The sequence below is a fragment of the Ornithorhynchus anatinus genome, chromosome 11, assembly GCF_004115215.2.
Source record: "Ornithorhynchus anatinus isolate Pmale09 chromosome 11, mOrnAna1.pri.v4, whole genome shotgun sequence".
Lineage (NCBI taxonomy): Eukaryota > Metazoa > Chordata > Mammalia > Monotremata > Ornithorhynchidae > Ornithorhynchus > Ornithorhynchus anatinus.
This window is the reverse complement of record NC_041738.1, coordinates 17,631,917-17,701,892: the sequence shown is the minus strand read 5'-3', so window position 1 is coordinate 17,701,892 and position 69,976 is coordinate 17,631,917.

Genomic DNA, 69,976 nt, shown 5'->3' with positions numbered 1-69,976 from the left:
TTCCATTGCAGGCCTCACCCCGAACCTTTCTCATTCCAGTTTGGGTTGACCCGCATTTGCCTTCTAGACCTGGCAAGGAATCTTTCTCGTTTTGGTTGCCGCCCACCCCCGCCTCACCCCCCACGATTGCCTTGCAGACCTGGCCCAGAACCCTTCTTGTTCCAATTTGTGTTGCCCCGTCTTTGCCTTGCAGGCCTGTCCCCCACTTCTTCTTCCAGTCCTGGCCCCCATCCCTTCTCGTTCCAGGCCTGGCCCTGAACCCTTCTCGTTACAGTTTGGGCTCCTCTGCCTTTGCTTTCTAGGTCTGGCCCTGAACCCTTCTCATTCCAGTTAGGGCCCCCCACTGCCCTTGCCTTGCAGTCCTGGCCCTGAAGCCTTCTCGTTCCAATTTAGGCCTCCCCACCTTAGCCTTCCAGACCTGGCCCCGAACCCTTCTTGTTCCAATTTGGGCCCCTAGCCTTTACCTTCTACATCTGTCCCCGAACCGTTCTCACTCCAGTTTGGGCCCCACTGCCTCCCCTGCAAGCCTAGCCATGAAGCTTCATCATTCGCCTTTCAGACCTGGCCCTGAACACTTCTCGTTTTAGGTTAGGTCCCCGACTTTGCCTTCCAGACCTGGCCCCACACCCTTTACATTTCAGTTTGGCTCCCCCGTCCTTTGCCCTCCAGTCCTGGCCCTGAACCTTTCTCGTCCCAATTTGGGAACCCTTGCCTTTGATTTCCAGATTTGGCCCTTAACGCTGCTCGTTCTAGTTTGGGCCCCACCACCTTTGCCTTCTAGGTTTGGCCCCAAACCATTCTCGTTCCAGTTAGGGTCCCTCTTCTTTGCCTTGCAGGCCTGGCCCCGAATCCTTCTCAATTCACTCCCGGCTCCCCCCTGCCCCCGCCACCCTCCCGGCCTATGACTTTCATTCTTCTCCCCGAAACTCTTCCTGTTCCAGTTTGAGCTCCCCGCCATTGCATTCCAGACATGACCCTGAACCCTTCTTGTTCCAGTTTGGGCCCCCTGCCTTAGCCTTCCAGACCTGGCCCCAAAACCTTTTTGTTCCAGTTTGCCCCACCCCCCTATCTGGCCAAGCAGACCTGTCCCCCAACCCTTCTCATTCCAGTTTGGGTCCCCCCACCTTTGCCTTCCAGGCCTGTCCCCCAACCCTTCTCTTTCCAGGCCTGGCCCCAACCCTTCTCGTTCCTGGCCTGGCCCCAAACGCTTCTTGTCCAGTTTGGGCTCCACTCCTTTGCCTTCTGGACCTGGTCCCCAAACCCTTCTCGTTCCAGTTTGGGCCCCTCGCCTTTGCCTTGCAGGCCTGGTCCAGAACCCATCTCTTTCCATTTTGGGCTACCCGTCTTTGCTTTTCCTTCCCGGCCTTGCAGGCCTAGGCCCCAAGCCTTCTCATTTCAGACCTGGTCCTGAACCCTTCTCGTTCCAGCTGGGTTCCTCCAGCCTTTTCCTTGCAGGCCTGGCCCTGAACCCTTTTTGTTCCAGTTTGGGCTCCTCCTCCATAGTCCTATACATCTAGCCCTGAATTCTTCTCCTCCCAGTTCTGGTCTCCCTGCCTTTGCCATTCAGGCCTGGCCCCAAACCCTTCTTGGTCTGGTTTGGGCTCCCCAGGCTTTGCCTTCCTGGCATGGCTCCAAACGCATCTGGTTCCAGTTTGGGATCCCCCACCTTTGCCTTCCAAGCCTGGAATTCAAGACTTCTCATTCCAGTTTGGGCCCCCATACGTTGGCCTTGAAGGTCTGGCCCCTAACCCTATTACCCAGGCCTGGCCCCGAAAATGACTTTTTCCAGTTTGGGCACCCCCATCTTTGCCTTCCAGGCCAGGCACGGAACCCTTCTCGTTCCAGTTTGGGCGCCCCCTCCTTTGCTTTGCAGGATTGGATCTCAGACCTTCTCGTTCCAGACTTGGCCCTGAACCCTTATTGTTCCAGTACGGGTCCCCCAGCCTTTGCCTTCCAGTCCTGGACCCCAACAATTCCCGTTCTGGTTTGGGGGCCCCGGCCATTGCCTTACAGGCCTGGCCCTGAATCCTTCTTGTTCAAGTATGGGTCCCCCTGCCTTTGCCTTCCAGCCCTGGCCCAAGACCCTTCTAGTTCCAGACCTGGCGCAGAAACCTTCTGGTTCCAGTTCGGGCACCCTGCCTTTGCCTTTCTGGCATGGCCACGAACCCTTCTTGTTCCAGGCCTGGCCACGGACCCGTCTCAATCCAGTTTGGGCCACCCAGCCTTTGCCTTCCAGACCTGATCTCGAATCCTTCCCATTCCAGTTTGGCACCCCCACCCAACTTTTCCTTTCAGGCCTGGCCCCCAACGCTTCTCGTTACCGACCTGGCCGTGAACACTTTTCATTCTAAGATGGGACCCTGCCTCGGCGTTCCAGGACTGGCCCTGAGCCCTTCTCATTCCAGTTTGTGTTCCCCTACCTTTGCCTTCCAGACCTGGCCCGAATCCTTCTCCTTCTAGTTTGGGCCTCCACACCTTTGCTTTGCAGGCCTGTCCTCCAACACTCTGTCATTCCTGGCATGGCCCCGAACCTTCTCGTTCTAGTTTGGGTGCACCAGACTGTGCCTTCCATAGCTGGCCCCGACGCCTCACGTTCTAGTTTGGGTCTCCCGCCTTTTCCTTAGAGATCTGGCCCCGAAACCTTATCATTCCAGTTTGGGCCCCCCGCCACTGTTTTCCAGACCTGGCCCCAATAACCTCTCATTCCAGTTCGGGCGCCTTCGCCTTTGCCCTCCAGGACTGGCCCAGAACAATTCTCATTCGGTTTGCACCCCACCTCTTTTGCCTCCCAGGCCTGACCCTGAACCCTGCTCGTTCCAGTGTGGGCCCCCATGCCTTTGCCTTCCAGGACTGGCCCCGCACCCTTTACATTCAAGTTGGGGCTCCATGCCTTTGCATTTCAGACCTTACCCTGAACCATTCTCTTTCCAGTTTGGGCCCCACCGCCTTTGCCTTCCAGTCCTGGCCCGAACCCTTCTCGTTCCAGTTTGGTATCCCCTGGCCTTTGCCTTACCTACCTGGTCCTGAACCCTTCTTGCTCCAGTTTGGGATCCAGCGCCTTTGCGTTCAGGGCCTACTCCCGAACTCTTCTCATTCCAGTTTGGGTTTTCCAACCTTTGCCTCCCAGACCAGGCCCCCAACTCTTCTCATTGCAGGGTTGGGCTCCAACCCTTCTCGTTCCAGTTTGGGCCTCCCGCCTTTGCTTTTCAGACCTGTCCCTGAACCTTTCTCGTTCCAGTTTGGGACCCCTGACTTTTCCTTCCAGGCCTGGTCCCCAACCCTTCTCGTTCCAGACCCGGCCCTGAACCCTTCTCGTTCTAGTTTGGTCTTCCACCTCCTTTGACTTCCTGGCCTGGCCCCGAACTCTTCTCCTTCCAGTTTGGTCACACCAGCATTTGCCTTGCAGCCCTTCCCCCGAATCCTTATCATTCCAGTTTGGGTCCCCCCAACCTTTGCCTTCCTGACCTGACCCCAAGCCCTTCCTTTGCCTTTGCCTTTGCCTTTGCCTTTGCGTTTAGTCCTGGACCAAAATACTTCTCGATCCGAGCCTGGCCATAAACACTTCTCGTTCCAGTTTGGGTCGTATGCCTTAACCTACTGCACCTGGTCCCGACCCTTCTCGTTCCAGCTTGGGCATCCCCGAACTCTTCTTGTAACAGTTTGGATCGCTGCGTATTTGTCTTCCAGAGCTGGCCCAAACCCTACTCGTGTCATTTGGTGTCCCCGTGCCTTTGCCTGGCAGGCCTGACTCCCATTCCTTTTCGTTCCAGACCTGGCCCTGAATTCCTCTTGTTCCAGTTAGGGTCCCCTGCCTTTGCCTTCCAGGCGTGGCCCTGAACCCTTCTTGTTCCTGGTTGGGCCCCACCGCCTTTACCTTCCAAGACTGGCCTAGAACACTTCTTGTTCCAGTTTGGGCTCCCTACCTTGGCCTTCCAGACCTGGCCCAGAACCATTCCCGTTCCAGCTTGGTGCCCCTGGCCTTTGCCTTACCGTCCTGGTCCTGAACCCTTCCATCTTCAGTTTGGGCCCCCCTCTTTGTCTTCCAGACTTGACCCCAAGCACTTATTATGCTTTGGGGCCCCTGCGCCTTTGCCTTGCAGGCCTGGTCCCCAACCCTTCTCGTTCCAGGCCTGGACTCAAACCTTTCTCGTTTTAGTTTGTGCCCCTGGTCTTTGCCTTACAGACTTGACCCTGAGCCCTTCTTGTTCCAGTTTGGGCCCCACTGCCTTTGCCTTGCAGGCCTGGCCCCAAGCCCCTCTTTTTCCACTTAGGGCACCCCCTCCTTTGCCTTGCAGGATTGACCCGGAAACCTTCTCGTTCCAGTATGGGTCTCCTGACCTTGGCTTTCCCAACCTGGCCCCCTAAACCTTCTCATTCCATTCCTGGCCCCCAACCCTTCTTGCTCCAGTTTTGGTCTCCCTGACTTTGCCTTGCAGGCCTGGTCCCCAACCTTTCTTATTCCAGACCTGGCCCCGACCCCTTCTCGTTCCAGTTTGGGTCCCCATCTTTGCCTTACAGACTTGGCCCTGAACCCTTCTCATTCCAGTTTGGCCCTCCGGCTTTTGCCTTGCAGGCCTGCGCTGAACACGTCTGGTTCCAGATTGCCCCCCATGCCTTTCTCTTGCAGGCCTGGTCCAGAACTATTCTCTTTGCAGTTTGCACCCAGCCTCCTTTGCCTTCCAGGCCTGGTTCTGAACCCTTCTTGTTCCAGTTTGAGTCTCCCCGCCTTTCCCTTTCACTCATGACCCCGAACCCTTCTCGATCCAGTTTGAGTCATTTAGCCTTTGCTCTCCAGACTTAGCCCCGAACGTTTCTCGTTCCAATTTGGGCCTCCCCACTTTTGCAGGTCTGGCACTGAACCTTTCTCATTCCAATTTGGGCCTCTCCGCCTTTGCCTTCTACCCCTTCTAGGCCTGGTTACATACCCTTCTCATTCCAGTATGGGTTCCTCTGCCTTTACCTTCTAGACCTGTCCCCAATTCCTTCTAATTCTTGTTTGGGTCCTCCTGCCTTTGCCTTCTAGGCCTGGCCCCAAACACTTCTCATTCTAGTTAGCCACCTTCCCCCCCCTCCCCCAACACCCACTTGCCTTGCAGACCTGGCCACGAAACGTTCTCACTGCAGGTTGTGCCCCCAACATTTGCCTTGCAGACCTTCCCCCCAACTCTGCTTCTGTTCCCGAACCTGGCCCTGAAACCTTTAGTTCCAGTATATGTCCTGCCGCCTTTGCCTTCCAATGTGGCTCCGTACCCTTCTCCTAGCCTTTTGGAACCCTCTACTTTGCCTTCCAGACCTGGCCTCGAGCCCTTCTCTTTCAAGGATGGGCACACCCGGCGTTCGCCTTCCAGACCTGGCCCGAATACCTCTCTTCCGGTTTGGGCCCCCCAGCCTATGCCTCGCAGGCCTGGCCCTCCACCCATCTTGTTCCAGGCATGGCTCTGAACCCTTCTCGTTCCAGTTTAGGCCCCCCTGCCTTTGCCTTCATTATCTGGCCTTGAGACTTACTCGTTCCAGTTGGGGGCCCCAGATTATACCTTACAGACCTGGCCTCATGACCTTCTCCATCCAGTTTGGGTCCCCCTGCCTTTGCCTTGTAGGCCTGGCCCCGAACTCTTCTCAATCCAGTTTGCCTCCCCACCCCCACCGACTTTACCTTCCAGACTTGGCCCCGAAACCCTCTCATTCCAGTTTGGCCCCTCCGCCATTGCCTTCCAGACCTGCCTCCAACCCTTCTCCTTCCAGTTTGGGGCTCCCAGACCTTGAATTTCAGGCCTGGACCCCAACCCTCCTTGATCCATGCTTGGCCTCGACCCCTCCTCCTTCCAGTTTGGGTCCCTCACCTTTGTCTTGCAGACGTGGCCCTGAACCCTAGTAGTTCAGTTTTGGGCCGCCCCAGCCTTTGACACCCGGGCCTGTACCCAAACGGACTCTTCTCGTTCCAGTTAACCCCACCCCACCTTTGCCTTCCAGGTCTGAACCCCAACCCTTCTTGATCCAGGCCCGGCACCGAACGCTTCTTGTTCCAATTGGAGGCCCCGGCCTTAGCCTGTCAGCCCTGGACCCCAACCCTTCTCATTCCAAGTTGGGTCACCCGACTTTGCATTGCAGGCCTGGCCCCCAACCTTTCTTCAGTTTGGGTTGACCCACCTATGCCTTCTAGACCTGGCCACGAATCAATCTCGTTTAGTTTGCCGTCCACCCCCACCCCACCCCCCAGGATTGCCTTGCAGACCTAGCCCGGAACCCTTCTCGTTCCAATTTGTGTTGCAACGTCTTTGCCTTGCATGCCCGTCCCCCACCTCTTCTTGATCCAGTCCTGGCCCCCAGCCCTTCTTGTTCCAGGCCTGTCCCCAAACCCTTCTAGTTCCAGTTTGGGCCCCGCCGCCTTTGTCTTCCAGACATGGCCCCAAACCCTTCTCTTTGCACTTCGGAACACCCTCCTCTGCCTTCCAGACCTGGCCCCAAGCCCTTCGCTTTCAAAAATGCCCCCCCTCAACCCTGGCCTTCCAGACCTGGTACAAATCCTTCTTGTTCCAGTTTGGGTCTCCCATCATTTGCTTGCAGGCCTGGCCCCCAACCCTACTCGTTCCAGTTTGGGGCTCCCAGTCTTGGAATTTCAGGCCTGGACCCCAACCCTTCTTGATCCATGCTTGCCCTCGAACCCTCCTCCTTCCAGTTTGGGTCCCCCCGGCCTTTGCTTTGCAGACGTGGCCTTGAACCCTTCTAGTTCAGGTTTGGGCCCCCAGCCTTTGACATACAGGCCTGCGCCCCATTCCTTCTGATCCAGGCCTGGCGCTGAACCCTTCTCGTTCCACTTTGGCCCCTCCCCTGCCTTTGTCTTCTAGGACTGACCCCGAAAGCTTTTTGCTCCAGTTTTGGTCCCCCCGCCTTTCCCTTCCAGACCTAGCCCTGATCCCTTCCCTTTCTAGTTTGGCCCCCCCTGCCTTTGCCGCCAGGCCTGGAAACCAACCCTTCTCGTTCCCGTTTGGACCCTCTGCCTTTGCCTTCCAGACATGGCACCTAATGCTTCTCATTCCAGTTGGAGTCCCCCTGCCTTGGCCTCTCGGTTAAGTATGGGTCTCCCCACCTTTGCCTTCCAGTCCTGACCCCCAAACCTTCCAGTTCTAGTCCTGGCCCTGAACCCTTCTCCTTTCACTTCGGGCCACCCTGACATTGACTTCCAGGCCTGGCCCCGAACCCTTTTTATTCCAGTTTTGGTCCCTCTGCCTTTGACTTGCAGACCTGGCCCTCAAGCCTTCTCATTCCAGCCCTGGCCTGAAACCTTCTCGTTCCAGTATGGGTCCCGCCACCTTTGCCTGGTCCCAGATCTGGCCCTGAACTCTTCTTATTCTAGTTTGGAGCCTCCACACTTTTGCCTTGCAGGAATGGTTCAGAAGCCTTCTCTTTCCATTTTGGGCTCCCCATTTTGGCCTTGTAGGACTGGTTCAAAAGCCTTCTCATTCCAGGCCTGGCCCCGAATCCTTCTCGTTCTAGTTTGGGTCCCCCTGCTTTTTCCTTTCAGATCTGGCCCCCAACACTTCTCGTTCCAGACCTGGTCCTGAACCCTTTCCATTCCAGGATGAAACCCCGCCTTGGCCTTCCAGACCTGGCCCGAATCCTTCTTATTCCAGTTGAGCTCCCCAGCCTTTGCTTTGCAGGCCTGCCCTCCAACTCTTCTCGTTCCTGGCATGGCCCCGAACCCTTCTCGTTCCAGTTTGGACTCCCCAGGCTTTACCTTCCATACCTGTCCCCTAGCCCTCCTTGTTCCAGTTGCAGCCCACCAGACTGTGCCTTCCAGACGTAGCCCCAACGCCTCTCATTCTAGTTTGGGACTCCCGCCTTTGCCTTCCAGGCCTGGCCCTGAACACTTCTCGTTCCAGTTTGAGTTCCCCTGCCTTTGCCTTACAGTCCTGGCCCTGAACCCTTATCGTTCTAGTTTAGGCCCCCCACCACTGCCTTCCAGACCTGGCCCCCAAAGCATCTTGTTTCAGTTTGAGCCACCGCAACTTTGCCTTCCAGGCCTGACCCAGAACTATTCTAATTCCAGTTTGCACCCACCCTTCTGTGTCTCCCAGGCCAGGCCCCAAACCCTTCTCGTTCCAGTCTGGGTCCCGTGCCTTTGCCTTCCAGACCTGTCCCTGAAGCCTTCTCGTTCCAATTTAGGCCTCCCCACCTTAGCCTCACACACCTGGCTCTGAACCCTTCTCGCTCCAGGTTAGACCCCACCGCCTTTGCCTTCCAGACTTGGCCCCAAACACTTCTTGTTTCAATTTGGACCCCCCAGCCTTTGCCTTCCAGTCCTGGCCCCAAACTCTTCTCGTTCCAGTTTGGGCCCCCCAGACTTTACCTTCCACACCTGTCCTCGAACAGTTCTCATTCCAGTTTGAGGCCCCCTGCCTCTGCCCTGCAGGCCTGGCCATGAAGCATTATCATGCGCCTTTCAGACCTGCCCCTGAGCCCTTCTCGTTTCAGGTTAGGCCCCCCGCCTTTGCCTTCCAGACCTGGCCCCGCCCCCTTTACATTCCAGTTTGCCCCCCCGCCCCGTCCTTTGCCCTCCAGGCCTGGCCCTGAACCTTTCTCGTTCCAGTTTGGGAACCCTTGCCATTGACTTCCAGACTTGGTCCCTAACGCTTCTCATTCTAGTTTGGGCCCCACCACCTTTGCCTTCTAGGCTTGGCCCAGAATCTTTCTCGTTCCAGTTTTGGTTTTCTCATCTTAGCCATCCAGTCCTGGCCCTGAACATTTCTTGTTCCAGTTTGTGTCCTCTCACTTTGGGCTTGTAAGCCAGGCCCCCACCCTTCTCATTCCAGGCCTGGCCCTGAACCCTTCTTGTTCCAGTTTGGGCCCCTCGCTTTTGCCGTTCAGCCCTGGCCCAGAACCTTCTCATTCCAGCTGGGGACCCCCGGCCATTGTCTTGCAGACCTGGCCCCCAACCCTTCTCATTCCGGCTCTGGCCCCAAACCCTTTTCGTTAACAATTTGGCCCACAATGGGGTTGCCTTCCAGACCAGGCCCCTAACCATTCTCATTCCAGTTTGGGTCCCCCCACTTTGGCCTTTAAGGCCAAGCCCCAAACACTTCTCGTTCCAGTTTGAGGCCCCACGCCTTTACCAAGCATTCCTGGCCCCCATCCCTTCTTGTTCCAGGCCTGCCCCTGAGCCCTTTTCGTTCCAGTTTTGGTCCCCCAGCCATTGTCTTCCAGGCCTGGCCCTGAACCCTTCTTCTTCCTGGCCTGACCCCCAGCCATTTCCTTCCAAGCCTGACCCCCAAACCTTCTCTTTCCAGTTTTGGCCCACCAGCTTTTGCCTTCAAGACCGGGCCCTGAAACATTCTCATTCCAGTTTGGGCCCTCCGCCTTTGCCTTCTAGACCTGCCCCCAACACTTCTCGTTCCTGTTTGACCTGTCCAGTCTTTGCATTCCAGGCCAGGACCCCAACCCTTCTAGATCCATGCCTGGGCCCGAATCCTTCTCATTTTAGTGTGAGTCCCCCTGCCTTTGCATTCCAACCTGGCACCCAACCCTTCTCGTTCCAGTTTGGGCCCCCCATCCAGGCTTGTACCCCAACCCTCCTGATACAGACCTGGATCAACAGCTTTCAAGTTCCAGTTTGCCTCTCCCTGCCTTTGCCTTCCAGGCCTGGACCCCATCCCTTCTCTTTCCAGGTGGGGCCACCCGCCTTTGCATTGCAGGCCTGTTCCCCAACACTTCTTGTTTCAGACCTGGCCCTGCATCCTTCTTGTTCCTGTTTGGACCCCCCTTCCAGACCTGCCCCTGAACCCTTCTTGTTCCAGTTTGGGCACCCCCGTCTTTGCCTTCCAGGGCTGGCGCAAACCCTTCTTGTCCTCGTTTGGGTCCACCCATCTTAGCCTTGCAGGCCTGGCATCCAAAACTTTCTCATTTCAGACCTGTCCCTGAACTCTTCTTGTTCCAGTTTGGGGCCCCCCACCTTTACCTTCCAGACCTGGCTCTAAACACTTTTGTTCCAGTTTGCTGCCCCTCCCTCCCCCCAACCTTTGCCTTCCAGACCTGGCCCCAAGCCCTTCTTATTCCATTTTGGGTCCCCCAGCTTTTGCCTTACAGGCCTGTCCCTGAACACTCTCGTTCCAGTTTGGGCCCCCCGCCGTCCTTAGCCTTCCAGACCTGGCCCCGAACCCATCTGGTTCCACTTTGGGTCCCCTCACCTTAGCCTTCCAGACCTGGCCCAAAACACTTCTCGATCCACTTTGGGGCCCCCCAGCCTTTGCATTGAAGGCCTGACTCTCAACCCTTCTTGTTCCAGGGTGGGCCCTGAACCCTTCTTCCAGTTTGGGCCCTCCACCTTTGCCTTCCAGACCTGGCCCTGAAGCCTTCTCGTTCCAGTTTGGATCCACCGCCTTTGCGTTGCAGGCCTAGCCCCCAACCTTTCTCATTCAAGGCCTGGCCCCGAATCCTTCCCATTCCAGTTTGGGACCCCCTGCCTTTGCCTTCCAGACTTGGCCCCGATCTCTTCTCGTTCCAGTTTGGGTTGCCCCGCATTTGCCGTCCAGAACTGGACCCGAACACTTCTTGTTCCAGTTTGGGGTCCCCTGCCTTTGCCATTCCAGGCCTGGACCTAAACCCTTCTCGTTGCATTTTGCCCCCCCACCCACTTTGCCTTCCAGTCCTGGACCCCAACCCTTCTTGTTCCTTGTTCCATGCCTGGCCTTGAACACATCTCATTCCAGCTTGAGTTTTCTGGCCTTTGTCTTGCAGGCCTGGCCCCCAACTCTCTCGGTCCAGGCTTGGCCCCGAACCCTTCTCGTTCCAGTGTGGGCCCTCCTGCGTTTGTCTTCCACACCTGGCCCTAAACCCTACTCATTCCAGTTTGTCCCCCCAGACTTTGCCTTCCAAACATGGCCCCGAACTCTTCTATTTCCACTTTGGGCCCCCTCAAAGCCTTCCAGACCTGGCCCCAAACCCTTCGGGTTCCAGTTTGGGCCACCCCTCCTTTGCCTTCCAGGCCTGGCCCTGAACCTTTCTCGAACCAGTTTGGGTTCCCCCGCATTTGCCTTGCAGGTCATGCCCTGAACCCTTCTCTTTCCAGTTTGCCCGCCCCCTCCCACCTTCGCCTTGCAGACCTGGACCTGAACGCTTCTCGTTCCAGTTTGAGCCACCCCTCATTTGCCTTCCAGGACTGGGACCCCATACCTTCCTTGAACCAGTTTGGGTTCCCCTGTGTTTGCCTTGCAGGCCTTGCCCTGAACCCTTCTCTTTCCAGTTTGGGCCCCCCGCCTTTGCCTTGCAAGCCTGGTCCCCAACCCTTCTCTTTCTGGTTTGGGTACTCACTACTATGCCTTCCAGGCCTGGCTCCAAACCCTTGTCATTCCATTTTGGGCCACCACGCCATAGTCTTCCGGACCTGGACCTGAACACTTCTCGTTCTAGTTTGGGCCTCCGGATTTAATGTTGGTATTTGTTGGTATTTGTTAAGCCCTTACTATGTGCCGAGCACTGTTCTAAGCGCTGGGGTAGACACAGGGGAATCAGGTTGTCCCAAGTGGGGCTCACAGTCTTCATCCCCATTTTACAGATGAGGTAACTGAGGCACCGAGAAGTGAAGTGACTCACCCAAAGTCACACAGCTGACAAGTGGCAGAGCTGGGGTTCGAACCCATCACCTCTGACTCCAAAGCCTGGGCTCTTTCCACTGAGCCACGATTTGACACCTGGCCCTGAATGTTTCTCATTCTACTTTGGGCCCTCTGCCTTAACCTTCCACACCTGGTCATGAACCCTTCTCGTTGCAATATAGACCCCACCGCCTAGCCTTCCAGGCCTGGCCCCCAACCCCTCTCATTCCAGTTTGGGCCTCCGCACCTTTGCTTTCCACATGTGGCCCTGAACACTTCTTGTTCCAGTTTAGTCCCCACTGCCTTTAACTTCCAGGCCTGGCCCCAATCCCTTATTGTTCCATTTTGAGCCACCCCAAATTTGCCCTCCAGGATGGGCCCGAAGCCTTCTCATTCCAGCTTGGGTCCCCTGCGTTTGCCTTGCAGATCTAGCCCCGTACACTTCTCGTTTCAGTTTGCCCCTCCCCCACAACCCCGCATTTACCCTACAGGCCTGGCCATGAACTTGATCTTTCCAGTTTGGGCCCCCCACGTTTGCCTTCCAGACCTGGCCCCAAACCCTTGTCGTTCCAGTTTGGGCCTGTTCCAAGGTGACCCTGGGGTACTGACCATCTCAAGGTCAAATGCTATCTCCTGACCTCCTGAACCAGCAGGCGGAACTCGGAGGTGAGGGTGGGACACCGCCCCCACAGCCGAAACTGCCAGATTGACAGCCCAAGCTGGGAATACAGAAGGTGTCCCTTGCCCCCGTGACAATCAAATTAGGAATGGAGGAGGGGGGAGGGCAGAGATTCGATAAATTGAGACCGGAAGCTGGAATGACCTAAGAGCACAGGTGATAAATACCTGCGGCCTCTAACCTTCTGTGCAGAGGAATAGGACTTGCAGCAGGCGGCTGTAGGTCGCCTCTGTCCAGAGTGCGAGAAGGCCGCTCTGCCTGCACCAAGTGAGGAGCTGTGGGATGGGTGAGTGTCCAGTTCTGCTGAACGCTCGTGGGGTGGTGAAGCATCTGGCTTCACATGGGTATATAACGTTTAAATGGATTTGATGTCTAAGTGGGTGCCTCCCCAGTGGGACGTGAATATGGTGGGAGCTAGCCACCTCACCAAGTGCGAGTAACCATAAGTGGGTAACGTATAACTGGGTTTAACGTGTAAGTGTATGTAACTAATAAGTGTATGTAACTCATTCGTGTTTAACGCATAAGTATATTTAACGCAAAGGTGGATTCCTCCTGGGTAGGGCGAGCACATGGTGGGAGCCAGCTGTCTCACCACATTGTGAGTAAATCATAAGTGGACTTGGGTGTCCGGCCACATGCAAGTAACATACCAGTGTATTCCTCCCGTTAGGGATGCTTTAACACCATATTTTTTCCAAAGGGGAAGGTCGATTTGTCACGTCTAAATAATTAATTAATTCAATTCGCCCCGTGGAATAAAGTCTATACAAAACTCAGGTTTTCCATCCCCGGCCTCTCTCTCTTTCTCTCTCTCGCCACGCCGATTCCGAAAGAACCTCTCCCCAGCGAAGGATGATAGGGCCCCACCGCCTTTACCTCACAGACCTGGCCCTGATCCCTTCTCATTCCAGTTTGTGTTTTCCAGCCTTTGCCTTGCAGGCCTAGCATAACCTTTCCCATACCCTAACCCTTTTCCCAGCCTAACCTTTTCCAATAGCCAATTCTTCTCCCTGTCCTAACCTTTTACCTTGGCCTACACTCTTCCCTGACCTAATCTTTTCCCGTGGCCTAACCTTTTCCCCTAGCCTTAACATTTCCCTTAATCTAAACTTTCACCTACCCTAACATTTTCACGTAGTCTGATGTTTTTGCCATGCCCAACCTTTTCCCTTGTCCTATCCTTTCCCCTGGTCTAACCTTTTCCCTTAACCTGAACTTTACACCTAGCCTTACCTTTTCCCATGAGCTAACCTTTCCCTTGGCCTAAACTTTCAGCTAGCCTAACCTTTTCCCCTTGCCTAACCTTTCTCCTTGGCCTAAACTTTCCCCTTAGCATAACCTATTCCCCAGCTTAAACTTTACCCATGGCCTAACATTTTACCCTGACCTAAGCTTTTCCCTAGCGTAACCTTTGCCTTAACCTAAACTTTACACCTTACCTAACCTTTTCCCAAACCCTAAACTTTCCCCTCGCCTAACCTTTTCCCATAACGTAATCTTTGTCCATGGCCTAATCTTTTCTCCTAACCTAACATTTCCCCTAACCTAACTTTACACTTTGCCTAACTGTAACGACACATGCCGTTGAGTTGCTCAGATTCCAGAAAAGGAAGCAGACCACGCCAGTCAGGCTTAGTGAGATATCTATAAAAGTGGTTTATTTGGGGAAGTTATTTAGGGGACAGCCCTGGGTGGTGGCAGGATACAGGAGACACACCACTCCCCGCCTAGCTTTATATGCCACCCCTTTATATGCCGCATGACATCACTACAAAAACAAAACAGCTTACATAAGGTGTTCACCTGCCCGGATGCCCAGGGTGCATACCATAACAGCGTAGGTGTAGCAGTGCACATGACTCTGCCTTGAGACTGTGGCAGGTCAGAGCCGGGACACAATCACCCCTACATTAACCTTTTCATATAGCCTAACCTTTCCACTCGCCCAAACTTTTGCCCTAGCCTAACCTTTCCCATCACCTAATCTTTTCTCCTAGCCTAACTTTTTCCCATAGCCTAACCTTTTCCCATCATCTAATCTTTTGTCCTAGCCTAACTTTTTCCTGTAGCCTAACCTTTTCCAATAGCCTAATCTTTTCTCCTAGCCTAACCTTTTCCCCGGCCCTAAACTTTTCCCCTGCCCTAACCTTTTCCTATGGCCTCAGCCTTTCCCCAGAGTAATCTTTTCCCCAGCCTAACCTTTTCCCTTGGCTTAACCTTTTCCCTAGCCTAACCTTTTCCCTTAACCTAACCTTTCCCCAACCTAACCTTTCTCCTAGCCTAAACTTTTCCCTTAGCTTAAACCTTTCCCCTGGCCTAAACTTCTCCCTAACCTAACCAAATCTAAACTGTACACCTTGCCTAGCATTTTCCCATAGCATAACCTTTCCCCTAGCCTAATCTTTACCTATAGTCTAACGGTTCCCCCTGGCCTAATCTTTTCTCTTAGCCTAAACTTTTCCCCTGACCTAAAGTTTTTCTCTGTCCTAACTTTTTCCCATGGCCTAAGCTTTTCCCCAGCCTAATCTTTTCCCCTAGCCTAAGCCTCTCCCTAGCCTAACCTTCTCCCTGGCCTAACCTTTACCCCTAGCATAACCTTTTCCCCCAGCCTAACCTTTTCCCTAGCCTAACCATTTCCCATAATCTAACCTCTTCCCCGGCCTAACCTTTTCCCCTAGCCTAACCTTTTCCTCTGTCCTAACCTTTTCCCTTAGCCTAACCTTTTCCACTTCCCTAACCTTTTTCCTGGATTAACCTTTCCCCTGGTCTAACCTTTGCCCTCAGCATAACCCTTGCCCGGCTTAAACTCTTTCTAACCTTTTCCCCTTGCCTAAACATTTCCCCTAACCTAATGTTTTCCACTAGTCTAACCTTTCCTCTACCATAATTTTTCCCTTAGCCTAACCTTTTCCCTGACCTAACCTTTTCCCATGGCCTAACCTTTTCCCCTGGCCTAACATCCCCTAGCCAAACCTTTCCCCATCTTTAAATGTTTCCCCTAGCCTAAGCTTTTCCCTGGGCCTTACCTTTTCCCTGACCTAACCTTTTCCCTTGGCCTAACGTTTTCCCTTAGCCTAATCTTTTCCTTTAGCCTATCCTTTTCCCCTAGCCCAATCTTTTCCCCTATCCTAACCCTTTCTCCTAACCTAACCATTTCCTATAGCCTAACCTTTTCCCATAGCCTAACTTTTTCCAATAGCCTAAACTTTACCTAGTCCTAACCTTTTCCCCTAGCCTAGAACTTTTCCCTTGCCCTAACCTTTTCCCCTTGGCTAGCCTTTTCCCCTGGCCTAACTTTTTTTACTAGCCTAAACTTTTCCCCAGCCTAATTTTTTTCCCTAGCGTAAACCTTTCCCCTAGCATAACCTTTTGCCAGGCTTACACTTTTCCCATGGCCTAATCTTTTCACCTAGCCCAATGTTTTCCACTAGCCTAACCTTTCTTCTAATTTAATTTCCTCCCTGGCCTATTTCCCCTTGTATTACCTTTTCCCCTTGTATTACCTTTTTACCTGGCTTAACCTTTTCCCTTAGCCAAACCTTTTCCCATAGCCTAACCTTTTCCCTAACCTAACCTTTTCCCCAGGCCTAACCTTTTCCCTTTGACTAACCGTTTCTCTTTGTTTAACCTTTTCCACTAGTCTAACCTTTTCTGCTATCCTAATCTTTTCTCCTAACCTAACCATTTCCCCTAGCCTAACCTTTTCCCAGGCCTTACATTTTCCCCTAGCCTAAAACCTTTCCCCTACCTTAACCTTTTCCCCTGGACTAAACTTTACTCTGGCCTAGACTTTTCCCCTGCCTAACCTTTTCCCCTAGCCTAGCCTTTTCCCACTGTCTAACCTTTTCCCCCAGCTTAACGTTTCCTCCTGGCCTCACCTTTTACTATACTCTAACCTTTTCCCCTAGCATATCATTTTCGCCTAGTGTAACCTTTCCCCCTAGCTTAACATGTCCCCTATTCTAACCTTTTCCCCTAGCCTGACCATTTCCCTAACCAAACCATTTCCCATAGCCTAACCTTTTCCCTTTCCCTAACCTTTTCCCCGGCCTAAACTTTTCCTCTAGTCTAACCTTTTCCCCTGACATAAGCCTTTTGGCAGCTAACCTTTTCCCCCAATCTAAACTTTTCCCCTAGCTTAACCTTTTTCCTCTTCCCCTAGCCAAGGCTTTTCCTCTAACCAAACCTTTGCACCTAGCCTAACCTTTTCCCATATCTTAAACGTTCCCCTGGCTCATCCTTTCCCTTAGCCTAACCTTTCCACCAGGCTAATCTTTTCCCCTGGCCTAACCTTTCCCCTACCCTATCCTTTCCTTCTGGCCTATCCTTGTCACTGGCCTAACCTTTTCCCTTAGACTTACGTTTTCCCTTAGTCTTAGGTTTTCCCTTAGTCTAACATTTTCCTTTAGCCTAACATTTTCCCTTAGTCTAATGTTTTTCCCTAGCCTAACCTTTTCCCTAGCCTTACCTTTAACGCTAGCCTAAACCTTTCCTCTAACCTAACCATTTCCCATATTCTAACCTTTTCCCCTAACCTAACCTTTTCCCCTAGCCTAACCTTTTCCCCTAGCCTAACCTTCTCCCTGGCCAAACCTTTTCCCCTAACCTAACTTTTTTCCTTGACCCTCTCTTTTCCCCTGGCCTAACCTTTTCCCGTGGCTTAACCTTTTCCCCTAACCTTTTCCCCATCTAAACTTTTCCCTTAGTCTAATGTTTTCCCCTAGCCTAACCTTTTCCCCCACCCTAACCTTCTCCACTAGCCTAACCCTTTCTCCCAGGCTAAGCTTTTCCCCTAACCTAACTTTTACACCTAGCCTACACTTTTCTCATAGCCTAACCTTTCCCCTCGACTAACTTTTCATCTAGCCCATCATTTTTCGGCTAAGCTTTTCCTCTAACCCAATTTCTACTCCTAGCCTAACTTTTTCCCGTAAACTAAACTTTACCCTTGCATAACCTTTCCCCTTGCCCTAACATTTTCCCCTGGCCTAAACTATTCCCTACCCTTAGCCTTCAGTCAACAACTAACCGTAACACCAACTCTGGACCCTCACCATAACCTAAACCGCAAGCCTAACCCTATCTGTACACCCAGTCGTAGCCCTAGGCTTACCTCTAAACACAACCATAACTCTAGCCCTAGGCCCAGCCTCAAGTCTACAATTAACCATACACTCACCCAAACCCTAACTCTAACCCCACTCTAAATCTAACTGGAAGCCTATCCTTGTATCTTTGCTTTAGGTTTAACCTGATCCTGCCCCCAACCCTCTGACCCTAAACCTAAACCTAATATTTTCCTTTAACGAACCTTAACTCTAATGGTAACTCTCACCCTAACCTTAGCCCTAGGCCTAACCTTAAGTTTCCAACTAACCCTAGCCCTATCTATCCATCATCATAAGAATAATGATAAAATTTAAAAACTGTGACATCTGTTAAGTGCTTACTCTGGACCAAGTACTGGCCGAAGCACTGAAGTTGATACAAGGGCAACAGGTTGGACAGTCAATGTCTCACATAGGGATCACTGTCTTGATCCCCATATTACAGATGAGGTAACTGAGGCACAGAGAAGTTAAGTGATTTGACCAAAATCACAAAGTGGACATGTGGCAAGATATCTCTAACACGAACCCTACCCTGCCTGGCCCCAAACCCTTGTCATTCCAGTTAGCCACCATCCTCCGCCCCACCCCCCAACCCCACACTTGCCTTACAGACCTGGCCGTGAAACGTTCTCTTTGCAGGTTGTGCCCCCATCTTTGCCTTGCAGGCCTTCCCCCAAACCCCGCTACTCTTCCTGAAAACTGGCCCTGAAACCTTTAGTTCCAGTATATGCCCCGCCGCCTTTGCCTTCCAGACTTGGATCCGAACCCTTCTCTTTGCCTTTTGGAACCCTCTACCTTACCTTCCAGACCTGGCCACGAGCCCTTCTCATTCAAGGATGGGTACACGCGGCCTTGGCCTTCCAGACCTGGTCCGAATCCTTCTCGTTTCAGTTTGGGACCCCCAGCCTTTGCCTCACAGGCCTGGCCCCCAACCCTTCTTGTTCCAGGCATGGTTCCGAACCCTTCTCGTTCCAGTTTGGGCCCCCCAACCTTTGATAACCAGGCCTGTACTTCAATCCTTCTGATCCAGACCTGGACCCAAACGGACGCTTCTCGTTCCAGTTTATCCCACCCCACCTTTGCCTTCCAAGTCTGAACCCCAACTATTCTTGATCGAGGCCTGGCACCAAACCCTTCTCATTCCAGTTTGGAGCCCCAGGCCCATGCGTATCAGACCTGGATCCGAGCCCTTCTCATTCCAGGTTGGGCCACCCCCTTTTACACTGCAGGCCTGGCCCCGAACCTTTCTTATTCCAGTTTGGGTTGACCCGCCTTTGCCTTCTAGACCTGGCCACGAATCATTCTCATTTAGTTTGCCGCCCACCACCGTCCCACCCCCCACAATTGCCTTGCAGACCTGGCCTGGAACCCCTCTCGTTCCAAATTATGTTGCCCTGTCTTTGCCTTGCAGGCCTGTCCCCCACCTCTTCTTGTTCCAGTCATGGCCTGGAAGCCTTCTCGTTACAGTTTGGGCTCCTCTGCCTTTGTCTTCCAGACATGGCCCTAAGCCCTTTGCACTTTGGAACACCATCCTTTGCCTTCCAGACCTGGCCCCGAGCCCTTCTCTTTCAAAGATGTCCCCCCCCCCCCCGAGTCCTGGCCTTCCAGACCTGGCCCAAATCCTTCTCATTCCAGTTAGGGCCTCTCATCATTTGCCTTGCAGGCCTGGCCAACAACCCTACTCGTTCCAGTTGGGGCCCCAGGCTGTGCCTTCCAGACCTGCCACCAACCCTCTCCTGCCGGTTTGGGTCTCCCAGCCTTGGAATTTCAGGCCTGGACCCCAACCCTTCTTGATCCATGCTTGGCCTCGAACCCTCCTCCTTCCAGTTTGGGTCCCCCTGCCTTTGCTTTGCAGTTTGGCCCATCCCCCCACCTTTGTCTTCTAGGACTGGCCCTGAACGCTTTTTGTTCCAGTTTTGCGCCCCCGCGTTTGCCTTCCAGACATAGCCCTGATCCCTTCCCTTTCCAGTTTGGCCCCCGCTGCCTTTGCCGCCAGGCCTGGAAACCAACCCTTCTCGTTCCAGTTGGGACCCTCTGCCTTTGCCTTCCAGACATGGCACCGAATGCTTCTCATTCCAGTTGGAATCCCCCTGCCCTGGCCTTCCACCCTGGACCCCAACCTTTATCATTCCAGGCCTGGCCCCAATCCCTTCTCGGTTAAGCATGGGTCTCCCCACCTTTGCCTTCCAGACCTGGCCTCTGAACCTTCCAGTTCTAGGTCTGGCCCTGAACCCTTCTCCTTTCACTTTGGGCCATCCCGTCTTTGACTTCCAGGACTGGGCCCGAACCCTTTTTATTCCAGTTTTGGTCCCTCTGCCTTTGACTTGCAGACCTGGCCCTCAAGCCTTCTCGTTCCAGCCCTGGCCTGAAACCTTCTCGTTCCAGTTTGGGTTCCGCCACCTTTGCCTGGCTCCAGATCGGTCCGCAAACCCTCCTCATTCCAGTTTGGGTGGCCCTGCCTTTGCCTTAGAGAACTGGCCCCAAACCCTTCTTAGTCTAGTTTGGAGCCTCCACACTTTTGTCTTGCAGGACTGGTTCAGAAGCCTTCTCTTTCCATTTTGGGCTCCTCACTTTTGTCATGCAGGACTGGTTCAAAAGCCTTCTCGTTCCAGGCCTGGCCCCAAATCCTTCTCGTTCAAGATTGGGTCCCCCTGCCTTTTCCTTTCAGGGCTGGCCCCCAATACCTCTCGTTCCAGACCTGGCCCTGAACCCTTTTCATTCCAGGATGAAACCCCACCTTGGCCTTCCAGACCTGGCCCGAATTCTTCTTATTCCACTTTGAGCTCCCCCGCCTTTGTTTGGCGGGCCTGCCCTCCAACTCTTGTTGTTCCTGTCATGGCCTCGAACACTTCTCGTTCCAGTTTGGACTCCCCAGGCTTTGCCTTCCATACCTGTCCCCTAGCCCTCCTTATTCCAGTTGCAGCCCACCTGACTGTGCCTTTCAGACATGGCCCCGACGCCTCTCATTCTAGTTTGGGACTCCCGCCTTTGCCTTCCAGGCCTGACCCTGAACTCTTCTCGTTCCAGTTTAGGTTCCCCTGCCTTTGTCTTACAGTCCTGGCCCCGAACCCTTATCGTTCCAGTTTGGGCCTTCCGCCACTGCATTCCAGACCTGGACCCAAAAACATCTTGTTTCAGTTTGAGCCACCGCGACTTTGCCTTCCAGGCCTGACCCAGAACTATTCTAATTCTAGTTTGCACCCGCCCTTCTTTGTCTCCCAGGCCTGGCCCGAAACCCTTCTTATTCCAGTTTGGGACCCCTGCCTTTGCATTTCAGCCATGGTCCCAACCCCTTCACGTTCCAGTTTGGGTCCCGCACCTTTGCCTTCCAGACCTGGCCCTGAAGCCTTCTCGTTCCAGGCCTGGCCCCGAATACTTCTCGTTCAAGTTTGGGTCCCACTGCCTTTTGCTTTCAGGCCTGGCCCCCAACACCTCTCGTTCCAGACCTGGCCCTGAACCCTTTTCATTCCAGCATGAAACCCCGCCTTGGCCTTGCAGACCTGGCCTGAATCCTTATTCCAGTTTGAGCTCCCCCGCCTTTGTTTTGCCGGCCTGCCCTCCAACTCTTGTGGTTCCTGTCATGGCCCCGAAACCTTCTCATTCCAGTTTGGACTCCCCAGCCTTTACCTTCCATACCTGTCCCCAAGCCCTCTTTGCTCCAGTTTCAGCCCACCAGAATGAACCCACCAACCCACCGCCTTTACCTTCCAAGACAGGCCCAGAACGCTGCTTGTTCCAGTTTGGTTCCCGCGCCTTTGCCATCCAGACCTGGCCCTGAAGCCTTCTTGTTCCAATTTAGGCCTCCCCACCTTAGCCTTCCACACCTGGCTCTGAACCCTTCTCGCTCCAGTTTACACGCCACCACCTTTGCCTTTCAGACCTGGCCCAGGACACTTCTTGTTTCAATTTGGGCCCCCCAGCCTTTGCCCTCCAGGCCTGGCCCCAAACCCTTCTTGTTTCAGTTTGAGGCCCCACGACTTTACCAAGCATTCCTGGCCCCCAGCCCTTCTTGTTCCAGGCCTTCCCCTGAGCCCTTCTCATTCCAGTTGGGGCTCCCCCACCTTTGCCTTCCAGACCTGGCCCCAAACCATTCTCAATCCAGTTCGGGGACCTCATCTTTGCCTTGCAGGCCTGGCCCCGAATCCTTCTCAATTTAGTCTGGGCTACCCGCCCCCCTCCACCCTCCCGGCCTATGACTTGAGTCTTCTTACCAAAACCCTACCTGTTCCAGTGTGGGCTCCCCGCCTTTGCGTTCCAGATATGACCCGGAACCCTTTTTGTTCCATTTTGGGCCCCCCATCTGGCCAGGCAGACCTGTCCCCCAACCCTTCTCATTCCAGTTTGGGTCACCCCGCCTTTGTCTTGAAGGCCTGGCCCCCAACCCTTCTCTTTCCAGGCCTGGCCCCAAACCTTCTCGTTCCTGGCCTGGCCCCAAACTCTTCTTGTCCCAATTTGGTCACCCCTCCTTTGCCTTCTGGACCTGGTCCCCAAACCCTTCTCCTTCCAGTTTGGGCCCCTCGCCTTCACCTTGCAGGCCTGCTCCAGAACCCATCTCTTTCCATTTTGGGCTACCCGTCTTTGCCTTTCCTTCCCGGCCTTGCAGGCCTGGACCCCAACCCTTCTCATTCCAGACCTAGCCCTGAACCCTTCTCGTTCCACTTGGGGTCCTCCAGCCTTTGCCTTGCAGGCCTGGCCCCGAACACGTTTTGTTCCAGTTTGGACTCCTTCTCAATAGTCCTATACATCTAGCCCCGACTTCTTCTCCTCCCAGTTCTGTTCCCCCTGCCTTTGCCATTCAGGCTTGGAGCAAAACCCTTCTTGGTATGGATTGGGGCCCCCAGCCTTTTCCTGCCTGGCATGGCTCCGAATGCATCTGGTTCCAGTTTGGGCTCCCCCACCTTTGCCTTCCAAGGCTGGAATTCAAGACTTCTCGTTCCAGTTTGGGGTCCCACAGCTTGGCCTTGAAAGCCTGGCCCCTAGCCCTGTCACGCAGGCCTGGCCCCGAACACGACATTTTCTAGTTTGGGCACCCCCGCCTTTGCCTTGCAGGCCAGCAACGGAACCCTTCTCGCTCCAGTTTGGACCCACCCTCCTTTGCCTTCCAGGCGCGGTCCCAAATCGTTCTTGTTCCAATTTGGGCTCCCCACCACTGCCTTCCAGGCCTGGCCCCGAACCCTTCTCGCTCCAGTTTGGGCTCCCCAGCCTTTACCTTCCACACATGTCCCCAAACCGTTCTCATTCCAGTTTGGGCCCCCCTGCCTCTGCCCTGCAGGTCTGGCCATGAAGCCTTATCATTCGCCTTTCAGACCTGGCACTGAACCCTTCTCGTTTCAGGTTAGGCCCCCCACCTTTGCCTTCCAGACCTGGCCCCGCACCCTTTACGTTCCAGTTTGCCCCTCCCCTGCCCAGGTCCATGGCCCTCCAGGCCTGGCCCTGAACCTTTCTCGTTCCAGTTTGGGAACGCTTGACTTTGACTTCCAGACTTGGCCCCTAACTCTGCTCGTTCTAGTTTGGGCCCCACCACCTTTGTCTTCTAGCCTTGATCCTGAACCTTTCTCATTCCAGTTTTGGTTTTCCCTCTTTGCCATCCAGACCTGGCCCCAAAATTTCTGGTTCCAGTTTGGGTCCTCTCACCTTGGCCTTGTAAGCCAGGGCCCCACCCTTCCCATTCCAGGCCTGGTCCCCAACTCTTCTCCGTCCGGTTTGGAAACCCCCGGCTTCGCTTTACAGGCCTGGCCCCCAACCCTTCTCCGTTCAGTTTGGACACTCCCGGCTTCGCCTTACAGGCCTGGCCCCCAACCCTTCTCCTTTCAGTTTGGGGCCCTCGCTTTTGCCGACCAGCCCTGGCTCAGAACCCTTCCCATTCCAGTTTGAGACCCCCGGCCTTTGTCTTGCAGACCTGTCCCCCAACCCATCTCGTTCCAGCCCTGGCCCCAAACCCTTTTCGTTAACAATTCGGCCCACAATGGGGTTGCCTTCCAGACCAGGCCCCTAACCATTCTCATTCCAGTTTAGGTCCCCCCACCTTGGCGCTCAAGGCCAAGCCCCGAACACTTCTCGTTCCAGTTTGAGGCCCCACGCCTTTACCAAGCATTCCTGGCCCCCAACACTTCTTGTTCCAGGCCTGCCCCAGAGCCCTTCTCGTTCCAGTTTGGGGTCCCCTACCTTTGCCTTCCAGACCTGGCCCCAAACCATTCTCATTCCAGTTCGGGCCCCTCATCTTTGCCTTGCAGGCCTGGCCCCGAATCCTTCTCAATTCGGTCTGGGCTCCCCCCATCCACCCACCAAACCCTCCCGGCCTATGACTTTCAGTCTTCTCCCCGAAGTCCTTCCTGTTCCAGTTTGGCTCCCCAGCCCTCCGGTTCCAGACACCATCCTGAACCCTTCTTGCTGCTGTTTGGGCCCCCTACCTTAGCCATCCAGACCTGGCCCCAAACCCTTTTTGTTCCAGTTTGGGCCCCCCCGCATCTGGCCAAGCAGGCCTGTCCCCCAACCCTTCTCGTTCCAGGCCTGGTCCAAACCCTTCTCATTCTGGTTTGGAGGCCCCGGCCATTGCCTTACATGCCTGGCCCCAACTCTTCTCGTTCCAGTACGGTCCCCCGGTCTTTGCCTTTCGGCCCTGGCCCAAGACCCTTCTCGTTCCAGACCTGTCGCAGAACCCTTCTGGTTCCAGTTCGGGTACCCCGCCTTTGCCTTTCCAGCCTGACCACAAACCCTTCTTATTCCAGGCCTGGCCACGGACCCGTCTCATTCCAGTTTGGGCCTCCCAGCCTTTGTCTTCCAGACCTGTCCCCGAACCCTTTTCATTCCAGTTGGGGCCACCCTGCATTTGCCTTCCATTTCTGGCCCTAAACCCTTCTCATTCCATTTTGGGCCACCTGTCTTTGTCTTTTATTCCGGGCCAACAATGCTTCTCATTCCAGGCATGGCCCTCAACACTTCACGTGCAAGTATAGGTCCCCCGGCTTTGCCTTCCAGACATGCTCCCAACCACTGTCGTCTCAGGCCTGGCTTCGAACCCTTCTCATTCCAATTTGACCTCCACCCCCTTTGCCTTCCAGGCCTGATTCCGAACCATTCTCTTTCCAGTTTGGGCCCCCCGCCTTTGCCTTCTAGGCCTGGAACTCAAATATTCTGGTCTGGTTCCAAATCGTCTGTTTCCGGTATGGGCCTCCAGTCTTTGTCTTGCAGACCTGGCCGTGAACACTTCTCGTTTCATTTTGGTCCTCCCAATCTTTCTTGATCCAGGCCTGGCCCTCAACCCTCGTCATTCTGGTTTTGGTCCACCTGCCTTTGCCTTCCAGACCTGGCCCCGAACTCTTCTCATTCCAGTTCAGATCCTCCCACCTTTGCCTTCCAGACCTGGCCATGAATCCTTCTCATTCCAGTTTGGTTTCCCCCTCTTTGCTTTTGGGTCTGGCCCTGAACCCTTCTCGTTTCAGTTTGGGTCACCCCGCCTTTGCCTTCCAGCCCTGGCCCCGAAACCTTTTCATTCCAGTTTGGCCTTTCCTGCCTTGCCTTCGAGGCCTGGCCTCAAACCCTTCCCGTTCCAGTTTGGGTCTGCCCGTCTTTGTCTTGCTGGCCTATCCCTGAACTCGTCTCGTTTCAGTTTGGGCCCCCAGCCTTCACACTGCAGGCCTAGACCCAAAACATTTTCATTCCAGTTTTGGCCCTCAGCCGTTGCCTTTCAGACCTGGCCCTGAACCCTTCTCTTCCAGTTTGGGCCCCACTGCCTTTACCTTCCAGACCTAGCCCCGAACACCTCTCGCTCCCGTTTGGGTCCCCCCACCTTTGCCTTGAAGTCCTGGCCCCTAGCATTTCTCTTACCAGGACAGGTCTGGCCTCGAACCCTTCTCATTCCATTTTGGGCCCCCTGAGTTTGCCTTCCAGACCTGACCCCAAACCCTTCTCGTTTTAGTTTGGGCGACCCTGCCTTTGTATGCAGGTCTGGCCCTCAACCATTCTTATTCTAGTTTGGGCCCTCTGCCTTTGCCCTTCCAGGCCTGACCCTGAACTCTTCTCCATCAATTTTGGATCCCACCGCATTTACCTCACAGACCGGGTCCTGAACCCTTCTCATTCCAGTTTGAGCCCCACCATCTTTGCATTTCAGGCCTGGGCCCGAACACTTCTCGTTCCAGTTAGGGCCCTCCGGCCTATGCCTTGTCATCCTGGCCACCAACCTTCCTCGTTTCAGGCCTCGCCCCAAACCCTTCGTGTTCCAGTTTGGTGGCCCCTGTCATTTACTTTACCGACCTGGCCCTGAACCTTTCTCCCTCCAGTGGGACCCAGCTCCTTTGCCTTCCAGGCCTATTTCCGAACACTTCTCATTCCAGTTTTGGCACCCCAGCCTTTGCTTTGCAGGACTGGACCCCAACCCTTCTCGTTCCAGTTTGGGTCCCCCGCCTTTCCCTTCCAGACCTGGTCTGAATCCTTCCCGTTCCAGTTGGAGCCCCCAGTCCCAACTTTTCCTTTCAGGCCTGGTCCCCAACACCCCCGCCTTTGCCTTGCAGGATTGGCTCCCAGACCTCGTTCCAGACTTGGCCCTGAACTCTTATTGTTCCAGTACAGGTCCCCCAGCCTTTGTCTTCCAGACCTTGTCCCAAACCCTTTTCAATCCAGTTTCAGCCACCCTGCATTTGCCTTCCATTCCTGGCCCTGAACTCTTCTCATTCCATTTTGGGCCACCTATCTTTGCCTTTTATTCCGGCCCAACAATGCTTTTCGTTCCAGGCATGGCCCTCCACACTTCCCGTTCAATTATAGGTCCCCCTGCCTTTGCCTTCCAGGCCTGGCCCCAAACATTTTTTTTTTCAAATTTTGGTCTCCCCACTTTTATCTTCCAGACCTGGCCCCCAACCACTGTCGTCTCAGGCCTGGCTCCGAACCCTTCTCGTTCCAATTTGAACTCCGCCCCCTTTGCCTTCCAGGCCTGGTTCCGAACCCTTCTCGTTCCAGTTTGGGGCCCCCACCTTTGGCTTCTAGGCTTGGAACCCAAATCTTCTCGTTCCAATATGGGCCTCCAGCCTTTGTCTTGCAGACCTGGCCGCGGACACTTCTCGTTTCACTTTGGTCCTCCCAATCTTTCTTGATCCAGGCCTGGCCCTGAACCCTCGTCATGCTGGTTTGGGCCCACCTGCCTTTGTCTTCCAGACCTGGCCCGGCACCCTTTACATTCCAGTTTGCCCCCCTCCCACCTCCCGTCCTTTGCCCTCCAGGCTTGGCATTGAAACTTTCTGGTTCCAGTTTGGGAACCCTTGCCTTTGACTTCCAGACTTGGCCGCTAATGCTTCTCGTTCTAGTTTGGGCCCCACCACCTTTGCCTTCTAGGCTTGGCCCCAAACCTTTCTCATTCCAGTTTTGGGTTTCCCGCTTTTGCCATCCAGACCTGGCCCCGAACATTTCTGATTCCAGTTTGGGTCCTCTCACCTTGGCCTTGTAAGCCAGGCCCCCACCCTTCTCATTCCAGGCCTGGCCCCGAACCCTTCTCGTTCCAGTTTGGACCCTCCTGCCTTCGCCTTACAGGCTTGGCTCCCAACCCTTCTCCTTCCAGGCTTGCCCTTGAACCCTTCTCGTTCCAGTTTGGGCCCCTCGCCTTTGCCGTCCAGACTTGGCCCAGAACCCTTCTCAATCCAGTTTGGGACCCCCGGCCTTTGCCCTGTAGACCTGGCCCTCCAACCCATCTCGTTCCAGCCCTGGCCCCAAACCCTTTTCGTTAACAATTTGGTCCACAATGGTGTTGCCTTCCAGACCAGGCCCCTAACCATTCTCATTCCAGTTTAGGTCCCCCCGCCTTGACCTTCAAGACCAAGCCCCGAACACTTCCCGTTCCAGTTTGAGGCCCCACGCTTTTACCAAGCATTCCTGGCCCCCAACCCTACTTGTTCCAGGCCTGCCCCAGAGCCCTTCTTGTTCCAGTTTGGGCGCCACCACCTTTGCCTTGCAGGCCTGGCCCAAGTCCTTCTTGTTCCACTTAGGACACCCCCGCCTTTGCCTTGCAGGATTGCCCCGGAAACCCTCTCGTTCCAGTATGGGTCTCCCGGCCTGGGCCTTCCAGACCTCGCCATATAAACCTTCTCATTCTATGCCTGACCCAGAACCCTTCTTGTTCCAGTTTTGGTCTCCCTGCCTTGGCCTTCCAGGCCTGGACCCCACCCCTTGTCATTCCAGGCCTGGCCCCGAACTCTTCTCGGTTAACTATAGGTCTCCCCGCCTTTGCCTTCCAGGCCTGGCCCCCAAACTTCCAGTTCTAGGCCTGGCCCTGAACACTTCTCCTTTCACTTTGGGCCACCCCGCCTTTGACTTCCAGGCCCGGGGCCAGGGCCCGAACCCTTTTCATTCCAGTTTTGGTCCCACTGCCTTTGACTTGCATACCTGGCCCTCAGTCATTCTCGTTCCACGCCTGGCCTGAAACCTTCTCGTTCCAGTTTGGGTTCCGCCACCTTTGCCTGGCCCCAGATCTGGCCCCAAGCCCTTCTCATTCCAGTTTCCCCATGCGTAAACATTTCCCTTGGCCTAACCTTTTCGCCTAGCATAACTTTTTTGCCTGGCCTAATTCATTCCCCTAGCCTAAACTTTTCCCTTGGCTTATCCTTTCCACTGACATAACCTTTTCCACTGGCCTAACCTTCTCCCTGGACTAACCTATTCCCCTAGCCTATTAACCTATTCCCCTAGCTTAACCTTTTACACTAGCCTAACCATTTCCCCTAGCCCAAGCTTTTCCCCTAACCTAACCTTTACAGCTAGCCTCACCTTTTCCCTGTGCCTAAACATTTCCTCTGGCCTATCCTTTTCCTTTGGCCAAAGCTTTTCCCAAAGCCTAACCTTTTCCCCTAGCATAACTTTTTTGCCTGGCCTAAGCTTTTCCCCTAGCCTAACCTTTCCCCAGCCTAACGTTTTCACCTAGCTTAAACTTTTCCCTTGGCTTAACATTTTCCAATAGACTAACTTTTTCCCCCACCCTAACTTTTTCCCCTAGCATTAACCTTTCCACTAACCTAACCTCTCCCCCTAGCATAACCTTTACCCCCACCTAACCTACTCCAAAATTCTCCCCAGCCTAATATTTTCCCCTAACCTAAGGTTTCCCCAGCCTAATCTTTCCCCTAGCCTAATATTTCCCCCAGCCTAACCTTTTCCCCTAGCCTGACCTTTTTCCCTCGCCTATCCTTTTTCCCTAGGTAATCATTGCCCTCGCCTAACCTTTTCTCCTAGTTTTAATTTTTCCCCTAGCCCAACGTTTTCCCCTAGCCTAACCTTTTGCTTGGCCTATCATTTCCCGTGACCTAACCTTTTCCCTTTGCCTAACCATCTCCATGGCCTAACCTTTTCCCCTGGCTTACACTTATCCTTTAGCCTAACGTTTTTCCCTAGCCTAACGTTTTTCCCTTGCCTAACCTTTTCCCCCGACTAACTTTTTTCCCTACCCCAACATTCTCCCCTAGCCTAATATTTTCCCCTAGTCTAATCTTTACCCTAGCCTAACCTTTTCCCCTAGCCTGAACTTTCCACTCACCTAACCTTTACCCATAGCCTTAACTCTTACCCTAGCCTAACCTTTTCCCTTGGCCTATCGTTTCCCATGACCTAACCTTTTCCCCTAGCCTAATCTTTCCCGAGCCTAACGTTTTTGCCTAGCCTAACCTTTCCCCTAGTCTAACGTTTTTTCCAAGACTAAGCTTTTCCCTTGGCCTATCCTTTTCCCTTACCTAACCTTTTTCCCTGGCCTAACCTTTTCCCCTGGTCTAAACCTTTCCCCTGGCCTAACCTTTCTCTTAATCTAATGATTTCCCCTAGCTTAACCTGACTCCTAGCCTAACCTTTAGAGTAACCTAACTGTTTCCCTAACCTAACTTGTCCCCTTGGCCTATCTGTTCCCCTGCCTAGCCTTCTCCTGGCCTAACCTTTTCCCCTAGCCTAACGTTTTCCCCTTGCATAAACTGTTCAGTTAACCTAATGTTATCCCCTAGCTTAACCTTTCCCCTAGCCTACTCTTTCCCCTAGCCTAACTTCTTCACCTTGCCTAACCTCTTCACCTAGCCTAACTTTTTCTGCTGGCCTAAACTTCACTATGGCCTAAACTTTTCCCCTAGCCTTAACTTTTCCCTTACCCTAAATTTTTCCCCTTACTTAACCTTTTCCCTAGCCTAACCTTTTCCCTTGGCCTATTCTTTCCCCGACCAAACCTTTTCCCCTGGTCTAAGTTTTTACCCTAGCCTAACCTTTTCCTGTAGGCTAACTTTTTCTGTTGCCTTACCTTTTCCCCTAACCTGACATTCTCCCCTACCCTAAAATTATTCCCTAACCTCACGTTTCCCTTAGCCTAATCTTTCCCCTAGCCTAACCTTTTCCCCTAGCCTAACCCATTTCCCTTGCTTTACCTTCTCCCCTAGCTTATCCATAATCTAACCTTTTCCTTGGCCTTTCCTTTTCCCCTAGCCTAAACTTTTTCGCTGGCCAAACCTTTTCCCAAAGCCTAACATTTCCCCTAGCCTAACCTTTTCCCTCGGCCTATCCTTTCCCCTGACCTAACCTTGACCTGTGGCCTGCCCTTTTCCCCTAGCCTAATCTTTAGCTTAGCCTAATTTAAACCCTTATCTTATCATTTTCCCCTAACATAACCTTTATCCTGGTTTAAACTTATCCCAAGTCCTAATTCATTCATTCATTCAGTAGTATTTATTGAGTGCTTACTATGTGCAGAGCACTGTATTAAGTGCTTGGCATGTCCTAATCATTTCCCCTAGCTTAACCTTTTCCCTTAACCAAGGGTTTTTGCCTACCCTAACCTTTTCCATTAGCCTTAACTTTCCCCCCTAGGTTTGCACCTAGCCTAACCTGCTTTTCCCCTAACCTAACCTTTACACCTAGCCTAACCTTTTCCTGAAGGCTTACCTTTCCCCTGACATAACCTCTCCCCCTGGCCTAACCTTTTCTCCTAGCATAACCTATTCCCCGACTTACATTTTTCCCGTGGCCTGACCTTTTCCCTTGGCCTATCCCTTTCCATAGCCTGACATATCCCCTAACCTAAACTTTACATCTTGCCTAACCTATGCCTTCCAGGCCTGGCCCTGAACCCTTCTCGTTCCAGGTTTGGTCCCCCCGGCCTTTGCCTTCCTGACCTGGCCCCGAACACTTCTCGTTCCAGGTTTGGTCCCCCAGCCTATGCCTTCCAGGCCTGGCCCCGAAGCCTTCTTGTTCCAGGTTGGGCCCCTTGCCTTTGCCTTCCAGGTTGGACTTCCCTTCCTTTGCCTTCTAGGCCTGGTACTGAACACTTCTCGTTACAGGTTTGCCCCCCCCACCACCTTTGCCTACGAGGTTGGACACCCCTTCTGTTTTCTTCCAGTGCTGACCCTGAAGCCTTCTCATTCCAGGTTGCCCCCCTCACCCTTTTGATTCTAGGCCTGGCCCCGAACGTTTCTCCTTTGAGGTGGGCTCCCCCCTCCACCCATCATTGCCTTCCAGTCTTGGTCCTGAACCCTTCTCGTTCCAGGTTTTGGTCCCCTCCGCCTTTGCCTTCCAGGCCTGATCCCAAAACCTTCTCGTACCAGGTTGGACCCCCCTATCTTTGCCCTCCAGGTTTGCCCTTCCCCCCCGCCTTTGCCCCCCCCCACCCCCTTTGCCTTCCTGGCCTGGCTCTGAAGCATTCGCGTTCTAGGCTTGACCCACAAAACATTTGCTTTCCCGGCCTGGCCCCGAAGGCTTCATGTTCCAATTTTGGCCCCCCATCCTTTGTCTTCCCGACCTGGCCCCAGAGCCTTCTCGTTCCAGGTTGGGCCCCACTGACTTTGATTCCAGGCCTGGCCCTGAACCCTTCTCAGTCCCCCAGTGTTTGCCTTCCAGTTTTCACCTCCCTCAGCCTTTGCCTTGCAGGTTTGGTCCCAAACCCTTTTTATTCCAGTTTGGGCCACCCATCCTTACCTTTCAGGTTGGGCACAAACTCTTTTCATTCCAGTTTGGGCCCCCCACCCCTCTTTTGCCTTCAAGGCCTGGATCTGAACTCTTCCATTCCATTTTTGCAATCCCCCTTGAAGGCCTGACCTTGAACCCTTTTCCTTCCAGTTTTGCCCTCCCAGCCTTTGCCTTGAAGGTTTGGTCATGAACAATTTTCATTCCAGTTTCACTCCCCAGACTTTGCCTTGCAGGTTTGGCCCCGAATTCTTTTCATTCCAGTTTTGCCCTCCCAACATTTGCCTTGCAGGTTTGGACCCAAACCCTTTTCGGTCCATTATGGGACCCCAGCTTTTAACTTGCACATTAGGCCCCAATCCCTTTTCGTTCCAGTTTGGGCCCCCAGCCTTTGTCTTGCAGGTTTGACCCCAAGCACTTTTCGTTCCAGTTTGGGAGCCCCGTGTTTGCTTTGCAGTTTTGGCCTTGAACCCTTCTCATTCCATTTTAGGACCCCCTGCTTTTGCCTCCCAGGCCTGACCCCGAGCCCTTCTCATTCCATTTTGGGTGCACTAGCCTTTGCATTGCAGGCCAGGCTCCAAACCCTTCTCATTCCAGACTCCCTGACCTTTGCCTTCCAAATTGGCCCTCCCAACCTTTGCCTTGCAGGCCTGGCCCCGAACCATTTTGTTCCAGTTTGGGTCCCCCATTATTTGCCTTCCAGTTTTACCCTCCAGGATTTGCTTTGCATATTTGGCTCCAAACCCTTTTCATTCCAGTTTAGCCCCCGCTGCCCCCAGCCTTTGCTTTGCAGGTTTGGCCCCGAACCATTTTCATTCCAGTTTGGTACCTCCTGACTTGCCTTCCAGGCCTGGCACTGAACCCTTCTCATTACATTTTGGGACCCCCCAGCCTTTGTCTTCCAGAATTGCCTGCCGCCCCCCCCCCAGCCTTTGCCTTGCAGGTTTGGACCCAAACCCTTTTCATTTCAATTTGGGCACCCTGCTTTAGCCAACTGCAACTGAATCCTTCTCGTTCCATTTTGGGACCCCCCTGCCTTTGCCTTCCAGGCCATGCCCTGAACTCTTCTCATTCTATTTTGTGCCCACCCGCCTCTGCCTTCCAGATTTGCACCCCCCCCCCACCGCCCAGCCTTTGCCTTGCAGGCCTGGCCCTGAATCCTTTTCTTTCCAGTTTTGCCCCTCCAAACCTTTGCCTTCCTAGTTTGGCACTGAACACTTTTCATTCCAGTTTTGCCTCCGCAAACTTTGCCTCTCAGGTTTGGCCCCGAACCCTTTTTGTTCCTCCCAGACTATGCCTTTCACGTTTGGTCTCAAACTCATTTTGTTACAATTTTGTCTCCCCAGCCTTTGCCTTGCATGTTTGGCCCCAAAAACCTTTTTGTTCCAGTTTGGACCCCCCCAGCCTTTGCCTTGCAGGTTTGGCCCAAAACTCTTCTCTTTCCATTTTAGGACGCCCTGCTTTTGCCTTCCAGGCCTGGCCCTGAACTCTTCTCATTCCATTTTGGGTCCATTAGCCTTTCCATTGCAGGCCAAGCTTGAACACTTCTCGTTTCAGTTTGGGCCCCCCCGCCTTTCCCTTCCAGATTTGTCCCCCCAAACTTTGCCTTGCAGGCCTGGCCTTGAACCATTTTGTTGCAGTTTGGGTCCCCCAGTTTTTGCCTTCCAGTTTTACCCTCCAGGCTTTGTTTGCAGATTAGGCCCAAAAACCTATTAGTTTCAGTTTTACCCCACAAGGCTTTGCCTTTCCGGTTTGGCCCCAAACCCTTTACATTCCAGTTTTGCCCCCCCACAGCCTTTGCCTCACAGGTTTGACCCCTATCCCTTTTCACTCCACCTTGGGACCCCCAGCCTTGCCTTACAGGTATGGCCCCAAACCCTTTTTGTACCAGTTTTGGGCCCTCTGCTTTTGCCTTCCAGGCCTGGCACCGAACACTTCTCGTTCCATATTGGGACCCCCAGCCTTTGCCTTCCAGATTTTCCCCTGAGCCTTTGCCTCGCAGGCTTGGCCCCAAACCCTTTCTGTTCCAGTTTGGGTCATCCCAGCCTTTGCCCTGCACGTCTGGCCCCAAACCCTTTTGTTCCAGTTTAGGTCCCCCAACCTTTGCCTTGCAGGTTTGGCCCTGTACCCTTCTCGTTCCATTTGAGGACCACCCAGCTTTTGCCTTCCAGGCGGGGCCCTGAGACTTTCTCATTCCAGTTTGGGTCATGCCACCTTTGCCTTCCAGATTTGCCCTCCCAGCCTTCACCTTGCAAGCCTGGCCCCAAACATTTTTTGTTCCAGTTTGGGTCCTGCAGTTTTAGCCTTCCAAAATGCCACCCTCAGCCTGTGTCTTGCAGGTTTGGTCCCGAACCATTTATGTTCCATTTTGGGGCCCCCAGCCTTTGCCTTGCAGGTTTGGCCCCCAACCCTTTCCATTCCAGTTTTGCCACCCAGACTATGCCTTGCAGGTTTGGCCCCGAACATTTTTCATTCCAGTTTCCCCACCCCTTCCCCCTCTCCAGCCTTTGCCTTGCAGGTTTGGCCAGAACCATTCTCGTTCCATTTTGGGCCCTCCTGCATTGGCCTTCCAGATTTGTCCCCCCAGCATTTGCCTTGCAGGCCTGGCCCCAAACCGATTTCGTTCCAGTTTTGGGCCCCCTGCTTTTGCCTTCCAGACCTTCCCCAGAACCATTCTCTTTCCATTTTGAGACCCCCCAGCCTTTGCCTTCCAGGTTTGCTCTCCCTGGCTTTTTCCTTGTAGGTTTGGCCCTGAACCCTTTTCGTTCCAGTAGCTCCCCGCAGCCTTTGCTTTGCAGAATTAGCCCTGAATCCTTTTCATTCCAGTATGGACCCCTCAGCCTTTACCTCCCAGGCCTGGCCTCGAACTCTTTTATTTGCAGTTTGAACACTGCAGCCTTTGCCTTGCAGTTTGTCCCCCCCGCCCCAGCCTTTGCCTTGCAGGTTGCCCCCCCACCCCAGCCTTTGCCTTGCAGGTTTGGCCCCTAACCCTTTTGGTTCCAGTTTGGGCCCCCAGACTTTGCCTTGCAGGTTGCCCCCCCCCCTTTGCCTTGCAAGTTTGGCCCAAACCCTTCTCATTCCAGTTTGGACCTCACAGCTTTTGCCTTGCAGATTTGGCCCCGAATCCTCTTCATTCCAGTTATAGGCTCCACAGCTGTTTTCTTGCAGGTTTGCCCCCCCTGCCTTTGTCTTGCAGGTTGGGCCCAGAACGCTTTTCATTCCAGTTTGGAATCCCCAAGACTTTTCATTGCAGGTTGGCCCCAAACCCTTTTCGTTCCAGTTTGGGTCCCACAGTCTTTGCCTTGTAGGTTTGATCCTGAATCCTCTTCCTTCCAGTCTGGACCCCGCAGCATTTGTCTTGCAGGTTTGGCCCCCGAGTCTTTGTCTTGCAGATATGGTCCAGAACCCTTTTCATTCTAGTTTGGGCCCCCCAGCCTTTGAATTTCAGGTTTAGCCCGAACACATTTGGTTCCAGTTTAGGGGCCTCTGGCTTTGCATTCCAGAATTGCCCACCCAGCCTTTGCCTTGAAGGCCTGGCCCTGAACCCTTTTTGTTCCAGTTTGGGCCCAGTAATTTTTGCATTGCAGGTTTGCCCCCAAACGCTTTTGGTTCCGGTTTGCCCCTCCCTGCCCAGATCTTGCAGGTTTGGCCCTGAACCCTTTGGTTTCCAGTTTAGGTCCCTCATCATTTGCCTTGCAGGTTTCGCCCCCAGCCTTTGTCCTGCAGGTTTGGCCTTGTAACCCTTTTCTTTCCAATTTGACCCCCACCATCAGGTTTGCCATGCAGGTTTGGCCCTGAACCCTTTCGTGCCAATTTGGACCCCACAATCTTTGCCTTGCAAGTTTGGCCCCAAACCATTTTCGTTCTAGTTTGGGTTCCCCAACTTTTGCTTTGCAGGTTTGGCCCCAAACCCTTTTTGTTCCAGTTTGGATCCAGCAACCTTTGCCTTGCAGGTTGCCCCGCCCCTCAGCCTTTGCCTTGCAGGATTGGCCCTGAATCCTTTTTGTTCTATTCATTCAATTGTATTTCTTGAGCGTTTACTGTGTGCAGAGCACTGTACTAAACTCTTGGAATGTAGAATTCGGCAACAGATGGAGACAATTCCTGCCCAACAATGGGCTTGAGGAAGGGTGGCCATGGGCGAATACCGAGGGATGGCCCAAAAACAGCGAGTGGGCAGTCCAAGGCAGGTATGTAAGAGGACATTATGGGGAGCGTCAATCCCCGAGCGTGAGCTTTCCCCCAGCTCCTAACAACGAATAACGGTTCATCATCAAAGGCTGGGCTGACTTGGAGTCACCACAAACATTCAGGCCAATCAGGAAGCAACACAATGCCTACGGGCATGTCAACAAAGCATAAAAAGAGAAGAACAAAGGACTTGGTGTGTTTCCCTTCCCTCGAGAGATCGCCTGCCATTTTTAAATTCCTGGCGTTATAATTGGGACAGGGATGTGGGAGTTGGGAGTGAAATAAACTTGTTTTGGCCCTGTTTATCCCCTTGGAGTAATTCTTTACTCACCAAAGTTCTGAACTGTGGTAGTCAGTAGCACATCGCCAACGGTTTTTGGCGCCCAACGTGGGGCTCGAGGGGTCCCATTGAGTCTCTTACCTGAGGCTGTGGAGGGTGATCAGTTCAGAACTTCTCGGAAAGTCACGGAGGTGAAGTTGCCCTTGATTAGGGTGTTTTCTGAGAGGATGATCGGCGGGACACTGCCGAGTTCTGGAAACAGTCGTTTGCATTTGAGGACTGCAGCAGTCGGGGACTGCGAATTTGCAGGCCAGGCCCGTGTGCCTTTGAGAGACAAAGGTGGATTTACAGCTCAGGTAAGACACCGTGGAGCAGGGCCCTTCTATTCCCCCTGACTCCCCACTCGGTTGTTTACTGAATCCTAAGAATAAAGATAAATTTGGCCTTCTGTCCTTGAGGACTGAATACTTAATCTCTCTTTGCACAACCGAGTGGCCCCAATACAAACTCGAGGATCAAGAAATCTGGTCAGAGCATGAGCCGCTAAATTATAACACGGTCCTCCAGTTGGACCCGTTCTGTAGGCGCCTGGGAAAGTGGTCGGAGGTTCCTTATGTCCAGGCTTTCATGGCACTAAGTCTGAGTCCAGAGGGTAAGAGGTGCCGTATTTGTTTTATTGGATCTCCCAAACCCTCGACAGCGGGTTTGGCCAGGGAGGAGGGAGATTTATTATTGAATCTGAAGCCCCACTCAATGAAAAGGTCTTCCTCTTCTTCTTCTCCTTCCCTTCCTCCGACACCCCAGACCTCTCTGGCGCCCACTACCCCTACTATTTACCCGCCACTCCCAAACCCATTGCTCTATCCCTCCTCCCCCATGCCCCCCTTCACAAGCCCCAATACCGCATTTAAGCCCACCACATACTTGACAGGGCACCCAATTTGGACTCCCGGAGACACTGACTCAAGACCCCCTGACTAAAGACACTCTGACTAAAGACCTCCCCCCACAACAAGACCTCCTTTGTCCACTTCGTGAGGTTGCAGGGGAGAGTTATAAGGTTGTAATAATAATAATAATGTTGGTATTTGTTAAGCGCTTACTATGTGCCGAGCACTGTTCTAAGCGCTGGGGTAGACATAGGGGGATCAGGTTGTCCCACGTGGGGCTCACAGTCTTAATCCCCATTTTACAGATGAGGGAACTGAGGCACAGAGAAGTTAAGTGACTTGCCCACAGTCACACAGCCGACAAGTGGCAGAGCTGGGATTCCAACTCATGAGCCCTGACACCAAAGCCAGTGCTCTTTCCACTGAGCCACGCTGCTTCTCTAAAATAAATGGAGGTATTTGTTAAGCGCTTACTATGTGCCAAGCACTTCTCTAAGCGCTGGGGGATACAAGGTGATCAGGTTGTCCCACGTGGGGCTCACAGTTTTAATCCCCATTTTCCAGATGAGGTCAGTGAGGCCCAGAGAAGTGAAGTGACTCGCCCAAAGTCACGCAGCTGGCAAGCGGTGGAGCCGGAATTAGAACCCACGACCTCTGACTCCCAAGCCCGGGCTCTTTCCACTGAGCCACCCTGCTTGTGTAAGCCCCCTTTAGCTTAATGGAATTAACCCAGGTGAAAAGTCAAATGGGCTCATACACCCAGGACCCTAACCGCTTCAGGGATGAGTTCCAACGCCTGACCCTTCAATATGATCTATCCTGGGAAGATATTAATTTGCTTCTCTCCGCCTGTAGGACTCTCCCTGATAAGAAGATGGTGTGAGATCTGGCAGTCCAGGAAGAGGATAAGCGGGTGGTGGAATCTCAAGGATGCCACCCGACTGGAACCACAGCGTGCCCGTGGGAAAAACCCAACTGGGATTATCAGGAAGGGAGCAGGGATGGGGGTTGAGAGACATAATGGTAGCCCTACTCCTTGCTGCTATGGAAAAGGGAATTAAGAAACGGGTGAATTATGACAAAGTAAAAGAGGTTCTTCAGGGGAAGGACGAAAATCCTGCTGTGTTACGAGGTAGACTAACGGACATTATTCAACAATATACAAATGTGGATGTGGATTCCCCTGAGGGCTCGGTGGTTCTGAATATGCATTTTATCACCCAGTCAGCAGAGGATATATGAAGGAAACTGCAGAAAATGCAGCAGGGTCCCCAAACCCCGATGGCAGATCTCCTTGCCCAGGCCTTCAGGATCTTTAACAACCACCAGAAAGATAGGGAGCAGAGAAAAGACTCCAGGGTACAGCTTCAAGCCCAGGCTCAGGCCAATGTGATCGTGGCAGCCTTAAGGGGCAAACCCAAAAGGGAGATCGCAGACCGCACAAACCTGTTATAAATACAGGAAACCTGGCCACTGGACTCATAATTGCCCAACCTGTGCTCAGTCCATGCGGGGAGGTCAAACCCCCATGTTTGGCCTGTGCTGAAAGTGTGGAGGCAGCGACCATTGGTCTCGCAACTGTGCTGGTCCTGTCCCTTTTCCCCGAGCGTACCCCTTCAGGCCTGGAGTTCCCGGTGCGCTCTAGCCTGGACTGAGATTGACGGGCCCTTGGGGACGGACATCCCCAGAAGACAATCACGGAGGCCGAGCTCAGGGTGAAGATGGAGATTGCGGGTAAGACCGTTCAATTTTTAATTGATACAGGGGCTACTTACTCGGTATTACCTTCTTTTTGGTGTGTAATGGAACCATCAGAGATAATTGTCATGGGATAAACGGGAGAAAGAGACCATGCAGGGCTATGGCCCCAGTCCCCTGCTTATCACAGGAAGGGGTCCTCTTTACCCATTCTTTCCTAATCATTCCGATGTGTCCTGTGGCCTTGCTGGGGAGGGATATTATGTCTAAACTGGGTTCTAGTTTCTCCCTGCTGGCCCTAATAGGGGAAGTGGCAGGAGATGACGGAAAAGGGAGTAAATCCCCACTGGATGAAAGGGTCAATCCTCAGGTCGGGGACACTGGGGTGCCAGGACAGGCAGTCGACGCTGAGCCTGTGCATGTCTCCCTTAAACCAGGAGCTGCTTACCCTTGCCGGGCTCAGTTCCCCCTTCCATCTGCCTCCCGGAAGGGATTAAGACCAACTGTGGAAAGGTTTATCCAGCATGGACTGATTCAGCCATGTCATTCACTCTGTAATAGCCCCGTGCTCTCAATGCGAAAGCCAGATGGCACATATCGCTTTGCACAAGATCTTAGATGGGTGAACAAAAGCTTAGTCCCTATTCACCCCATGCTTCCAAACCCTTACAATTTGTTATCCTCTATCCCCAACGACGAGACATGGTTCTCAGTCACTGACCTAAAGGACACATTTTTTTTGTATCCCATTAGCCTTAGAATCACAATTTCTCTTTGTCTTTACATGGGAGGGCCACCAATATACATGGACAGTACTCCCCCAGAGGTTCAGGGGTAGCCCGCAATTATTCTGGTTGGGCCTAACAAAGGACTTAAGCACCCTTGATCTTAGCCCTAGCACTCTAATTCAGTATGTGAGAAGCAGCATGGCTCAGTGGAAAGAGCACGGGATTGGGAGTCAGAGGTCATGGGTTCGAATCTTGGCTCTGCCACTGGTCAGCTGTGTGACTGTGGGCAAGTCACTTAACTTCTCTGTGCCTCAGTTACCTCATCTGTAAAATGGAGATTAAGCCTGTGACCCTCATGTGGGACAATCTAATTACCTTGTATACCCCTGCGCTTAGAACAGTGCTCTGCACATAGTAAGCGCTTAATAAATACTAACATTATTATTATTATTATTATGTTGACGACCTCCTTATCTGTAGCTCCGGTGAAGAGATGGCCAGGCACGTCTCCGTGCAGACTTTAAACCACCTGTGCCTGGCGGGATACTGGGTCTCTAGAAAGAAGGTCCAATGGAGCCAACAGCGAGTACTATTCTTACGCAATATTATTACTCCTGGATGTAGGTCCTTGAGCCCTGAACGAATATGACCGATTGCTGACCTCCTGGCCCCTAAAACGTCCCAGCAACTCTGCGCCTTTCTAAGAATGGCAGGCTACTGTAGGCTATGGATCCCTAATTTTGGCCTAATTGCTAAACCCTTGTATGAGGCCTGGGTCCAAGGTTACTTGGAATGGGGCCCAGATCAGGAAACTGCCTTCAAGACCCTGAAACGACATCTCTGTATGGCCCCTGTGTTAACACTCCCAAACCTAGAGAAGCCATTCAGTTTATATGTGGATGCAAGACAAGGCCACTGCATTGGTTTTAAGCCAACACCTGGGACCCGACTTCAGACCAATTGCTTACTTCTCTAAGCAGATAGATCTCACTGCTGCTGGCTGGCCAGCCTGCCTGCAAGCAGAAGCGGCCACGGCCATGGCAGTTCAAGAGAGTGGAAAGATTACTTTGGGTCGACCAATTACAGTCTACACCCCCCACCAAGTTAATGACATCTTACAGGCCTGGGGGCCTAAATGGCGCTCCAATACCCGCCTTTTAACATATGAGACGGTCTTCTTCGACAAAGATAGTGTCATTCTGAAACCTTGTAGAGTGCTTAACCCAGCTACTCTTCTTCTTATCCTTGAGAAGAGTCACAAGGAAATGTTGAAAGGATAGGAGGGAGGACCGGGCGAGGAACTTATCTATGACTGCTTATGGGAAATTGAGGAAACCCACTCCAGCCGCCCGGATCTTAGGGACACCCCCTTCTCCAATCCAGATGAGGCTTGGTTTACTGATGACACCGCATTTGTTAGGGAAGGGAAATATTATGCTGGATATGCAACAGTGAGTTCCAATGCGGTGAACGAAAGTGAACCTCTGCCTTCGGGGACCTCAGCTCAAAAGGCTGAACTTATGGCTCTCTTAAGGGCCTTAGAGCTGGGGAAGGGACTCTGGCTAAACGTTTATATGGACTCGAAATATGCCTTTCACATCCTGCACGCACATGGGGTCATTTGGAAGGAAAGGGGTCTACTAAGATCCAAGGGGTCCCCGGTCAAACATAGTATGGAGATTTTGCGCCTCCTGGCTGCTGTTAGACTCCCAAAGGAAATTGCGGTCATATGTTACCATGGACACCAAACTGATGATTCCTTGGTTGCCCGGGGGAACAATTTTGCAGACTCAATGGCCCGACAAGCAGCCTCTAAAGACCAATTGCTTGCAGCCTTAATTCCCGACCCAGGAAACTGTCTCCCCAAATCGCCAGAGTATTCTGAAGCCAAAACTAAGGAATACCTGAGCAAAGGGTTTCCACAGGATGATAGCAGCTGGTTCTATTCCCACACGGGCTCCCTGGTATTTCCAAGGCATTAGGTGTGGTCAATACTGTCCTCTTTCCATCAAAGTACCCATCTGGGAGGGAAAGCCTTAAGCCAGCTCTTGTCACCAGTAGTTTATTGTCTGCAAATGAGGAAATTATAATGGCATTTAAGTGCTAAACAGTGTGGCCTAATGGAGAGAGTCTGGGACCGGAGCCAAAAGGACCTGGCTTCCGATCCCAGCTCTACTGCTTGTCTGCTGTGTGACTTTGAGCAAGTCACTTCACTTCCCTCTACCTCAGTCACCTCATTTGTAAAATGGGGATAAGGACTGTCAGCCCCAAGTGGGACATGGATTGTATGCAACTTGTTTAGCTTGCATCTACTTCCGCGTTTAAAACAGTGCATGGTACATGGTAAGAACTTAACAAATACCATTACAACTACAGAACTAAATGCAGGGGTAGATTCTGGTTAATCTAGTCTTGTATTTTCTGCCCTCAACAAGCTTAAAATAGGGATTAAGTCTGTGAGCCCTATGTGGGACATGGACTTTGTCTAACCTGATCAGATAATATCTACCCCAGCACATACAACAGTGCCTGGCACATAATAAGGAGCTTAACAAATACCACTGGAAAAAAAGGAGCCTTCAGACAGGTGGAATGAGAGTCTTACTCCTCACTGAAGGCAACTTTCAAGTCATGTCTCCTCTGTGTCCTGTTCAAGAAGATGTTCTGATATAAACATCTAGGTAAGCTCACTGTGGGCAGGGGACATGTCTACCAACTGTGTTATACTGTTCTCTCCCAGCACTCAGTCCAGCGCTCAGCACACAGTAATCACTCAATAAGTACTGCTGATTGATTCTAGATCATCCTTCTGAGCTGTAAGCTCATTGTGGGCAGGGAACATGTCTACCAACTCTGTTATATTGTCCTCTCCCAAGCTCTTAGTCCACTGCTCTGCACACAGTAAGAGCCCAATAAATTCCATCGAATTGATTGATCAAGTGGTTAAAATCTGATGGCATTGTGTGTTGTTGGACTCCCCTAGTAGAGCTCATCACTGATTAATGCATGGAAAGAGTCTACACATCATCACCTGGTCATCGGCTCCGTGAACCTAATGCTAAAGGACTTTTCCTGATGTTCATGGCTTGTTTGCTGCAGAATCAGGGCCTGTGGCTTGTTTGACTTTAGAAAACTGATGTTTCCCAACCCAGCTTCTGTCAGCAGAGGTGTCCGAAGCAGCAGAATCGAAATACCCAATGACCTGCTAAGTGCAGTGCAGGGGGAAATTAACTGGCATAATTCATTAACTGGATGGATGGCTCCAGTGTCGCCTCTCTCCCATGAGACCGAGGATCCTTTTCCCCATCTTCAGAAAAGGCATTTATGGTGAGTTTCAAGACCACTGATTCTGAGCCAAGTTGGCTCTAAGCCCTGGGAGGAGGAAAGTCCCACAGATATTCTCCTTCAGAACTCTGCAGGTTGGGGCTGGATGATCAAGGGGAGAATCCTACTGGCTACTACTCCTTCTGCAGTTACAGCTCATCAGAACTCTCCACACTTGAAGTTTATCCTCCTGCACTTGGGCCATCACATCAATTCCCAAATGCACCCCACGATTGAAAGATGGAGCTCTGTAATTCACTCCCACTCAAAGGAGAGTGTGTGTGTGTGTGTGTGTGTGTGTGTGTGTGTGCGCGCGCGTGCACGCGCGCACGCTTGCATGTATGAAAGATGGGGTTAGCTTTGGGGAGAGTAATGAGAGTCAGCAAGAAAGCTGGTTCTGGACTCATGAACTGGGGTTCGGTGCAGGGAGCTGGCTCTGGCTTGACCAACAGAGCTCCTGGAGCCCTGCACACCCCGTCCACAAGTGGGGACCCCCTCCACGTGTAATAGTGGTAGCTCCTGTCAAATTGGGGATCCCCTCCGTGTCCACAACAATGCAATTCCCAACTCTTATCCTCGTGGAGAGAAAGAGCCAGGAACTGTGCGACCACCTCTAAGGGAAGGTGTTGTCTGTGGTTGGTGTATATATTTGTCTTTTAATTTCCATACTTCCAAGTTCATCTCTGAAGGAGGAGAAGAGAGGGGGTTGTTAATGATAATAATAATGAAAAGCATTATTAAGTATTGGGGTAGATACAAAAAAAAATTGGGTTGGATGCAGTCCCTGTCCCACGTGGAGCTCACAGTCTCAAGACCCATTAGACAAACTAGGTAAATGAGGCACAGAGGAGTGAAGTGACTTGTCCAAGGCTAAACAACAGACAAGTGGCCAAGCCAGGATTAGAACCCTTTACCTTTAAACTCCCAGGCCTGTGCTCTAGCCACTAAGGAGAGAACGAGGTGAAAACATACTGGTGATTATTGAGCATGCACACCCACTGCATTTCTTTACACAGAGTGCAGAACTTACAGATATGCACATAAATGCTGCAGGGCAAATAGCGGATGTCTAAAGGTTACAGATGCAGGGTGTTGACGATGCAGAAGGGCGAAGAAGCTGGGGGGGAAGAGGACTTAATCAGAGAAGGCCTGTTGGCGGAGTTGAGACCTTAATAATGCTTTAAGGAAAGGGAGAGTGGTGGTCCGGCCTATGTGGAAAGGGAGGGAGTTCCAGGCTAGAGGGAGGCTGTGGAAAGGGAGGCCATGGAAAAGGAGGCCGTGGAAAAGGAGTCGGAGGCGACATAGACGAGATGGAGGCCCAAGGAGGAAGCTGGCGCTGATGGGGCAAAATATCACCAGGTGGCGATAGATAGGGTAGGCCGCCCAGAATCACCATCTAGGAGAGAAGCAGCGCCGCCTTGTGGCTACGGCTCGGGCTTGTGCCTTAGAAGGACTTGGCTCCTCAACCAGACCCGGCCACTTGTCTTCTAGGTGACCTTGGGCAAGTCAGCTCACTTCTCTGCTCAGTTACCTCATCTCTAAAATGGGGGTTAAGACTTGAGTCTCATGTGGGACGTGGACTACGTCCAAACTGATGGGCTTCTTCCTAACCCAGGGCTTAGTAAAGTGCCTGGTACATAGTGAGAGCTTCATAAACACCATAAAAAGATCAATGCCACCAGGAGGTGATAGAAGGTGAAGTCTCACAGCTAGTTTCACCATGAGGTTATTGAGAAGAGCAGTCTTCCAGGCACCTTCGGCCTGTTGCCACCAGGTGGCGATAGGCACACTGCACACTTCCACCAGGCAGGCTGCTGCTCTCAGATCTGAGGGTGGTTCTGGTTCCAGGGACCAGGGGCATCTCTCCGGAGCAGTTGCTCAATGCTTCTCCTCGGCCTCCAAGATCATCTCTCTTATGCTGTGGGCAGACTCAACTCCAGGGATTTTTCCCTCTTACTGAAGGACTGCACTGCTACCCCAAAGAGAAGAGGGTGTGTGTGTTTTGTGTGTGTGTGTGTGTGTGAGAGAGAGAGAGAGAGAGAGAGAATAATGAGAGGGAGAAGAGTGATGAGGCAGATGCCACTCATGGGAGAACAGGGGTCTGGGCTCTGTGCAGGAAGCTAGTTCTGTCTGATTTGCCTGGAAGTGAGAAGACCCAGGGCCCTTAATTCCATAGATAGGTCAAGTCTCTCTGGGACTACAGTCCTGACTGTAAGGTCACTGCACAGCCTCACTCTCCGGAGAAGTGGCCTTTTTGGGCTCATTGTGGAAGTTTGTGGTTTCTGATATCAGGAGGAGATCAGGGTGTCTCTCCTATTTCTCTCTGAGAAGCAGAGTTGTGCAGATACCTGCCTGAAATCGTGTTCACAGCAGTGTGGGCTGGGAGGAGAGAAGGCAAGTAATGTACCAGAAACTGAATTCTATCCAGTGTGCAGGCAGTTCTGCACCTTCAGTCAATCAACTGGATTGATGGAGTGCCTCTTGTATGCAGAGGACTGTATAAGCGCTTGGGAGAGTACCCATAGGACAGACATATTCCCTGCCCATAAGAAACTTACAGTCTAGAGGGGGAGGTAGACATTAATTTAAATACATAAATAAATATATACATAAATAAGGGCAGAGTGTTGCAGTCATCTTAGTGAGGTGGTCTGCCTATACACCTCACCTCTCCAGATGATGGGCTTAATGTTTGATGGAGGAGACGAAAAATGGTGTCTGCCAAAGAAACATATGTTGTCTGCAATCTCCTACCCCTCCTTCTCCAGCTATGAGATAACAGAATCTGCAGGAGACTGAAGGGTTTGGCCACAGAAGCAGAGAGCAGGGCAAAAGGCAGGGTGAGGGAATCTAGCCCCTCACTAATCCACATGTGTTTCTTAAGGTCACGTCCCATAACTCAAGATGTGTTTCAGTCAGGACTGGTGGAGAAGGGGCAGTGATATTTTGCTTCCATTTAGACCCAAACTATAATGCCTCCTACCCAGAGGAGAGCTCTGCAGTGAGTCCTGTGTTTTGGAGGGAGCAGGAGGTGGGTGTTGGGGAGGAGGGGAGCACGAGTCTGTCCTGTTAGATTAGACATAAGAAACAGTGTTTGCCCCCCAACCCCCTCAAAAAACCTAGGTTGTCTTCAATCTTCTTTGCCTCTTTCTCCAGCTCTGAGAAAGACTAGAGAGAGAAACTTTAGGAGCAATGAAACAATAAAACACAACACATATGCCCAAAATAAAAGCAAAATCCAATCTTTTCCTTTTCTCTCACTCCATTCTGTGTCCAAAAGCAGAAATGAGGGCTTAGTTAGGGAAGACTTCTTGGAGGAGATGTGATTTTAGGAGAGCTCTGAAGGTGGGGAGAGTGATGCTTTTTCTGCTTAATAGGGCCAGCCTGCTCTGACTACTCCTGGGGTCCAGTGTCAGCAGGTCCGATGTGGGGACTGTGAGGAGGGAACTCAAACAGGAAAGAAAGGTGGAGTGGGAGTCAGGCCAGACATGAGACCCCTTGGAGAGCTGTTTGGAATTTGTGTTTCCCTGGACAAATCCTTTCATGCTAGAGATTCAATCCAATCCAATCTTATCCCTTTTCCCTTATCTCATCCTACCCTATCTTTCCCAAAGCCATCCCCTCTTCGAATGAAGCTGTTAGGGCTTCCTCCTGGGACACTTGATCTCTAACCCAGGTGCTTCCAATCAGGTGGATTGCTGACGTCAGGCCGGGCCACCCCCACCCCCACCCTCCATATAAGCCTCCAGAGCCTGAGGTTATATGGAGTTGAGTATCTTGGTTTTTAATGTGAGGGACTGTGGAATTTAGGAGGATAAGAGGAACGGTTTGGGAGTTAAGGAGGTGTGGAATTTGGGGTAACTTTGAATCTCCTTTCTTGCTTGCTTACTAGGGGCTCTTCTGGGTGAGGTAATTTCCTTAAAGGTGTCCTTGGCAGGCTATGTGGAGGTATAATCTTTCCCCTTTCCTGACCTTATTTGTGCCTGTGCGGGAAGTGGGTAGTGGGGTGAAGGGCCTAACACTCCACTTCAGAAGGCCTATTGGTCACTCAAACTGCCTCTTTGTTCTCCAGCCTTTCTCTGTGGCTGTGGAAATTCCAAGAGGCACTTCCTTCCTGTAACTAATCAGTGGTGTTACCAAGTGCTTACTGTGTGCAGAGCACTGTACTATGTGGTTAGGAGAGTGCAGTACAACAGAATTAACAGACATGTTCACTGCAGCCCTGACTCACCACCTTAACAGACCTGTCCTCACTTTTCTGCTCTCCTTCCCTTACACCTTCAAGATATGCTTGTCTTCCACATACGACCAGAGTTCCTTTTCGATCTTATAGGTCCAGCATCAGTTGAATGGGGAGGACCCAATTAATTCAATACAGGTAAGGTAAGGATCAAAGTAAGAAAGATATATACTAATTGTTGTGGGGTGTATAGTTCAGTGCATGGCGGGTGTCTAAGTTCATGGTTGAGTTGAAAGTGTAAATAAAGTGTGTGTGTGTGTGTGTGTGTGTGTGTATGTGGTGGGGTTGGGCGTGGGGAGGATGAAAGTTTTAGTCAGGGAAGGCTTACTGAAGAAGAAACAATTTCAGTAGGGCTCTTAAAGTTTTGGGAGACCACTGGTATGTCCTCTATGTAGGTGGGAGGCTGGGTGGGGATGAGTTGGGAGAGATGTGGTCCACATGAGACACGATTAGCAGGCTGGATCTTGCAGGAGTTTCCTAAACTCAACTCAGAGCCATCTGGAGGTGGATGTCTAAGGGGTCCTGGTGATGGGAAGAGAGGGACCAGCCACTTTGCCTACCAGAAGCTTTTTATACTACCTGGCTGTGAAGACTGTTCTTCCTTTAGGGAGGGTGCAGGGGAGCCGAGTTTCCATCTCTAAGGGAAAGTGATGGGGGCATGTGTGAATGATTAAAGGTTATGGCAGGAGAGGAAGGAGGTGGGGAGCAGAGGAGTCTATCCCTCTCAGCACTGAGGCTGGTTCTACAAACTGGGGCTAAGGCTCTGTGGAGGGAACTGGTTCTGTCGAGTTTGACCGTGCTGCTGAGAAGATCCAGGACCCTTAATTCTATAGATGGGTTAATCCTCTCTGAATCCACAGTCTTGTCCACAGGGTCACCATGCACATCTTTAGTCACCCAGAGCTGGAACTCCTCAATGGCTGTCTCTGAAGGAGTTGGGTAAGTGGGGGGCAGTCTAGGGTTAAAAGTGAAGTTGGCTAGGTTCTTTCTGGCTTGCTAGCTGGGAGAGCTTCTAGGTCAGGTAATTTCCCTAACGACCTCCCTGCAGGACTGTTCTGTGGTGGTGGCGGTTGGGGGGATATCATCCCTCACCTATCCTGACCTCATGCCCTTGTTTTGGGTGGGAGGATGCGTAGTGTCACTTAGTGGAAGAGCATGGGCTTGGGAGTCAGAGGACGTGGATTCTAATCTCGGCCCCGCCACGGGTCTGCTGTGTGACCTTGGGCAAGTCATTTAACCTCCCTGGGCCTCAGTTACCTCATCCATAAAATGGGGTTTAAGACTGTGAGCCCCACTTGGGACATCCTGAATACATTGTGTTTATCCCAGCGCTTAAAACAGTGTTTGGTACATAGTAAGTGCTTAAAAAATGCCATAATAAATATTATTATTATCATTAGTGGGGTGAAGAGTCTCCGTCTCAGATGGCTCCCTTGCCACTCAAACTGCCTCTTTCTGTAGCTGTGGAAGTTCTCAGAGATACTACGCTCTTGCGTAGTTTGCGTAGATTGCCATAAATCAATGGCATTTATTGAGTGTTTAGTATATGGAGAGTACTGTACTAAGTGCTTGGGAGAGTATAATGCAACAAATTTAGCAGACACATTCCCTTCAGCTCTGACACACCACTTCAGTATACCTGTCCCCACTTTTCTCCTCTTGTTAGGGTGTCTCCCTTCCTAATACCTTCAGATGTGCTTGTCTTCTCCATGCTCCAAGAATCCCCTTTCAATCTTAGAGGTCCACCATCAGTTTTATGGAGTAGATCCACATGATACAATGGAGGTAAGGAAAGGATCTGAGTTTAAGAGTATGTACCTAATTGCTGTGATGTGAATATTTCAGTGCTTAGTGGGTTGGACTATGTGCATAGGTGAGCTGGAAGGGGAAATAAAGTGAGGGTGTATATGTACATCACTCTTTCCATTCTCTTTTCACAGGGAAGTAACCCTGTTGTAAGTACTGGTGGCTTCTGGCAATATAGTGCTAGGTGCAGGATACTGCCCATCAGTGTGTCCACCTCATTCTCTGAGAAGAGTTGAGTGGACTCCATCTGAGTCGTGAAGGGGGGGGGGAAGGACAAAGTAGCCATTGTATTAGAAAGTGAATTATCCCTTACAGAGCTGCTAGATATCCAGGCCCTAGAGGAAAAGCCATCATCATCACTTAACACATACCATTATTATTATTTTTATCATTATCCTTAAAAGAAGAAATAGGGGTCTTAGCTGGGAAGACCTCTTGGAGAAGATGTGATTTTAGGAGGTCTCTGAAGGGCGGTAGGGGGAGAGTGGTGGTATGTCTGCTTTGAAATGCCACGGTGCCCTGACTGTTCCTTGGGTCCAGTGTCAGCATGCTGGCAATAGGTGCTGGGAAGAGGGAACTGAGACAAGACGGTCCCGGGCGGCGGCTTGCAGGAGGCAAGGAGGCCGAGAAGGGTGGTCTTTCCTTTCCTTTTCCTGATTTGGGTGGCCTCACGCCAATTACAAAACTCCCTCACCAGATTGGCTGGATCTTCCCAATGGTCCTCCACCCACCCTCCACCCTGATTCGCAAGGAATTCAAATAGCCCTCCCGACTCTCTGTCGCCTATCGCCGATCCCATCCTCGTCGCCATTTATGTCACCCGTCGTCGGGGACAAGTTCTTTCGGAATCGGCGCGGCAAGAGAGAGAGAGAGAGAGAGAGAGAGACTGGGGATGGAAGACCTGAGTTTGTATAGAGTTTATTCCACGGGGCGGATTGAATTAATTAATTATTTAGACGCGACAATCGGCCTTTCCTTTTGGGGAAATATGGTGTTAAAGCTTCCCCCTTGGGAGGAATTTGGTTAAAGCATCCTTGATGGGCGGAATACACTGGTATGTTACTCGGTGTGGACAGACACCAGGGCCCGCCCAGGCAGAGCTCGCTTATGGTTTACTCACAACGTGGTGAGGCGGCTAGTTCCCACCATGTGCGTACCCACTCAGGAGGAACCCACTTGGCGTTAAACCCACTTATGTGTTGGACTCATTTATGCGTTGCACACTCATGCGTTACACACGTATGCGTTACACTCATGCACTACACACTTATGCGTTACACCTATACATTACACTCTTAGGCATTACATTTATACATTACACCCTTATGCTTTACACACTTCTGCGTCATACACGTATACGTTACACTCACCCGTCCCCCGGCCCCTGTCTCTGTGCGTTGGTCCTGGTGGCAGAATGGCGTCTGGTGCTCTGGGCAAGGAAAGGCACGTGGGTGGCTGTTGTTACCGCTGCGATCCTCCAAAGAGACCAGAGCACCAGAGGCGACAGGTATTTATTACCTGTGGTTTAGGTGGTCCTAACTTCCGTCCTGTTCAATCTCCACCCCTTCCACTTCCTCTTCTCCCATACCTTACTGGGTCAGCACGGAGGAGAGGGACACCTATCTTCCCACTCCACCCCCTCTGGCCAGAAGGGTTACGTCACCAGCGGCATTTCGGCAGTGGGGTAGCCGGTGCCCTGAAGGGTTCAGTGTCAGGTATTCAAGGCAAAGGGTGGGGGGGCAAATTTGGAAGGCAAAGGCTAGGGGTCCAAAAATGGATCAAGACCTTGGAGGTAAAAGCAGGGGACCCCAAACTGGAATGAAAAGGGTTTGGCCAAACTTGAAAGGTAAGAATGGGTGCTCCAAACAGGAACAAAAAAGATTTGGGGCCAAACCTGCAAGACAAAGGCTGGGTGCTGAACAGTGGAACGAAAAGGGTTCGGGGCCAATCCTGCAAGGCAAAGGCTGGGGGCGGGGGGGAATCTGGAAGGCAAAGGCTGGAGGTCCCAAAATGGAACGAGAAGAGTGTGGGGCCAGGCCGGGAAGGTAAAGGCAGTTGGGGGTGGGGAGTGGGGCACTCTGGAACGAGAAGGGTTCAGGGCCAAACCTGGAAGGCAAAGATGGGGGTACAACCTGGAAGGCAAAGGGGGTGGGGCCCAACCTGAAACGAGGAGGGTTCGGGGAAAGTCCGGGAAGGCAAAGGCAGGGAGGCCCATTCTCCAACGAGTAGGGTTTGGGGCCAGGACTGGAAAGAAAATGTGAGGGAACCAAACCTGGAATGAAAGGGTTTGTGGTCAGGCCTGGAAGGCGAAGGCGGGGGGGGACAGGCCGGGAAGTCCAAGGCAGAGGGGCCCAACCTGGTACAAGAAGGGTTCAGGGCCAGGCCTGGAAGGCAAAGGCTAGGGGGACCTAAACTGGAACGAGAAGGCTTCGGGGGGCCTGGCCTGGAAGGCAAAGGCAGGGGAGCCAAACCTGGAAGGAGAAGACTTGGTGGCCAGGCTGGGAAGGCAAAGGCCGTTGGGCGGGGTGGAGGGAGGCAAGCCTGCACCGCAAAGCCTTCGGGGCCCGGCCAGGGTGGCAAAGGCAGGGGGACCTAACCTGGAAAGAGAAGGTTTTGGAGCCTGGCCTGGAAGGCAAGGCGGGGGAGCCAAACCTGGAACATGAAGGCTTTGGGGTCAGGTCTGAAAGGCAGTGGTGGGGGTCGGGGTGGGAGGTCCAACCTGGAAGGAAAAGAGTTTGGGGCCAAATCTGTAAGGCAAAGGCGGGGGGCTCAACCTGGAATGAGAAAGATTAGGGGCCAGGCCTGGAAGGCCAAGCCAGGGGAGCCCAACCTGGAAAGCAAAGGCAAGGTGGCCCTACCTGCAAGGCAAAAGCAGGGGGACAAACCTGGAATGAGAAGAAATTGGGGCTAGGCCTTGAAGGCAAAGGTGTGGTGGTGGGGGGGGTCAAACGTGGAATAAGAAGTGTTTGGGGACAGACCTGGAAGGCAAAGGCATGGGGGCTCAACCTGGAACAAGAAGGGTAAGGGGCCAGGCCTGGAAGGGGGGCCAAACTGGGTGGACCAATGTGAAAAGCAAAGGCGGGGTGGCCCAACTTGCAAGGCAAAGGCAGGGGGCCCCAACCTGCTACTAGAAGGGTTTGGTCCCAGGCCAGGAAGGCAAAGGTGGAGTGCCCCAACCTCATACAAGAAAGGTTCGTGGCCAGACCTGGAAGGCAAAGGTGGGGGGACCAAACCTGGAAGGAGAAGGGCTCATAGACAGGCATGGAAGGCAATGGCTCTAATGGGGCCTACCTGTAATGAAAAAGGTTTGGGGCAGACCTAGAATCAAAAGGAGGGGGTCAGGGGAGGAGGGCATCCTGGAATGAGAAGGCTTCGAAGTCAGGCCTGGAAGGAAATGTCAAGGGAGTCCAACCTCGAAGGTAAAGTCGTGGAGGGGGGGGCCAAAACTGAAATGCGATGAGTTCAGTGCCAGGCCTGGAAGGCAAAGGAGGGGGAGCCCAACCTGAAAGGCAAAGGCTGGGGGGCCCAACCTGGGATGAGAAGGCTTTGGGGACAGGTCTCGAAGGCAAAGGCACAGAGTCTCAACCTGGAAAGAGAAAAGTTTGGGGCCAGGCCTGGAAGGCAAGGCGGCAGTGCCAAACCTGAAATGAGAAGGGTTCAGGGTCAGGCCTGGAAGTCATAGGCTGAGGGACCAAACTTGGAACGTGAAATGTTCGGGGCCAGGTTGCAAAGGCAAAGGTGGGGGGGGGCCCAACCTGGAATGAGAAGAGTTCGGGGCCAGGCCCAGAATGAAAAGGAGGGGGGCATCCAACCTGGAAGGCAAAGGCTGGGGGGACAAACCTGGAATGTGAAGGCTTCGGGGCCAAGCCGGGAAGTCAAAGGCGGGGGGGGGGGGGCAAACCTAGAACGAGAAGGGCTCAGACCCTGGTCCTGGAAAGCAAAGGCCAGGGGCAGAGGGTCCCCTCTGCAAGGCCAAGGCAGGTGGGCCAAACTCAGAACGTGAAGGACTCGGGCCCAGGCCAGGAAGGCATAGGTTAGGTAAGATGTGAAGTTTAGGTTAGGGGATATGTAAGGCTAGGGAAAAGGAGAGGGCAGGGGAAAATGTTAGGCCATGAGAAAAGTTTAAGTAGGGAAATAAGTCATGCTAGGGGGAAAGGTTAGGCCAGGGGGAAAGGTTAGGTCAGGGAAAAGGTAAGCCTTTGAGAAAAGGTTAGACTAGGTGTAAAGGTTAGGTTCTGAGAAAAGCTTAGGCTAGGGGATAGGGTTAGGATAAGGTAAAAGGTTAGGCTAGGGTAAAAGGTTAGGCCAGGGGAAAAGGTTAGGGTAGGGGGAAAGCTTAGACCAGAGAAAAGGAAAGGCCAGGGGAAAAGCTTAGCCTAGGGGAAAAGGTTGGTCTAGGGGAAAAGGTTGGTCTGGGGGAAAAGGTTAGGCTATGGTAAATTGTTAGGCTATGGGAAAAGGTTACACTAGGGGAATAGTTTAGGCTAGGTGAAAAAGTTAGTCTCGGGGAAATGTTTAGGCTGGGGAAAAGGTTAGGCCAGGGAAAAAGTAAGACTATGGGAAATGGATAAGCTAGGGGAAAAGTTTAGGCCAGGGGAAAGATTAGGCAAGGGAAAGGTTAGGCAAAGGAAAGTTCAGGCAAGGGGAAATGTTTAGGCTAGGGGAAAAGGTTAGGTTAGGGAAAACATTTGGCTATGGTAAATGGTTAGTCTAGGGGGAAAGGTTAGGCTAGGTGAAAAGGTTAGACCAGGGAGAAGGTTAACTAAGGGAAAACTTTAGACTAGATGTAAAGCTTAGGCTTGGGAAAAGCCTAGGCCAGCGGGAAAAGGTTAGGGCAGGGGAGAAGTTTAGGGCAGGGGTTACATCAGGGAAAATGTTAAGCAAACAGTTAGGCGAGGGGAAAGGTTAGGTGAGAAAGAAAAATTAGGCTATGGGAAAAGGTTAGGTGAGGGGAAAGGTGAGGCTAGGGAGAAGGATAAGCCAGGGGAAAGGTTAGGCCATGGGAAAAGTTTAAGTCAGGGAATAGGTCATGCTAAAGGAAAAGGTTAGGTCAGGGGGATAGGTAAGACCAGGGAGAAATGTAAGCCTTGGGGAAAGATTAGGCTAGGTGTAAATGTTAGGTTAGAGGAAAAGCTTGGGCTACGGGAAAAGGTTAGATTAGGGTAAAAGGTTAGGCTAGAAGAAAAGGTTAGGCTAGGTGAAAAGGTTAGGCCAGGGAGAAGGTTAACTAGGGGAAAACTTTAGACTATGTGTAAAGCTTAGGCTGGGGAAAAGCTTAGGGCAGCAGAAAAGGTTAGGGCAGGAGAAGAGTTTAGGGCAGGGGAAAATGTTACTTCAGGGAAAATGTTAAGCTAGGGCAAAAGGTTAGGCGAGGGGAAAGGTTAGGCGAGAAAGGTTAGGCTATGGGAAAAGGTTAGGCGAGGGGAAAGGTTAGGCTAGGGAAAAGGATAAGCCAGGGGAAAAGGTTAGGCCATGGGAAAAGTTTAAGTTCATGCTAGTGGAAAAGGTTAGGTCAGGGGGATAGGTAAGGCCAGGGAGAAATGTAAGCCTTTGGGAAAAGATTAAGCTAGGTGTAAATGTTAGGTTAGGGGAAAGGCTTGGGCTACGGGAAAAGGTTACACTAGGGTAAAAGGTTAGACTAGGGGAAAAGATTAGACTAGGGGAAAAGCTTAGGCCAGGGAAAAGATCAGGGCAGGGGAAAAGTTTAGGGCAGTGGAAAATGTTACATCAAATCCATTTAAACGTTACATACCCATGTAGAAGTGTCTGGCTTCCAACCCCACGAGCAGTCAGCAGGACAGGACACTCACCCATCTCATGGCTCCTCACTTGGTGCAGGCAGAGCGACATTCTCATACTCTGGATAGAGGCGAACTGCAGCCGGCTGCTGCAAGTCCCATTCCTCTGAACAGAAGGTTAGAGGCGGCAGGTATTTATCACCTGTGCCCTTAGGTTTTTCCAGCTTCGGGCCTCAGTTTATCCAAACTCTGCCCTTCCCCCTCCTCCATTCCTAATTTGATTGGCACGGGGGCAAAGGGCACCTTCTGTATTCCCCGGTTGGGCTGTCAATCTGGCAGTTTCTGTTGTGGGGGCGGTGTCCCACCCTCACTTCCGAGTTCCACCTGCTGGCTCAGGAGGTCACGAGATAGCATTTGACCTTGAGATGGTCGGTACCCCAGGGTCACCTTGGGACAACGAGAAAACTTTAGGTTAGGGGAAAAGGTTAGACAAGGGAAAAAGTTAGCCTAGGGAAAAAGGTTAGACTAGGTCAAAGAATGTGCTAGAGGAATGGTTAGGCTATGGGAAAAGGTTACGCCAGGGGAAAAGTTTAGGCTAGGGGAAAAGGTGAGACCAGGGGAAAAGGTTAGGTTGGGGAAAAGATAGGCCAAGGGAAAAGGTTAGGCTAGGGGAAAGGTTTAGGCTAGGATAAAGGTTAAGCTAGGGTCAGGTTAGGCTATGGGAAAAAGTGAGGCCAGGGGAAGAGGTTAGTGCCAGGGCAAGAGGTTAGCCTAGGAAAATAGGTTAGGCTAGGGGAAAGCGTTAGGCTGGGGAAAAGGTTAGGCCAGGGAAAAAGTTTACGTGAGGAGAAAAAGTTTAGGCTAGGGAAAAAGGTTAGGCTAGGGGAAATGATGGTTTAGGGGAAAATATTAAGCATGGGGAGAATGTTGGGATAGGGGAAAAGGTTAGGGGAGGTAAAAAGGTTTGGCTAGGGTGAAATGTTAAGCTGGGGGAAATTTTAGGCCAGTGGTAGAGTTTAAGCCTGGGGAAAGATTAGGCCAGGAAAAAGCTTAGTCCAGGAGAAAAGATTAGGTCAGGGGAAATGTTTCCGCCCGGGGAAAAGGTTAGACTAGGGGCAAAGGTTATTTCAGGGAAAAAGATAGGCCAAGGGAAAAGCTTAGTCGAGGAAAAAAAACTTTAGGCTAGGGGAAAGGTTAGGCTAGGGGTCAAGTTAGGCTATGGGAAAAGATGAGGCCAGGGGAGGGGTTAGGCCAGGGGAAGAGGTTAGGCTAGAGGAAAACGTTAGGCTGGGGAATAGATTAGGCTTGGGGAAAAGGGGAAAATTTTAGGGTATGGGAAAAGTTAAGGCTAGGGGAAATGTTTAGGCCAGGGTGAAGTTTAGGCTAGTAGGAAAACGTTAGTTAGGTGAAGAGGTTAGGCTAGGGGAAAGAGTAGGCTGGGGACAGGTTAGGCTATGGGATAACGTTAAGCTATGTGAAAAATTTATATGGGGGAAAACGATAGGCTAGGAGAAAATGTTAGGACAGGAGAAGGTTAGGCTAGGGGAAAATGTTAGGCCAGGGAGAAGGTTATGTGGTGGGAAAAAGTTAGGTCAATGGAAGGGATAGGCCAAGGGAAAAGCCTAGGTTAGGGGAAAGGTTTAGGCTAGGGGTCAAGTTGTTCTATGAGAATAGGTTCCACCAGGGGAAAAGGTTAGAATAGGGGAGAAGTTAAGGCTAGGATAAAAAGGTTAAGCAAGGGAAAGAGGTTAGGCTAGGGAGAAAGGTCAGACAAGGGGAAAAGTTTAGGCTAGGGGAAAGATTAGACTGGGAGAAACAGGTTGGGGGAAAATATTGGGCTAGTTGAGAATGTTAGGGTAGGGGAAAAGCTTAGGAGGGAATAAAGGTTATGCTAGGGGAAAACATTAGGCTAGGAGAAAGGATTAGGCTAGGGGAAAGGTTTACACCAGGGGAAAAGGTTATGAGAGGGAAAAGGATAGGCCAAGGGAAAAGATTAGGCTAGGGGAATATATTAACCAAGGGAAAAGGTTAAACTAGGCAAAAACATTAGGCTGGGGAAATGTTTGGCATGAGGAAAAGGTTAGGCGTGGCAAAAAATGTTAGACTAGGGGAAAGGTTACTCTAGGGGAAAAGGTTACTTTGTGAAAAAATGTTAAGCCAAGGGAAAAATTTAGGCTACTTGGAGAAAAAGTTAGGCTGGGCAAAAGTTGGGCTAGGGGAAAAAGTTAGGCCAGGCAAAAAAGTTGGGCTACGGGAAAAGGTTAGGCTTTGGGAAATGTTTAGTCCAAGGGAAAAGGTTAGTACAAGGGAAAAGGTTAGGCCAGGGGAAATGTTTAGCCACGGGGAAAAGGTTAGGCCAACTGTAAAGGTTAGGTTAGGGGAAAAGCTTAGGCTAGTGGAAATGGTTAGGCTAGGGTAAAAGGTTAGGCTTAGGCTAGGGGAAAATGTTAGTCCAAGGAGAAGGTTAGGCCAGAGATAAAGGTTAGGTCAATGGAAAGGACAGGCCAAGGGAAAGGTTTAGGCTAGGGGAAAAGGTTAGGCTAGGATAAAGGTTAGGTGAAGGGTCAGGTTATTCTATGAGAAAAGGTTATGCCAGGGAAAAAGTTAGGCTGCGGAGAAGTTAAGGCTAGGGGGAAAGGTTAGGCAAGGGGAAAGATTAGTCTAGGGAAAATGGTTAGGTGAGGGAAAAAGGTCAGACAAGTGTAAAAATTTAGGCTAGGGGAAAGATTAGGCTAGGGGAAACAGGTTAGGGGGAAATATTAGGCTAAGGGAGAATGTTAGGGTAGGGGAAAAGGTTAGGTGGGATAAAGGTTTTGCTAGGGGAAAACATTAGGATAGGGGAAAGGTTTAGCCTAGGGGAAAAGGTTAGGCCAGAGGAAAAGGTTAGGCCAGGGGAAAAGGTTAAGCTAGAGGATAAGGTTATTCTAGGATAAAGGTTAGGCTAGGGTCAGGTTAGGCTAGGGTAAGGCTAGGCTATGGGAAAAGGTGAGGCCGGGGAAGAGGTTTGCCTAGGGAAATAGGTTAGGATAGGGGAAAATGTTAGTCTAGGGGAATAGGTTAGGCTAGGGAAATAGGTTAGTCCAGGGGAAAAGGTTAGGCGAGGGAAAAGTTAAGGCTATGGGAAATGGTTAGGCTAGGGGAAACTGATAGGCTAAGGGAAAAGGTTATGCGAGAGGAAAATTTTAGACTAGGGGAAAAGATTAGGCTGGGGGAAAATTTAAGGCTGGGGAAACATTTAGGGTTAGGGGAAAACGTTAGGCTAGGTGAAAAGTTAAGGCAAGGGGAAAACGTTAGGCAAGGGGAAAAGGTTAGGCCAGGGAGAAGGTTAGGCCAGCAAAAAAGGTTAGGTCAAGGGAAAGGATAGGCCAAGGGAAAGGTTTAGTCTAGTGGAAAAGGTTAGGTTAGGATAAAGGTTAAGCCAGGGGCCACATTAACCTATGCGAAAAGGTTAGGCCAGGGGAAGAGGTTAGACTAGAGGAAAGGAGTAGGCTAAGGGAAAAGTTTAGGCTAAGGGAAAAGGTTAGGCTAGGGAAAAACATTAGGACAGGGAAATGGACAGACCAAGGGGAAAGGTTAGGGTAGGCAAAAACATTAGGCTAGGGGAAAGGTTAGGCCAGGGGAAAAGGATAGGCGAGGGAAAAAAGTTTAGGCCATGGGAAATGTTTAGGCACGGGGAAGAGATTAGGCCGGGGAAAAGGTAATGCTAGGGGAAAGAATAGGCTAGGGAAATGTTAGGCTAGGGGAAAAGTTTATGCTAGGGAAAAGGTTAGGCCAAGAGAAAAGGTTAGGTTAGGGAAAAGGATAGGCCAAGGGAAAAAGATAGGCTAGACACAAACATTAGGCTAGGGGAAAGGTTAAGCTAGGGGAAAAGTTTTTTCCAGGGGAAAAGTTTAATCTAGGGGAAAGGGTTAGTATTGGAGAAAATGTTAAGCCAAAAGAAAAGGTTAGGTTAGGCAAAAACATTAGGCTGGGAAATGTTAGGCTAGGGGAAAAGGTTAAACCAGGCCAAAAAGTTAGGTTTAGGGAAATGGTTAGGCAAGTGGAAATGTTTAGGCATGGGGAAAAGGTTAGGTTAATGGTAAAGGTTAGGCCAGGGAAATAGGTAAGTCTAGGGGAAAAGGTTATGCTAGGGGAAATGGTTAGGCTAGGGGAAAACTTTATGCTAAGGGAAAAGGTTATGCTAGGGGAAAAGTTTAAGCTAGGGGAAAAGGTTAGGCTAGGATAAAGGTTAGGGTAGGATAAAGGTTAGGGTAGAGGTCAGGTTATTCTAATGGAAAAGGTTAGGCCAGTGGAAAAGGTTAGGCTAGGGGAAGAGTTAAGGCCAGGGGAAAAGGTTAGGCAGGTGGAGAGGTTAAGCTAGGGAAAAGGTTAGGCGAGGGAAAAAGGTCAGGCTAGGGGAAAAGGTTAGGCGACAGAAAAATGTCAGGCTAGGGGCCAAGGTTAGGCTGGGAGAAACGTTAGGTTAGGGGAAAATAGGCTGAGAAATAATGTTGGGGAAGGGAAAATGGTTAGGAGGGGGAAAAGGTTAGGCTATGGAAAGTTTTAGGCTAGGAATGCAAAGGGTTCTGGCCAGGCCTTGAAGGAAAAAACCGGGGCGGCGGTCCAACCTGGAAGGCAAAGGTGGGGCGGCCACACCTGGAACGAGAAAGATTCGGGTACAGGCCTGGAAGGCAAAGGCCTGGGGTCCAACCTGGAAGGCAAAGGTGGGGAGGGGTAAACCTGGAACGTGAAGAGTTCGAGGGCAGGCCTGGAAGGCAAAGCCGGGGGTCCAAACCTGATACGAGAAGGGTTCGGGGCCAGGCCCGTAAGGCAAAGGCCAGGGGATCAAACCTTGAATGAGAAGGAATCAGGGCCAGGCCTGGAAGGCAAAGACAGGAGGTCCAACCCAAAAGGCAAAGGCTGGGGGCCAAACCTGGAACAAGAAAGGTTCAGGGCTGAATCTGGAAGGCAAAGGCAGGGAGCCAAACCTGGAACGAGAAGGGTTTGGGGCCAGGCCTGGAAAGTAAAGGCCGGAGGGCCCAACCCGGAAGGCAAAGGCGGTGTTGGGGGGCCGGGGGGAGAAACCTGAAACAAGAAGCGTTTGGGGCCAAACCTGGAAGGCACAGACGTGGGAGCCAAACCTGGAACGAGAAGGCTTTGGGGTTTGGGGCCAGGCTAGGAAGGCAAAGTCGTTGTGGGAAAACTTGGAATTTGAGAAGGATTAGGGACCAGGCCAGGAAGGCATTGATGGGAGGGGCCCAAGATGGAACGAGAAAGATTGGGGGCCAGGTCAGGAAGGCAAAGGCGGGGGGCTCAACCTGGAACGAGAAGAGTTCAGAGCGAGGCCTGTTCAGGCCAGGTTAGGGGGCCCAACCTGAACGATGTGGGTTTGGGGCCATTCCTCGAAGGCTAAGGCAGTGGAGTCCAACCTGGAATGAGAAGATTTCGTGGCCAAGCCTGGAAGGAAAAGGTGGGGGGTGGAGTGGTCCTACCTGGAAGGCAAAGGGGCGGGTGGGGCAAACCTGGAACGAGAAGGGTTCGGGGCCAAGCCTAGGAGGCAAAGGCGGGGGGGCGGGGGCAAACCTGGAAGGCAAAGGTGCGAGGGCCTATTCTGGAACTAGAAGCGTTCGGGGCCAGGCCTAGGAGGCAAAGGCGGGGGTGCCCAACCTCAAACGAGAAGTGTTCGGGGCCCGACCTGGAAGGCAAAGGCTGGGGGCCAGGCCGGGAAGGCAAAGGTTGAGGTGGGGAGTCAGGGGGAGATCTGCTGAGAGAAGAGTTCGGGGCTAGGACTGGAAGGCAAAGAGAAGGGGTGGGGGCCAAACCTGGAAGGCAAAGGCGGGGTTGGGGGCAAACCTGGAATGAGAAGCGTTCTGGGCCAGGCCTGGAAGGCAAAGGCGGGGGTTCTACCTGGAACAAAAAGGGTTCGGGGCCAGGCCTGGAAGGAAAAGGAGGGAGGGTCCAACCTAGAAAGCAAAGGCTGGGGGTGGTCAAACCTGGAATGAGAAGGGTTCAGAGCCAAACAAGGAAGGCAAAGGCGGGGGACAGCCCAACTTGCAAAACAAAGGCCGGGGGGGCCCAACCTGGAATGAGAATTGTTCGGGGCCAGGCCAGGAAGGCAAAGGTGGGCGGTCCCAGCCTCGAACAAGATGGCTTCGGGGTCAGGCCTGGAAGGAATAGGCAGGGGGACCAAACCTGGAAAGAGAAACCTTCAGGGCTAGGCCTGGAAGGCAAAGGTTGAGGCACGGGGTGGGGGTGGAGATCTGCTAAGAGAAGTGTTCGGGGCTGGGAAGCCAAATCTGAATGAGAAGTGTTCAGTGCCAGACCTGGAAGGAAAAGGCAAGGGGACCAAACCCGGAATGCAAAGGCTTCAGGGCCAGGATTGGAAAGCAAAGGTGGTGGTGTCCAACCTGGAAGACAAAAGCGGGGGGGTCAAACCTGGAAGGCAAAGGCGGAGGGGGCCCAACCTGGAATGAGAAGAGATCGGGATCAGAATTGGAAGGCAAAGGCTAGGGGAGCCAAACCTGGAATGAGATGGCTTCAGGGCCAGGCCTGGACGACAAAGGCTAGTGGGCCAAACCTGGAATGAGACTGCTTCAGGGCCAGTCCTTGAAGGCAAAGGCTGGAGAGGGGAGGGGGCAACCTGGAATAAGAAGGTTTCAGGGCCAGGCCGGGAAGGCAAAGGCTCAGGGGGGTCCCAATGTGGAACGAGAAGGGTTCGGGGCCAGGCTTGGAAGGCAAAGGCTGCGGGGCTAGGCTGGGAAGTCAAAGGAGGAGGGGCCAAAACTGGAACGAGAAGGGTTCGGGGCCAGGCTTGGAAGGCCAAGGCGGGGGCGGCCCAACCTGAAAGGCATAAGCGGGGGGTCTCAACCTGAAACAAGAAGGGATCGGTCACAGGCCTGAAAGGCAAAGGCAGGGGCCCAAAACCTTCCCTTGTTAATGAGGGGTACATCCCCTTGATTCTATTTAACGTGGTAATATTGTCTTGTTTTTGTTTTGTTCTGTTTTGCTCTGCCATCTACCTCCCCCGATTAGACTGTGAGCCCGTCATTGAACAGGGATTGTCTCTATCTGTTGCCAAATTATACATTCCAAGCGCTTAGTACAGTACCCTAAATATAGTAAACTCTCAAAAAATACTACTGAATGAATGAATGATATGAGAAGAGTTCAGGGCCAGGCCTGGAAGGAAAAGGTGTGGGTTCCAAACTGGAAAACAAAGGCTGGGGGCCCAAACCTAGAATGAGAAGGATTCAGGGCCAGGCTAGTGTAAATGGTTAGACTAGGGGAAAAGATTAGGCTGGGGAAAAATTTAGGGCAGGGGAAAATGTTAGGATAAAGGAAATGGTTCAGCCTTGAGAAAAAGTTGGTCAGGGTAAAGTATAGGCCAAGGAAAGCATTTGGAAAGGGGCAAGGTTTAGGCTATGGGGAAAGGTTAGGCTAGGGGAAATGGTTAGCCTAGGGGAAAAGGTTAGGCTAGGGGAAAAATTAAGGCTAGGGGAAAAGGTTAGGCTAGGGGAAAAGTTAGGCTAGGTGTAAATGATAGGTTAGGAGAAAAGCTTAGGCTAGGAGAAAGAGTTCGGCTGGGGTAAAAGGTTAGGCCGGGGAAAAGGTTAGGCTAGAGGAAAAGGCTAGGCTAAAGGAAAACATCATGCCAAGTAAAAGGTTTAGGCCACGGGAAAAGGTTAGGCGAGAAGAAAGGTTAGGCAAGGGGAAAAGGATAGGCAGGAGGGAAAGGGTAGGCTAGAGGAAATGTTTAGGCTTGGGAAAGGATAAGCCTGGGGAAGAGGTTAGGCCAGGGAGAAAGTTAAGCCAGGGAGAAGGTTAGGCTGATGGAGAAGGTTAGGCTAGGGGAACAGGTTAGGCAAGAGGAAATGGTTAGGCCAGGAGGAAAGATTAGGCAAGGGGAAAGGTTAGGCTAGGTGTAAATGTTAGATTAGGAGAAGATCTTAGTCTAGGAGAAAGAGTTCAGCTGGGGTAAAAGGTTAGAGCAGGGAGAAGGTTAAGCCAGGGAGAAGGTTAGGCTAATGGAAAATGTTAGGCTAGGGGAACAGCTTAGGCTAGGGGAAATGGTTAGGCCAAGGGGAAAGGTTAGACAAGTGGAAAGGTTAGGCTAGGTGTAAATGTTAGGTTAGGAGAAGAGCTTAGGCTAGGACAAAGCGTTTGGGTGGAGTAATTAGGCCAGGGGAAAAGGTTAGGCCAGGAGAAAAGCTTAGGCCAGGAGAAAAGGTTAGGTCAGGGGAAAAGGTGAGGCTGGGTTAAAGGGTTAGGTCAGGAAAAATGATAGTCCAAGGTAAAAGGTTAGGCTAGGGGAAAAGTTTAAGCCAGAGGAAAAGTTAAGGATATGGGAAAAGGTTAGGCTAGGGGAAAGGTTAGAATAGGGGAAAGGTTGGGTTAGGGGAAAAGGTTAGAATAGGGGAAATGTTAAGACTGGGGGAAGGGTTAGGTTAGGAGAAAAGGCTAGGCTAGGGGAAAAGGTTAAGACAGCGAAAAGATTAGGCAAGGGGGAAACTTTACTCGAGGGTAAAGGTTAGGCTGGAGAAAAGATTAGGCTATGGGAAATGGTAAAGTTAGGGGGAAACTTTAGTCTAGGGGGAAAGGTTAGGCCAAGGGAAAGTGCTAGGCTAGGGGGAAAGTTTAGGCCAGGGGAAAAAGTCAGGCAAGGGGAATATGTTAGGCCAAAGGAAAGGGTTAGGCTAGGGGTAAAGGCTAGCCCAAGGGAAAGATTAGGCTGAGGAGAGGTTAGGCTAAGGGAAAAGGTTAGGCTAGGGGAAAAGGTCAGGCTAGTGCAATAAGTTAGGGTATGGGAAAATGTTAGTCTAGGGGAATAGGTTAGGCCAGGGGAAAAGGTTAAACGAGGGGAAAAGTTAAGGCTAGGGGAAAGGTTAAGGCTAGGGGAAAAGGTTAGGCCAGGGTGAAGTTTAGACTAGAGGAAAAACTTAGTCTAGGTGAAGAGTTTAGGCTAGGGGAAAGAGTAGGCTAGGGGAAAGGTTAGGCTGGGGGAAAACACTAGGCTAGGTGAAAAGTTTAATCAAGGGGAAAACGTTAGCCTAGGGGAAAAGGTTAGGCCAGAGAGAAGGTTAGGCCAGGGGAAAGGATAGGCCAAAGAAAAGGGTTAGGATAAGGGAAAAGGCTAGGCTAGGATAAAAGTTCGGCTAGGGGTCAGGTTAGGCTATGAGAAAAAGTTAGGCAAGGGGACGGGGTTGGGCTAGAGAAAAGGGTTAGACTAAGTGAAAAGGTTAGGCCAGGGGAAAAGGTTATGCTAGGGGAAACATTAAGGTTAGGGGAAAAGGTTAGGCGAGGGGAAAGCTTAGGCTAGGGGATAGTTTAGGCTATGGGAAAAGGTTAGACTAAGGAAAAAGGATAGGCTAGGGGAAAGGGTTCCACTAGGGGAAAGATTAAGCTGGGGAAACATTAGTTCAGGGGAAAATATTAGGCTAGGGGAGAATTTTGTAATGGGGGAAAACGTTAGGAGAGGAAAAGTTTAGTCTAGGGGATAAGGTTAGGCCGGGGAAAAGGTTAGCTCAGGAAAAAGGATAGGCCAAGGAAATGGGTTAGTAGTCTAGGCAAAAACGTTAAGCTAGGGGAAAGGTTAGCCTAGGGGTCAGGTTAGGCTATGGGAAAATGTTAGGCCAGGGGACGAGGTTAGGCCAGGGGAAAATGTTTGGCCAGGGAGAAGGTTTGACCAGGGGAAAGGTTTAGGCTTGGATAAAGGTTAGGCTAGGGGTCAAGTTAGGCTATGGGAAGATATTAGGCCAGGGGGAGAGGTTAGGCTGGGGGAATTGGTTAGGCTAGGAGAAAACGGTAAGCTAGGGGAATTGGTTAGGCCAGGGGAAAAGGTTATCCTAGAGAAAGGTTTAGGCCAGCGGAAAATCCCGGCTCGGCCACTTGTCGGTTGTGTGACTGTGGGCAAGTCACTTCACTTCTCTGTGCCTCAGTTCCCTCATCTGTAAAATGGGGATTAAGACTGTGAGCCCCACGTGGGACAACCTGATTCCCCTGTGTCTACCCCAGCGCTTAGAACAGTGCTCGGCACATAGTAAGCGCTTAACAAATACCAACTTTATTATTATTATTATTATTACTATTATTATTATTGTTACTATTATTAAAAGGTTAGGCTAGGGGAAAAGGTTAGGCTAAGGACAAAGGTTAGGCCAGGGGAAAAGGTTATACAAGGGGAAAAGGTAATCCCCATTCCCGCTCACCTTATAAAAACCATCACCTCCTTAACTTCTATCTTTAACCGCTCACTCTCCAATGGCTTCTTCCCCTCTGCCTTCAAACATGCCCATGTCTCCCCCATCCTAAAAAAAACCCTCTCTCGACCCCACTTCCCCTTCCAGTTATCACCCTATCTCCCTACTACCCTTCCTTTCCAAGCTCCTAGAACGAGTCGTCTACACTCGCTGCCTAGAATTCCTTAACACCCATTCCCTCCTGGACACCCTCCAATCTGGCTTCCGTCCCCTCCACTCTACCGAGACTGCTCTCTCAAAGGTCACCCATGACCTCCTTCTTTCCAAATCCAATGACTCCTACTCTATCCTAATCCCCCTTGACCTCTCGGCTGCCTTTAACACTGTTGACCATCCGCTTCTCCACACCTTATCTCACCTTGACTTCACGGACTCCGTCCTCTCCTAGTTCTCCTCTTATCTCTCTGGCTGTTCATTCTTGGTCTCCTTCGCAGGCTCCTCCTCCTCCTCCCATCGTCTAACTGTTGGGGTTCCTCAAGGATCAGTTCTTGGCCCTCTTCTGTTCTCCATATACACTCACTCCCTCAGTGAACTCATTCGCTCTCACGGCTTCAACTATCATCTCTATGCAGATGACACACAGATCTACATCTCTGCCCCGTCCTCTCCCCCTCCCTTCAGGTTCGTATCTCCTCCTGCCTCCAAGACGTCTCTACCTGGATGGCTGCCCTCCACCTAAAACTCAACATGTCCAAAACTGATCTCCTCATCTTCCCTCCCAAGCCCTGTCCTCTTCCTGACTTCCCTATCACTGTGGATGGTTCGACCATCCTTTTGGTCTCTCAGGCCCGCAACCTAGGTGTCATCTTTGACTCGGCTCTCTCATTCATCTCACACATCCAATCCGTCACCAAAACCTGCCAGTTTCACCTTTATAATATCGCCGAGATCTGTCCTTTCCTCTCCACCCAAACAGGCTATCTTACTGTTACAGACTCTCATAATATCCCGGCAGGATTATTGTGTCAACCTTCTCTCTGATCTCCCTTCCTCCTGTCTCTCCCCGCTCCAGTCTATTCTTCACTCTGATGCCGGCTCATCTTCCTGCAGAAACGTTCTGGGCATGTCACTCCCTTTCTTAAAAACCTCCAGTGGTTGCCTATCAACCTCCGCATGAAACAAAAACTTCTCACTCTAGGCTTCGAGGCTCTCCATCACCTTGCCCCCTCCTACCTCTCCTCCCTTCTCTCTTTCTACTGCCCACACCGCACGCTCTGCTCCTCTGCCACCCACCTCCTCACCGTCCCCCATTCTCGCCTATCCGCCATCGACCCCTGGGCCATGTCCTCCCGCGGTCCTGGAATGCCCTCCCTCCTCACCTCTGCCAAACTAATTCTCTTCCCCTCTTCAAAACCCTACTTAGAGCTCACCTCCTCCAAGAGGCCTTCCCAGACTGAGCTCCCCCTTTTCCCTCTGTTCCCTCTGCTCCCCCTCTACCCCCTCTTCACCTCCCCTCAGCTAAGCCCTCTTTTCGCCCCTTTCCCTCTGCTCCTCCCCCCTCACTTCTCCTCCCCTCAGCACTGTACTCGTCCGCTCAACTGTATATATTTTCATTACCTTATTAATTTTGTTAATGAGATGTACATCACCTTGATTTTATTTATTTGCTATTGTTTTAATGAGATGTTCATCCCCTTGATTCTATTTATTGTTATTGTCTGTCTGTCTCCCCTGATTAGAGAGTAAGCTCGTCAAAGGGCAGGGACTGTTTCTATCTGTTACTGTTTTGTACATTCCAAGCGCTTAGTACAGTGCTCTGCACATAGTAAGTACTCAATAAATACTATTGAATGAATGAATGAAAAGGTTAGGCCGGGGAAAAGGTTATGCTAGGGCAAAAGTTAATCCTAGGGGAAAGGTTAGGTGAGGGGAAAGATTAGGCTAGGGGAAAGTTTAGGCTAGAGGAAAAAGGTAAATTAGGGAAATAGGATAGGCGAGGGGCAAAGGCTAGGCGAGGCAAAAAGATTAGACTAGGGGGGAAAATAGGCTAAGGGAAACGTTAGTTTAGGGGAAAACTTTAGGCTAAGAGAGAATTTTGGGGTGGGGGAAAAGGTTCTGAGAGGAAAAGCTTAGGCTAGGGGAAAATGTTAGGCCAGGGAAAAATTAGGCCAAGGAAAAACGTTAGGCCAGGGGAAATGCTTAGGCCAGGGGAAATGCTTAGGCCAGGGGAAATGTTTAGGCCTGGGGAAAAGGTTAGTCTAGCGGAAAAGTTTAGGCCAGGGGAAAGAATAGGCTTGGGGAAAGGTTAGGCTAGGGGTAAAGTTTAGGCTAGGGGAAAAGGTTAATAATAACAATAATGATGTTGGTATTTGTTAAGTGCTTACTATGTGCAGAGCACTGTTCTTAGCGCTGGGGTAGACACAGGGGAATCAGGTTATCCTACGTAGGGCTCACAATCTTAATCCCCATTTGACAGATGAGGGAACTGAGGCACAGAGAAGTGAAGTGACTTGCCCACAGTCACACAGCTGACAAGTCCCAGCTCTGCCACTTGTCAGCTGTGTGACTTGGGGCAAGTCACTTAATAATGTTGGTATTTGTTAAGCGCTTACTATGTGCAGAGCACTGTTCTAAGCGCTGGGGTAGATACAGGGTAATCAGGTCATCCCACGTGAGACTCACAGTTAATCTCCAGTTTACAGATGAGGTTAGCCCAGGTGAAAAGTTTAGGCCAGGGAAAGGTTTAGGCCTGGCAGAAGGTTTGCCCAGGGGAAAAGGTTAGGCTTGGATAAAGATTAGGCTAGAAGTCAGGTTAGGCTATGGGAAAAGGTGAGGCCAGGGGAAGAGGTTAGGCTGGGAGGAAACGTTAAGCTAGGGGAGTAGGATAGGCCAGGGGAATAGTTTAGGCTAGTGAAAAAGTTAAGGCTTGGGGAAAAGGTTAGGCTGGGGGGAAAAGTTTAGCCAAAGGAAAAGGTTAGGCCAGGTGAAAAGGTTAGGTCAGGTAAAAGATTAGGCCAAGGGAAAAGGTTAGTCTAGGCAAAAACGTTAGGCTAGGGAAAAGGTTAGCCTAGTTGTCAGGTTAGGCCAGGGAAAAAATTAGTCTAGGGGAAAGACTAGGCTAATAATAATAGTAATAATGTTGGTATTTGTTAAGCGCTTACTATGTGCAAAGCACTGTTCTAAGCGCTGGGGTAGATACAGGGTAAGCAGGTTGTCCAACATGAGGCTCACAGTTAATCCACATTTTACAGCTGAGGTAACTGAGGCACAGAGAAGATAAGTGACTTGCCCACAGTCACACAGCTGACAAGTGGCAGAGCTGGAAGTCGAACCCATGACCTCTGACTCCGAAGCCCAGGCTCTTTCCACTGAACAGGTTAGGCTAAGGGCAAAAGTTAGGCCGGGGGAAAGGTTAGGTTAAGGGCAACATTAAGGCTATGGGAAAAGGTTAAGTGAGGGGAAAGTTTAGGTTAGGGGAAAGATTAGGCTAGGGGAAAAGGTTAGATTAGGGAAATAGGATAGGCGAGGGGAAAAGGAGAGGCGAGGGGAAAAGGAGAGTCGAGGGGAAAGGGATATGTGAGGGAAAAAGGTTAGACTAGAGGAAGCATTAGGTTAGGGGAAAATATTAGGCTAGGGTAGACTTTGGGGGAGGGGGAAAAGCTTAGGAGAGGAACTGGTTAGGCTATGGGAAAATGTTTGCCCCGGGAAAACGTGGGCCAGGGTAAAGGTTAGGCCAGGGGAAATGTTTAGGTCTGGAGAAAAGGTAAGGTTAGGGGAAAGTTTAAGCCAGGGGATAATGTTATACTAGGGGTAAACTTTAGGCTGGGGAAAAGGTTAGACCAGGGGAAAAGGTTAGGCCAGGGAGAAGGTTTGACTGGGGAAAAGGTTAAGCCTGGGAAAAAGGTTATGCTAGGGGAAAAGTTAGCCTAGGGGAAAATGTTAGGCTAGGGGAAATGGTTAAGCCAAGAAGAAAGTTAGGCCAGGGAGAGGTTTAGTCTTGTGGAAAAGGTGAGGGTAGGTGAAGAGGTTAGGGTAGGTGAAGAATTTAGACTGTGGCAAATGGTTAGGCTAGGGGAAAATGTTTGGCTAGGGGAAAAGGTTAGGTTAAAGGAAAATGTTAGGACGGGGAAAAGGGGAGACCTCGGGAAGATGTTAGGACAGGGGAAAGGATAGTCCATGGGGAAAGGTTAAGCTAGGAGTAAGATTAGGCTTTGGGAAAAGTTTAGGCCAGGGGAAAAAGTTAAGCCAAGGGAAAAGGTTAGGCTATGGAAAAAGGTTAGGGTAGGCGAAAGGGTTAGGCTAGGGGAAAGGTTAGGTTAGGGGAAAATATTAGACTAAAGGAGAATTTTGGGGTAGAGGAAAAAGTTGGGAGCGGGGAAAAAGTTAGGCTAGGGAAAATGGTTAGGTCAGGGGAAAAGGTAAGGCTAAGTGGAAAGGTTTGGCTAGGGGAAAGAATAGGCTAGGGGAAAGGTTAGGCTAGGGGATATTGTAAGGCTAGGGGTAAAGTTTAGGCTCAGGCAAAAGGTAAGACCAGGTGAAAATGCTAGACCAGAGGAAAAGGTTAGGCCATGGAGAAGGTTTGACCAGGGGAAAAGGCTTGGATAAAGGCTAGGTGAGGAGTCAAGTTAGGCTATGGGAAAAGGTGAGGCCAGGGGAAGAGGCTAGGCTAGAGGAATTCATTAGGCTAGGGGAGTAGTTTAGGCTAGGGGGAAAAGGTTAGGTGAGGGGAAAAGTTTAGGTTAGGGAGTAAGTTTAGGCTAGCGGAAATGTGGGGCTAGGTGAAGAGGTTAGGCTAGGGGAAAGGGTAGACTAGGGGAAAGGTTAGGCAAGGGGAAAATGTTGGGCTAGGTGAAAAGATTAGGTGAGAGGAACGTGTTTGGCTAGGGGACAAGGTTATGCAAGGAAGATGGTTAGGCCAGGGGAAAAGTTTAGGCCAAGGGAAAAGATTAGGCTAAGGGAAAAGGTTAGGCTAAGGGAAAAGTTTAGGCCAGGGAGAAGGTTAGGACAGAGAGAAGTTTAGGCTAGCAGAAACGGTTTGGCTAGATGAAGAGGTTAGGCTATGGGAAATTGTTAGACTGGGGGAAAAGATTAGGCTAGGGGAAAAGGTTAGGTTAAGGGAAAAAGATAGGACAGGGGAAAAGGGGAGGCCCCATTAAGAGGTTAGGACAGAGGAAAGGATAGGCCACGGGATAAGTTTAGGCTAGGGGAAAGGTTAGGCCGGGGCAATGGTTAGGAAAAGCTTAGTCTAGGAGAAGACATTAGGCCAAAGAAATAGGTTAGGCCAGGGGAAAAGTTTAGCCGAGGGGAAAAATTTCGGCTAGGGGAAAAAATTAGGTCAGAGGAAAAGGTAAGGCTAAGGGAAAAGATTAGGCTAAGGGAAAAGATTAGGCTAAGGGAAAATATTAGGCCAGGGGAAAGGGTTAGGCTAGGGGAAAAGATTAGTCTAAGGGAAAAAGTTAGGCCACTGGAATAGGTTAGTCCGGGGAAAAGGTTAGGTTCAGGGCAAAGGTTAGGCTAGGGGAAAGGGTTAGTCTAAGGTAAAAGGTTAGTCCAGGGGAAAACTTAAGTTCTGGGAAAAGATTAGGGCAGAGGAAAGGATAGGCCAGGGAGA